The following is a 72,089-nucleotide window of genomic DNA, read 5'->3' as shown; positions in this document are numbered from 1 at the left end:
TTGTGCTTTTACTTTTTTGCACAATAGCTGTAATAAATGTATACGTGTGTGTTCATATTACTAATATCTAATAGTACACACTTGATGTAATATTATATGTATATTATTACATATATTTTAAGATATGTACACATACATATATTATATATATATATTATTATGTTATATATATAGCCACTGATTGTAGCTGTGGTAGGATGGGCAAGACTTTCTGAACAGTCGTTTGTGTGGAGTGTGCAACCATGAGTGTATGGAAGTTCACAGGTGACTTGCAAGGGTGTTAAAGCATCACCCTGGAGGAAGGGCTTCCCCCGGCAGGAAGAAGGATTGCAGAGAGAGCAGGTCACGTTTAGGGGTGGAAGAGAAGAGTTTTGGTGAGATGCCTCGTTCCTTGCAGAAGGACTGGCCTCTCGCCATCAGTACAGTGTGGTAGCCTTTTCCACACCGGAAGGTGTATGTTGTTTTCAAGGACTTTTGGTAGGATGTGACACTTCTTCCACAAATAGGACTAGTTCAGTTTTTTGAACTGTACCTCCTGGTTTGTTCTTCGTAACTGATGTGCATGGAATCACAAATGCTACTCAGTTTCTCAGACGATCACTGTTTTATTATGTTAAGACCTACTTTACTTCTAATTGTAATAACTGATGCAGCAGTTTACATTTACTGATAAAAAAGGAAAGCATTTGATGCATTTTAATAGTCAGGACAATGAAACTTCTTCAGCTATTGAAGATGAGTTGAAATCATCCCTGTTGTCATATTCTGAGAACGGAACTGAGCTTGCAATAACTGTCCTTTTTCCCTCTGGTTTTACATAGTTCTTCTTAGTCAGTTCCTTGAAGACATTAAATTCAGCCAATGGCAATATTTAAATTAAAAGAAGCCTCAAGGAATAGTAACTGGCATTATTTTTCTCAATGCACATGTCTTTATGGGCTGCAAAACCCTCTGAACTGTCTGTTTCAGGATCCTAGAAATAACTGAATGCATGTGAAGGGTTTGCTCTGTACAAGTGGGCTATTCCACCAGGAAAATATTGCCTGGGAGCTGGGGGTGGTGGCAAGCCAGCTGGAGGCAACCCTTTCAGCGCCAAGGACGTGGTCCTGCAGCAGTCAGACCAGAAAAGCAGAGCGGTTCAGGAACAGCCAACTCTTTAGCAATGAGGTAAATCCAAAGTCAAGCCAAGAAAGCTGGGACAGCTGGTCAGGGTTAGGGTCAGCAAGGTACCTGTCTGGGCTCAGTGATACCTGTAACAAGCTCAAAGGCCTGAGGTTAGAAGCAGCTCATGGGGAAAGGCGGGAAGGGCCCTGGCAAGGCACCTCATAGCTCTTCCCCTGCAGCCTGGTGCAAGCCCCATCAGCTGCAGCGTGCCAGGTCTGGCTGCCAACACAGGCAGCAAGACCCTCGAGGGGCAGCTTGCAGAGCCTGCTGGTGCACGCAGGTTTTGGCACGAGGTCTGTAATTGGGTAGCATGAAGTATGAAGCCTAGCTTTGGCAGACACATCATCAGGTGAACAAGTTAGCCTTTAACCTTTACAAATAGATTATGTAGAGCTAAATTCTGTAATGTTAATTTAAATATAACTGAATTCTTGCCCTCTCTGCTCCTTTCTCTGTGTGAATAGCTACCCGAACCAACAAGGTGCTTCTATCACATTTTGCCTTTGCATTTTCTTTTGATGTGCTTTCCTCTTTGGCATATTTCTGACCTACATTGGAAAGTGTAGCTCCACTCTTATGAGGTGTATCAGCAAACCGTAACACAGAGGAAACTATTAGAGATTTTTAAGGAGAAAAGAAATATCTTGTGTCTGGTTTTTCACTGTCAGCATTCATCTCCATTGTATCTATTTTTAAATCAATCACCCCAGTCCTCAGTTTCCCAGTTCTAAATATTTTATTTTGAGGATGTAATTTACTAACTCAAGAGCTCTTTCAAAAGCTTTCTAACTTGATTACTGTAATTTGGAACATCTGCCTGACAAACTTCTGCATTAGCAGCTACTGAATGAAATGTGGTTTTCGTTCCCCAGGAGATTCGTAGGTTTAATTCCAGGAATCCTTAATCCATGAGTGATTTTGCATTAACTGAAGAATTATCCCTTGCCTCCTGTATCCTTAAAATTACCTTGGGTTTTTTTGGTTTTTTGTTTGGGTTTTTTTTGTTTTTTTAATGGAGTAACAGAACATAGGAGAACGAAGAGGTCTAGAGCACAGATATTTTTAGCTAGAATCTATTGTCAGTATCTTTAAGAGACCAGAATGAATAGCCTCATCATCACTCCAGGTCTGGCGACACCTACACAATTAATATATTACATTCATAACAGCAAAGCTGAGCATCAATTGACCAATTTTGCAAACAAATACATAAATGTGTCTGAGACATTTAGTAGTTACAACACTGTTTCTTGAGTCAGGCTTTAGTGCCATAGCATCCAAAGAAAAGCAAAGGATGAAAAAAAGCTGAAGCAAAAAAAAATGTGGGTTTTCTTTTCCTTAAAGTTCTTTGTCTTGGATTTTTACTACTAGGAGCAGGGTTTGTGTGACTATTTGTTCAACGATGGGCTCTAAAATGAATAGTTGTTGAAAGCTAGGGCTAAAAAATCAGTAATTTGGACAGGGTTTTATTAATAAAGAATGATGCAATGGAATATGCAGGGACAAAATTATTCTCTGTGTGTTTTCTGTGGGTTCAAATGAATTGCATTGGCAGTGTTACTAAGAGTTTCAATAGCGGAAATCCTTTCCCTTTTTCCTAATAATCCTTGGGGGTTACTTCAAAGTGGAATGACCATATGCATTATTTGGGGTTTAGAAAAGGAAAGGGAAAGCTGAACTCCAGTGCCAACTGCAGGATCATGGCTTTGAGCCATCCGTGTTGCTAGGCACAATGCCCTATCCTCTGCAAGAATTTACAGTGGGAGAAGCTCACGATGACCAGCAGCTGCCAGATGTGTGAATTAGGAGTTCTAATACAAATTCTAATTGTTCAGAAAAACTTATAGTAAGATTAAAAAAACCCTGCAATTTTGGCAACTGGACATAAGTTTTTCGAATAACTGCTCCTGGGTGACTCCAGTCTTAATGTCACAGCAAATATATAATTCTCTTGCAGCTCAGGGAACACCTATGTAGAACTATTTTTTCAACAGAATGACATAAAAATGAGTCATTTGTGTTTTAATATTTAATTAAATGCAGGAGGCCCTATGCTATCCAGTGTGTTGCTTCAGTGGATTTCACTGTACGTTTTCAAGGTCCTGACAGCTCCTGTACTGAGAATACATAACAGCTTCATTTATTAAACAGAGATGGTGGTGACACAAGGCAAGAGACTGTGATTTATGGGATGCGGAAAGAATGATTTCCATTTAAATTCTGCAGATCACTGAATATACAACTTCTGAACGTAATTGTGGGAATTGCCAACACAGCAAGTACAGTGCAGCTAGCATGAGGGCAATTGTAATCCACTACCTGGCTCTGTAAATAAAGACTCATCTGAAAAAGCTACTGGTAATTCATTGATGGTCCTCATTCAGTCCTGGAAACTGTTTTTCTCTGGAAACAATTTTTAGAAACCCCTTTTCTGACACTGGTCTTTGTCTACCAAAGCAAGGCAGAGATTATCTTAACTAGGTCACATGTTGTCTAATAAGAACAATACTTGTACTGAGCATCATACGAGATGTTCGAGAAAAATACAGACTATAAGATCAACACTTTAGTTAGGGAGGGCTTCTTTTCATTTAATGTTATGAGCTAGCTGAACAAAGTGAGTGATCTCAAAAATATTTGACAATATTTTGCTTTCTTGCATGTCACATTTCTCTGAAGAATTTTGGAATCATAGAATCATAGAATCGTTAAGGTTGGAAAAGACCCTTAAGATCATCAAGTCCAACCATTAACCTGGCACTGCCAAGTCCACCATTAAACCATGTCCTTGAGCACCACATCTACCCGTCTTTTAAATACCTCCAGGGATGGAGACTCAAACACTTCCCTCAGCAGCCTGTTCCAATGCCTGACTACTCTTTTGGTGAAGAAGTTTTTCCCAATATCCAACCTAAACCTGCCCTGGCACAGCTTGAGGCTGTTTCCTCTCATCCTATCCCTTGTCACTTGGGAGAAGAGACAGACCTCCACCTCACTACAACCTCCTTTCAGGTAGTTGTAGAGAACAATAAGGTCTCCCCTCAGCCTCCTCTTCTCCAAACTAAACGACCCCAGTTCCCTCAGCCTCTCCTCATAAGACTTATGCTCCAGACCCTTCACCAGCCTCATTGCCCTTCTTTGGGCACGCTCCAGCACCTCAATGTCCTTCTTGGAGTGAGGGGCCCAAATCTGTACACAGTATTCGAGGTGCGGCCTCACCAGTGCCCAGTACAGGGACACTGTCACCTCCCTGGTCCTGCTGGCCACACCATTCCTGATACAAGCCAGGATGCTATTGGCCCTCTTGGCCACCTAAGGACACTGCTGGCTCATGTTCAGGCGGCTGTCAACCAACACCCCCAGGTCCTTTTCCACCAGGCAGCTCTCCAGGCACTTCTCCCCAGGCCTGTAGCGTTGCATGGGGTTGTTGTGACCCAAGTGCAGGACCCGGCACTTAGCCTTGTTGAATCTCATACAGTTGGCCTCGGCCCATTGATCCAGCCTGTCCAGGTCTCTCTGTAGAGCCTTCTTGCCCTCCAGAAGATCGACACTTCCACCCAACTTGGTGTCATCTGAAAACTCACTGAGGGTGCACTCAATCCCCTCATCCAGATCATCAATGAAGATATTGAACAGGACCGGCCCCAACACTGAGCCCTGGGGAACACCACTTGTGACTGGCCACCAACTGGATTTGACTCTCTTCACCACCACTCTCTGGGCTCAGCCATTTAGCCAGTTTTTAACCCAGTGCAGAGTGCACTTATCCAAGCCATGCGCAGCCAGCTTCTCCAGGAGAATGCTGTGGGAGACAGTGTCAAAGGCCTTACTAAAGTCCAAGTAGGCAACATCCACAGCCTTCCCCTCATCCACTAAGCAGGTCACCTTGTCATAGAAGGAGACCAAGTTAGTGAAGCAGGACCTCCCTTTCATAAACCCATGGAGGCTGAGCCTAATCCCCCGATTGTCCCACATGTGCCACATAATGGCACTCAAGATGATCTGCTCCATGGCCTTCCCTGGCACCAAGGTCAGGCTGGAAGGCCTGTAGTTCCCCAGATCCTCCTTCCGACCCTTCTTCTAGGTGGGTGTCACATTTGCTAACTTCCAGTCATTTGGGACCTCCCTGGTTGACCAGGACTGCTGATAAATGATGGAAAGTGGCTTGGCAAGCTCCTCTGCCAACTCCTTCAGTATCCTTGGGTGGATCCTGTCTGGCCCCACAGACTTGTGAGCATTCAGGTGGAGGAGCAGGTCGGTGACTGCCACCTCTTCGACAACTGGGGCTTCATTCTGCATCCTATCTCCATCTCCCAGCTCAGGGGCCTGAAAACCCCGAGAATGACCAGTCTGACTATTAAAGACTGAGGCAAAGAAGGCATTAAGTACCTCAGCCTTCTCCTCATCCTTGTGGCAATGTTTCCCTCCGCATCCAACAAAAGAGGGAGATTCTCCTTGGCCCTCTTTTTGTCGCTGAAATATTTGTAAAAACATTTTTTATTATCTTTAACAGCAGCGGCCAGTTTAAGTTCTAAAGTTAAGTTCTTTTAGTTTTAATATAGCACAAGATGAAGCCAAAAGGTCTTAAAAAATAATCTGTACATCTGGAGAAAACTCACTACCTCAAGCTAGTTCAGAACATACCTGAGAAATGGCATAGGGACTCCTGACTGTAGCAAAGATATGCCAGTATAAAAGGAGACTAAGACAATGGTGAGTCATCCTTATATGTTGTTTTGAACTATGAATTTCCCAACAAAACCAGGTTGTTAATGGCAGATTACGGGTATTTGGGTAGACATAAGCTTCTCTTCACAAAAATTGGATTTTTGTGGCCAGCAAAATGGAAATGGAGTCATATTGCTTATACTCCAAAAGAGGGTTTCCTCATTTTATGACAGAATAGGGCTTTGTTACTGCAGTGATACATGACTGATTACAGTGCTTTTACATGCCATCAAGAAATAATTTCCTCTCCTATCTTTAATTTATAATTCTAATGAAATGCTTGGATAGAAACTGAGCTGAATGTATATGGCTATCTTTTCCCTGATAATCTGTAGAATTACAAGCATTTGCAAAAAAACTGTTTTTGTGTAATTCCAGGAGAGAGCTCAAATATCTCTGTGCTCCCAGTAAATGAGAGTTAGATTCCTACGTGCTGGCAGGAGATGGATTTAAGACATAATTCTCTTCTCACTGTTCCCCACTAGTCGATTTAGGCAGATCTTGCTCTTTGAGCTGACTTTTATGGATCCTGTTCTCAGGCATATAACTCTTCCCTTACTTTTTTTAAGGCGCTGTCATCCAATGCGATGTCTGTGAATTTCACTAAGCATTTGAGCTCTTGCGCTAGGCACTGAAACAATGCCTGCTGCAAATCCGTTTCCTTCAGCTATTCAGCTTCAAAGATGAGCAACATTTGCTCCTAAACATGATGGGTTCAAATGAAGTAGGAACTTAGATCTCTCTTGTTATAGATAGATATAAATAAAGATATAAATATATATGTAAAGATACAGATATGCTTAAAACAATAGAAAAGATGGTAGAGGTGGAAGGTTATAAGTGGAAGAGCTCCAAGTAGTAGGACTTCAAAATGTGCCGCACCCTTGGAATTTAATACAGACTCTTCCAAATCGATAGTCTCTTAGTCACTTTCTATCCAAGATTTTGATTTGGATTATTACAGAAGTAAGGATCCACTTACAAATCTGGAGTACAGTCCAAATTTTTACAGCTAATGTTTTGATTCTTGGTTTTTTAAAGAATTTTCACAGGCTAAGGACTTCATCCCACTTTCTTATGAAACCTTACATGGCCTTGAGTAAGGCTAGTCTCTACGAGAAAATGGTAAGGGGTTTGAAACCGTCTCTTTCTTCCCTGTATCTCACTCTATCTGATTGGCTTAGTCACCTCCAGTTCCCTAAATTGCAGTGGCTAATTTGCGATATACTGTGTTTACTGCTAATCTGCAGTTTCTTTAGCAACTTTATTTTTAAAAATATAGGAAAGCTATCAAAAGGTTGCACCATGAAATGCAGCTAATGGAGATATTTAAGAGGTGTCTTTTTCAGCTACACACATGGTGTTCATTTAATTAGAACCACAACAGAATTATACTCTAAAAGTATTGAATTTCATTGTAATGTTAGTGAAGTGGAAAGCAATCTACAGTTCCTGCATGCTGTTTTTTGGAAGCTGACAGGCATAAATACCTTTTAATTTTAAAGCTCTATGTCGTGGTTTAACCCCAGCGAGCAACTAAGCACCACACAGCCACTCGATCACTCGTCCCCGGTGGGATGGGGGAGAGAATCGGAAGAGTAAAAGTGAGAAAACTCATGGGTTGAGATAAAGACAGTTTAATAGGCAAAGCAAAAGCCATGCGCACAAGCAAAGCAAAGCAAGGAATTCATTCACTACTTCCCATCGGCAGGCGGGTGTTGAGCCATCCTCAGGAAAGCAGGGCTCCATCATGCGTAACAGTTACTTGGGAAGACAAACGCCATCACTCTGAACGTCCCCCCTTCCTCCTTCTTCCCCCAGTATATATACTGAGCATGATGTCATATGGTATGGAATAGCCCTTTGGCCAGTCTGGGTCAGCTGTCCTAGCTATGCTCCCTCCCAGCTTCTTGTGCACCTGGCAGAGCACAAGAAGCTGAAGAGTCCTTGACTAGTGTAAACTCTGCTCAGCAAGAACCGAAACATCAGTGTGTTATCAACATTATTCTCAACCTAAATCCAAAACACAGCACTCCACCAGCTACTAAGAAGAAAATTAACTCTATCCCAGCTGAAACCAGGACACTGTACTTCGACATTTGAATGAATGACATAATTAGCTTTTTATGCATCCACTAAGGATGGTAGCTGGTTGTTTTTACTTGATAAAAAAGTTTAATGTCAGAAGACAATTTTGATGTTCATGTCAGTTTTGCTGTCTATGAATATTCTTAACTTACTGAGAAGTCTTATCATTCAAATGTATCTGAAATATAGCTCTGAGAGGGCTCTTATTTACTAATGCAAATGTGTATGATGTGTAGCATCCTGTTCCTGCATACCTTTAGGACAAGAAGCTGGTAGAACGAGCTAATGCTCAGGCATTCCTCTCCAGAGATGTATGTTCAAATTCATGCTTATACAATACCAGTAAAAATGAATCTTCATACATGGAGAGCACAGTTTGGCACAAATTAATCCCTCTTCACAGTTTGCTCATGAGCTAGGACTGGTATAGCACAGGTGTTTCTGCCTGAGCTGGAAAAGCTGTGTAGTAAAGTATGTCCAGTGAAAAAAACAAACCAAAACCAAAACCAAAACCAAAACCAAAACCAAAACCAAAACCAAAACCAAAACCAAAACAGTAGTATACATCAAGTCTCTTACTGTTAAAGTGCAGTCCACTCAGTGGAGAAAACTATTAGCATGTAATAGAAGACAGGTGTGTTAATACATTGCTAGAATAATACTGCAAGGTGCCTAGTAGCAATGACTTTGGGAAAAAAAAGTTTTGGGAATACCTGGGTAGCTAGGTAAGTGTTTAATGATCTTATAGCTACCTATATTTTATTTAATTATCTTGGCATTCAATATAATTTTTTTAAAATTGGAGTGGTTATGTATGTCCTGTGTTGGGAGAAAAATTTAAGTCATTCACTAAATTTTCAAAGGCAGCTACCTGGTAGAGTCTGCGTGTTTAATTTCTGTGCTTTCAGTGAGGCCATGAACCTAACTAGTCTAACTTTTTTTTTTTAAAACCCCTGAGTACATTTTCACATATCTAGTATAAAAATGTGTCCAGATTACTAAAGCCAGTACTCATTATTGAGTCCAACAGAATTCACATGTAACATGACCAGTTTCAGCATTAGTGTGTTCTGTTCCTAACTTACTACTACCAATTTTTAAAAAAAAATTAAGACTGCAGTATATTTTGTTATTAGCAAGTAGTAAAGAATGAATGAGAAAGGAAGAATAAAAAGAAAATTAAATTGAAATTGTGCTAATCACTACATGTTTTTCTTGAATCACAAGTAACACTCTAGTTGGCATCACTCACGAAGTCATTGGTTTTAGTTTCTCTGCCATCCATCATCCCGTACAGGCACCTTTTGCTCTTTACATTTGTATTTGCTTAGGTTGAGTAACTTTAATCAGAAAATATTGTCTTGATGCCCATGAACACTTTCATTTTTAAAACTGTAAAGATCTGCACCTGTACATAACCATCTGATTAATTATTGTTAACATAGTGTTGATTGCAGAGTTTGCCAATTACAGATACATAGAATCATAGAATCATAAAATGTCCTGAGTTGGAAGGGACCCACAAGGATCATCGAGTCCAACACCTGTCCCTGCATAGGACAGCCCCAAAATTCACGCCATATGTTTGAGGGCGTTGTCGATACCTTCCATGTAAACTAGATTAAATGAGCTTGTCTGATTTGGAAACCAGTGAGTGTATTTTGGCCACATATAGTTAATAAAGATGCACAAATACCTGGCAAAAACAGATGGGTAATGAATTTTACCAGACAAATAACTGTATAACAAAATAAGTTGTCTGGTTTTGGATCAAATCTGCTTTTTTAAACAGTGTTTTAAAACCAAAGATATGTCCTTCCATACAGTAAACACCATAAAAGACTGGCATCTCTGTTTATCTGTACTCAGCAGGTTGCACTGAATAAACAGGACTCTTCTCATGTTAGAATTCCCATCCTTTCTTGCAAAATATGCTTCAAATAATTGAGTACTCAGTACTCAACTTGTTATAATGGCTTTTGGGGTTTTTTGGGGGTTTTTTTTGGGTTTTTTTTAAGTGAACTGAGCCATTTAATGGAGTTCTAAACCCAGAAACACCACAAAGAGCAACTTACCAGACTTGGCCAGTCCTGGTAACACTTGTCTATACATACTTGCAAGAAGTATTAGTTTTGCCAGCATAGCAGTATCAGTTTTACTTGAAGAAAAGGAGAGAACAACAACAAGTCAGTTTTTTGCCAGTCTAAGTGCCCTTTTTACAAGTAAGAATTATTCCTGTATATGGCACAGCTGACATAATGCAAAACGCCCCAATTCTAATGCAGGACTATGTAATAACAGGAACTATGCAATAATAGGAACTATGGAAACCTCATAGTGCCAGGAACAGCTCCAGATGGAAATAGGTCAGTGTATCTCCTGCTGCAAGGCAGCAACGAAGACTGCTTTTTTATATTACAAAAGCAATTCCTCACTGTTTGATTTGAACTGTGTCTGCTACAGTCCTTGGAGAAACTGAATGAAGACTATTTTGGTAAAAGATTCTCAGACTGTGGAGAACTTGTGGATTTGCTAGTGATACAGGAATTTCATTTCACTCTGATAATGACCTAGTTTATTTAAAACTAGCATTGCCATCTACATCATATAATATATTTGTCCAATTAAGAGCATAATGTGTAAGGTATTATGTCCTTATCTTCTGATGTTACCCTTGTGGTGAAATTAATTATCAGACTATGCTGTCAGTTATTGACAGTACTGCTATTATACATCGCACTGAATTTATTCCTACAATTACTCCATGTGCAACTTTCTTTGGCTGTCTGCTGAATCTTTGCATCTAATTTTACTGCAAATAGCATTTTTTGAGTTAGCAAATTTTAAACAGGACATTATTTGCTTGAACTTAGTTTTGACTTAATGAATAAGTTTCACAAATACTGGTGTGTTTCTTATAATTTCTGCTATGTGTGAGAATGCACATCAGATTACTAGTTGCATTGTTAGCTGGGGACAGGGTACTGAAAATGAATCATCACCTTTTTTTTTTTTTTTAAGTAGAGTGTCTTTTCTGTCTTTGTCTTTTGTCTTTCCTGCCACAGCCATCCAGTATTTTTTAATTTTAAAAATGCAAACAAGACTGCTTCTCCCTTTACCTCTTTTTTCCTCCACAAAAGAAAAAAAAAAAAAACCAAAACCAACAGTGGAAGCTGTTTTCTGTATGTCATCTACAGGGCATTTGTAGGTCAACTGAAATAGATTCTTTATCATGGCTGTTACAGGTATGGGAATGCTGGTGGGAGTGTGAGGGACAGTTCAGATGCTTCATCTCTTGAAAAGCTGTGTCCATCTGACTTTGGCAAGGAGGATAAAATTCAGGCCATGATCTGCTTAGGATCTTTACATTTTTTTACCGTTTCCTGGGGATCCTGAGAAAGATTTATGAAAACTACACCAGACTATAACTGTATTAACTGTACCAGATTCACTAGAACAAGACAGTGCATGTGTTTACCCTCGCAGAATTTTACCTTTCCTAAATGATAATTCCAATCTCATTTTTTTTAAATAAACATTTAAAACATCATTGACCATCCCCAGTTGCAGAGGAAAACTTCAAGATTTATACACTAAATCTCAAAAATAATTACCTCTATTTATTTTAATCTGTCTCTCTCTTCTTTTTTTAAAATGTGAGGTTAGCAGTGCAGCTCTCCATTGACACTCCAGCTACCCTCAGCTGCTTCTTTACCCTTACTACATCAAATGAAACTTTCCAGGCAAGTACTGGGACATAATTTTGCAGTGACACTCAAGCCCTCAGCCCTCAGCCATGCCACATGTTGATCTGGGTATGAAGGTAGGAAATGAACAGGTTTGTCCACATATTTTCTCATTCTGAAAGGAAGGCCCTTCCTGGTGTTTGACATGAACTTCATTAGCATATAGCCTAACTGCAGTGCCAGTTCAACAATTTACATATCCATGGGAAATGTGACATTTTGCTGCAACATGCTTCAGTGTATCTGCTGGCACTTAACCTACTGGATAAAAAGCAAGAAAACTACTGGATAGAAAATAGTATACTGTTTTCCCCTTAGGAAATACAGAGCTTATGGTTCTGTAGATTTTCCCTTTATTGTTTTCTTTAATGTCATAAGCATCCTATCTCTTGAGATAGTGCATGGGACAGGACTGTTTTTACTAGCCTTTGAAAACAGGCAGATTTGCCCAGGCTGTCTTGGTTACACTACGGAATACAGGGGAGTAGCTGGAATTCTGTATTTCTCTAGTGGTCACAGCTGGGAAAAGAACACCTGTAGGCTGCTCAAGCTAGCTACATTAGAAGGATCCTGCTGCTGCGGAAATGTACCACAGAGCTCAGAAACACCAATTGGCTGCCCTAGGAGTGGACAGAGCATGAAAACTGGCACACGTGCGTTTTTCTTCCTCCAATGCTCTCTCTGCCCTAACCATTCCACACAGAAACAATCTTCTTCATCTTAGATACTTTACAGAATAAGCCATCAAATGGTTACACTCATGAACAGGCTTTTGTTTCTTTTTTTTTTTTTTTTTGGTATGGAAAGGTATTTACTTGTTTCCTTATCTTTTTTTTTTCCATGTTTTTTTTCGCCCTCCCATTTTTGTTGCATCTAAGTGGTAGAACCTTTTCACTAGTCATAAATAGTATCAAATATTGTAAAGCAAAATAAATCCAAAAAGTGGTAAATCTGAAACCAAATCTAAGCATTTGATTTCATTATACTAATTTATATTCTGTTACAAGATTAAACATGCTACTGTGGATCTCAGGGTACAATTTTTTGAAAATTATTTTTAAAATGTATTATCTGCCATAGGAACTGCATAATTTTTACTGTTGTAATAAAAGAAAAGGAATCCTGAAGATTATTCAGTACACACTTATGGTAAGATGGGCATAAGAGATAAAATAGTTTTGATTTCAACAACCAATCCTTTCCTCAAAATTATAACCTAACTTGCAAAGTTGGATTTAACTTTATGGTAAATACTTGATTCTTATATTTGCAGTTCTTGACTAGGAAAGTACAAGTATCTTCAGAACAGAGCAATGGTCCTTCCATCTGCCTGAATAAACAGCAAAAAACCCCCAGCTTTCCATCATAGACAGCCATTTTACAAACTGCATAAAGAAACAGCTACAAAAAGTGGGACTGCTCAGGAAGTGCTAGACCGCAGTGACCCCTTCCATCCTTACCCAGCAGTTCTCTCCTTTCCCTGTTACGTCCTTAACAATTACGTTAACATCTACCATAAAGCATGATGTTGGTGTAAGTACTGTTTGGTCTTGCTGCTTTGTAAACTGCAGAATTGCAAACTTGCTTATTTATACTGGCAGTCCCATAAAGAATATGGTATTCAGAAATATAAGCAAGCTATGAATCTTCATGTATTTTTTACTGCATCCTTGGTTTGGGTTTGTAAGGAAAACCAATGAAAAGTGACCATCAGAGAATCAAAAGTTGACACAAGTTCTACTGTCTTGTTAGACGAACACAGTAGAAAGAAACAAGAAAACATAGTTGATTTTTAAAGTATGTTACATCCTACTCTTTTATGAGTGCCTGGTTTCATACTACAGTTATGACAGAAGAGAGACTTATGATGCGCAGTGTTGAAGAGAGTTGCCCTTTCAGTATTCTACGGTACTGCTTCTGGCTGATCAAAGCTGGCATCACAATCCATTAGACAAGGACACTGTGCAAGTAATGTAACAAAACAGACTACAAAACAGACTTAATGCAATCAGACTTAAATCAAACTGAGAGAGTATGGAATTTGGTTTAAATAATCTTTATTTTAAAACTTTTAAAAAGCAATGCATTAGAACATTTGATTTAAAATTTTAAAATTTCTGCTATATTTTATACTCATAAAATAATAACCTCTGGCAGTCATTAATAAGAGTAAGGAAGCTACTTGTTAGTCAATATGCATGACATAAAGTGCTCTAATAATTCTTTTTATGCTATATAAGCTATTTTCCCCATTAAGTGTGCACATTTTCTCTGCCTATTGTTGACCTGCTGCTAAACATTTTACAAAAGTTTGCTCTGTCTTCAGAATTTGACACTGCAAACAGCCAGTTTAACAAATGAAAGAGCACGGATTATGACAAAAAAATCTCAGCAGTGATGTTAGTATAAACCTCTTCCTTTTGGGTTTGTTTGGAGGGCTTTCTTCACCTTCATTCTCTTTCATCTTACATTCCATCAGAAAAGTCCTCTGCAGAAGAGTTGTTTTTTCTTCCAACCACTGTCAAGTCTTTATTTCTTAAAATATATATTCGGAAGTATATATGAAAAGTAAACTACATTAAAAAAAAAGATGTTACTGGCATATTTTCTCTCTCTAGAAACAACAACATTTCACAATATCTGTACGTTGAATCTTTTTTTACTATGTTTCATAACACATATTATTCATGTTCATTTAGTACTAAGAAAAAATATCAGACTCAGCATTTATATTCCAAAATTAAGATAAAATAGATTTCAGTCACGTTTTACAGGTCATTTACTTAGAAATTGGTCTCAAGAGGTAAAAAATGATTAGTGAACAATAATGATCAAGTGAGGAAAGATACAAGACATATGTGAACGTAAATATCAATATATAAAATATTATTCTGAATAACTATGTATACATACTGGTAATTAATGTTACTGTTTTCCCATACAGTAGCTCATATAGACTGTCCCTTAGTAGCCTATTATTAGGTTAATCAAAGTTTTGTCTTCCCAGATAAGATCATCTCATGTACTTCTTTGGTTAACAAGACATATGCTTTCTTAGAATTATCTAAAAAGTAAAGAGGATCAGTAATTGTAGATGGATTAAAACCTTCATCCACCAGTCGAAATTTTTGTTGTTTGAATGTTCCAGTCATTTCCATTTTTTCCTATAAAAGAGAGAAACATTTATTATTCAATAGAAGAGCTTCGCTTCTTTTGCTCACATTCACATTTGCTTTTGAAAATCTTATATCAAGTAAGGTTAATATTGTTTATTCTCATTACACTGGAAAACTAGAAGTTTTGTGCTGCTATGGACAAACACCTAGAGACATGGTGGAAAAAAGTTACAGCCCATTGCTTTCTGCTTTGCTGTTCAGTCTCTCATCACAGTGTCTCATCTGGTGTGGCCCCAGCCTGCCCGAGACAATCTAGCTTCTTAATTTGTGTGCATTGTAAGACTACACATCATAAAGAATCTGAGAGTAAAAACTGGCATTATCAAGAACTTCTTACTGATAGAACTCAGGAAATTCTCTGTATCTATGATTATTGTTACCTTAAATAAAGGGCTGAAAGAATCACATACTATATCAGCCATACTCATACTCAGCCAGCTCCAAATAAAGGGGGATCTTTACCATACATTTTATGAAGTTTTTAAGCTTCTTTTCAGTGTCACTGTGTCCCTTGGAAAAAGTAATGGCAGGCATCTCTAGTGAGACTCTTTTCTCTGTCCTCCCTACCTCTTTTCAGCCCCACTTTATGACCTCTCTCCACTATCTTCTCTTCTGTCTTTACATTTTTATATATATGCAAACAATCTCCGAAAATGAAGAATTAGGTATTATCTCCAACAACTCAGAGAGCTATTGTATCTACTCCAGATCTACCTTCAGATTGTATCTACCCACTTGGTTGGTCTAAGAAACATTCTGACATCTTCTAAAGTATGATTACATGTCAGATCAAGCTCAATAGGTTTTTAATTTTTCCCTGAAGTTCCACCCACTATGTTCTTTCTTGGTTAATTACAGCAGCACCAACAGCAATTCATCTGTAACGCAGGCATTTAAATTCTAAATGAAGTTCCAGATAACGGATATCTAGTCCAGGATTCTGATTCCTTCTGCCGAGCATAAAGGCTTTTTTGCACATCTGTATAGCAACAAATCTAGACTAGGTTCTCATCATGTTGTAAACTGACTACTGCGACATTCTCAAGTGTAATCTTGCTTGCTTGTATCAGAATGCTGCTGCAAATGGTATCTTCCTGGATGCATGAGACACTTATACATACATATACACATATTTCATTTTCAGGTCCTTCATAGCCTTTTCCTTTTTCCCTTTCTAGTCTGAATCAGTATTCAATCTCTGATTGGCCCAGGGAACCAACTTCCATAACTTGTCTTATCTTTTCAAACAATGATTATTTTTTTCATCTTCTCCTCAGGCTTAGGAGACTTCCTTCATAAACATCTTAAAAAACATTTTTGTTTGCCTTTGTCACGATGCTTTCAAAAAACTTACCAGAAATGAGGATACTCATCAGACTTCACTTATCGTGATGACCAGTATTGTACATTTTCTATATTCTCCTGTATTTTTCTAGCCATTTGTAGTCCCTTGTATTACATTTACATTTTTAACTCCTTGGGGGAGGGATTATTTTTTTTCCCAAATTGGACAGTTACTACAGCAAGTACTAGTACACAGATAGGGATGACTTTGATGACTATGGTGGTGACAATAATAATGTAGATTTTTAATTCACCTTTTCAATTTACCTAGTACCTTTTCAAGTGCTTTAACTTTTGTCATTGTATTACAGAGCAAATAACATTTCATTTATTGTGCACAATCAGTGTCTCCTGCTTTAGCTTTACCTTTCTCTTCTCTCATTTCCACCAAATAAAATGGATTTTAGATTACTTTCTCCAGATGCAATTGTTCACATTTTACTAATCTGAATCTGTTTTCCCATGTTCATGCTTCTAATCTCCCTAAATCCTTCTGTATGATCTCTATCCTTAGTCATTTGTACAATTCCTCCCTTTTTAACATAATCTGCAAATTTTATGGACTTTTTGTGTAATTCCTTTCCCAGGACTCCATTAATGAAGACAGCAAATAGGACCAGTTCTAAATCTAATCAAGTGATATATGAAGAAGCACTTCCTGTTATTCATTTAGCCATCTCTGTATTCAAATGACGTAGATGTTTGTATGCACTGTGCAATAATGCAGCTTACCTGGACTCTTAAAAAAAGAGGACAAGCATAACTTGGTAGATAGGTCACTACTTGCTTATACATTTGCTCCAAGTCTAATGACATATTCTGCTTTAAAATAAGAGAGGCCATTCCTGCTTTTCCTTCATGATCTGGGGGAAAGGAAGTGAGATGAGAATTTTGAAATATGAATAAAGCTGACATTTTAGTGATGAGCCTTACAAAAAAGAACTGTAGTGCATTAATAAACTGACAGTCACATATCACCTTGCGCATTTCAATTAAGCTGGAAGATTACGTTCATATTTTATGTGGTATTGCATATATTTGGAGATCACTCAAGTGAGCAATTAAGCAATAATGCTGTAAACGAGCTTGGCAGGTAAGAGTAAATGGAGTCCCACGCTCAGTATTAATCAATAAATGTGGATAAACATCAACACCATTCCTCTCTCAAAAATAAGAGTGCTGAGCCTCTTTCCTGGATTAGCCAGTTAAGTCTTCTCTTCAGTTCTAGCCTTTCTCTCTTGCCAGTATCTTCTCTCAAAACTGTGGATCTGAATGTTGTTAACAGAGAGATTAGAAGTTCTTACTGGTTTGTCTGGAAAGAGAGAGCACTGTGGGTCTATGGGAAAGATCAAAATGGGTAAAATATAAAAGTGATGTACTTCAGCAATCAGAAATAACTGCACACTTTAACCATCAGCTAGTAATAACAGCAGAGACATTCTGCCAATCTTCTCTTTTGTCTCCTTTCTATATTTTTTTGCTAATGCTACAAAGTCCATGAGGAACTCGATTTGTTTATGTTTAAGTGCAATTACCAAGACAGTCGCATAAACTGGGTAGGAATCTGGAGGTAAATGTATAGGAAATGAGAAGCTCTCATATTTTTGAGTCTGATTTTCAGTCAGTCTTCTTTATTATGATCTTTCTTGTTGTATGGCTTTAAACTACACATAAGTGACACCTTTTTCACTTTAAACTCTTCTGTGATTTTGGTGGGTTCACCCTGGCCAACAACCAAACACCCAGCCAGATTCTCACTCACTCCCTTCTCCTCTGGGATGGGAAGGGAATAGAAGGAAAGCAAGAAGACTCATGTATCAAGATAATGGCAGTTTAATAGGGAAAGCAAAAGCTGCATGCACAAGCAAAGCAAACCAGGACTTCATTCACTATTTCCCATCATCAAGCAGATGTCCAGCTACTTCCTGCAGGGCAGGGCCTCACTCAGCATATGCGGCGGTTGCTTGGGAAGACAAATGCCATAACCACAAACATCTCACCCTCTTCCTTTCCCCAAGCTTTTATTACTGAGCATGGCATCATATGATATGGAATATCCCTTTGGTCAGTTTGGGCCTGCTGTCCCATCTACGTCTGCTCCCAGCTTCTTGCCTGTCCCCAGCATACTCGCTGCAGGGAGAAAGCCTTGATGCTCTGCAAGCTCTGTTCAGTGATAGCCAAGTGTTGTTATCAACACTGTTTCACCCACCAGTGCAAAGCACAGCACCATATGGACTCCTATAAAGAAACTTATCTCTATCCCAGCCATGCCTAGTGCACATTTTAAAAAAAGATTTAGCATGAATGGGAATCAAGCCCAGATGATCTCATGAAAATTAACAAAAAAAAAATTATTAAAAAGAAATTAATGTATTTTCTTTCTTAATAATTTTTTTATTTTTCACCTTGTTTTCTTTTTCACCTTGTTTTTGGTTTTATAATATATTTGTTTTGAAGAGGGTTTACAAGGCTAAGTGAAAAGTGAAGTAAGACAGAATGTCTTCATACAGTTTCCTTTAGAGTTACTTTAATTCTTACCTTGTTGACATTTTATTTTGACACATGGATGTGTGGATTTTCCACAGATATGAATTTAATAAATCTTTAAACTTTAATTTAGATTATGCAGCTATCACAAATTAATGAAAGATAACTTTTCAAAAATACACATCACTCCATACACATAAAAATACATGATTCACTGGCTCACTCACAATCTGGTGGTATATTCATTATCTACATCTACATTTTAGCTAGGTATTAAACAAATGACTCAATCAGAAGTGATTCATATCATTCATCAACATGCAATAAGAGAATTACTAACCTAGGGGAAGAAAAACATACAGCTAAAGCTTCTTTTACCTGGCACAGATACACCATACACATTTGCTTCTTGTATGAAGTCCAACATTACAATGACATCGGAAACTTCCGTAGTTGCAACATTCTCCCCTTTCCATCTAAAATGTGAAAAAAAAATTAATCCCATGAAAACATATGGACATTTCCTCTTCAAAAAACATTAACTTTAGTAGGAACTCCATTCATTTCAGACTAACAACACTTCAAATTTGTTCCCACTTGTCACATATTGATCTGATCACCAAAAGACAACACTTGCAATTCAAATGGTACTGGATATTAGCTGTCACTATAAAGCACAATGAAAGCTTATCATAATCTGATATAATGGTTTTGAAAATTTTCACATGTATCTAAAGGTATCAAATGTGACCAGTCTTTACTATTTGATACATTTTTCTCCAGTATCCAACTTCCTTGATCACAGCAAAACCATCACTAGTTACTATGCTTATTGGAAGGACTGCTCAAAGAGCTGTAATTCCTACAAAACATTCTGGAAATGAGCTATCCAGCACCACAGGAACACTTTTTACAAAATTAAGCCCCTATCATCCACTTCAAGATCATTATAAACTACATCACAATAGTAGTAAACTGAACACTTCTGGTTGAAAACAAATAGAACAATATTATTCTATTCTGCATGTCTATGTTTTTTAATGAAGAAATGTGAAAAGAAACAATGATTATACCTGAAAGTATCTCCAATCCTATCCCAAAAATAGAGAAAATTCTCATTGTCTTGAACCATTAGATCTCCAGTATTAAAATAAACATCTCCCTTCTTAAATACCTCACAGAGTAATTTCTTTTCTGTGTGTCTCTTATTGCCAGCGTAACCAAAGAAGGGGTTCTTCGCATTGACTTTGGAAATGAGAAGACCAGCCTCACCTATACAGAGAAGTTGAAAGAATGTAAACCTAAGGTATCATTGCACATTTCCTGTACTTTACATTAATATTAATTTGGCACATACGATTTTACAAGACCAGGAACCAGGTTTGGAAGGGTTCAGTATGTAAGAACCAATAATAAAAACTTATCTCTTTCTACTGCTTATACAACTCCTGTGGTCACTTCTACAGGCAAAGTGACCATAAAGACACAGTACTATATTGCCCACTCAAATTCCCAGCCTTTTGTATTTCTTCCTGATGACTTCTCAAACAGTTTTCTCCCAGAAATGTCATCTATCAATTGTGAGTTCACTAGTAGGTTTAATATCCTCTCAAAGTGCACACTTCAAGTGAATATTATGTCCCACTCCCCACACCTTACTGAACTTCACCACCTTCCTACTGAAAAACTAGTGTTAATAAAAAGCAGGTGTTCAACCCAGGCATTAAATCCCTATTTAGTCTCCTTTCAGAAGTTCTGAGAACACTTCTTAAGAATTTTCATTAATGTGATATAACCTCATTGCTTTCTTTCTGTAGTAAAATGAGAAAGTTTTAATATAATCTTTTTTCTTAAAAAATAGGGAGAGATGAGGATAGGATTATCTTGTTATGCATGTAGAGTATCAGGGTGTTAGTTTGCTGAAAGTGGAATAGTTGTATGAAATCCTAACCTTTTTGGAAGCACATTCTGAACAGTAAAGCTTAAAAGTGACATTACTTTGTATCGGAGACAAGAATTATAAATATGAAAATATATAAAAAAAGAAGTGTGTCCAAAAGTACGCACAATTTTTAATTTAAGACCTCCTCCTCATAAAAGAGCTGTGCCTTTTTGCCATAAATTGGTAGTGTTTAAGGTGATTGTATTTTCCTGAAAGTGCCCATCTTTGATTAAGACCTGTTAGAGAATGTCTTTACTCCTTTGAAAAATCTGCTTCAGCTCCCTGTTAAAGCTGTCTGCCTGACCTTTAATATGAGTTTTTCTTGCTTCAGCTTCCAGGCATTAATTACAGCTGTTACCTTCCTACAGTACAACAGAGATGCTTCAGTATCTGATAAACACTTAGAAAATAGGTATAATCAAGAGATACCAGATATTTGATAAGTATTTTGAAGACAGCTATAATCAAGCAACCTCTTTAAAAAAAAAAAAAAAAACAAAAAAAAACAAAAAAAAACAACCTGATAACCTTAATCAACTCACTTAGTCAGGAACACTTAATCTCTCACCAAAAAGCATCTGCTCTAATCCACCAGTCTTTCTTGTAGATCTCTTAGGCAACCATCTCACTATGTTAACCTCCTTTAAAAACCACAGATGTCACTATCTACATATTCAGAGACAACATCACATCATCACTTTTGAATATTGCTCTTCTGTGAATATATTCAAGGATGTCCTAAGTTCTTCTGGTGTCAGCACTGGTATGTTTAATAATGTTCTGTCTTAGATCAAAAATCATATTGCTTTTGTCAGAGCAAAGAGTAATAGCTGATGCTGGCATAGTACAGTAACACAAAAGCAAGACTCCTTATAAAAATTCTCCGGAGTATTTGTATTACAATCAAAACGCTATTATAACCTATTAAAATACATACTTACCTTTCTTAACTTTTTCACACCAACCATGCTTATTTCTAATTGGTTCATCTTTTTGGAAATCATACTTGATTAAATCAAATGGGAAAAAAAGCTAAAAAAGGGAAAAAGGGTCATCAGTTATTCATCTACACAGTGACATCTGGTGGCAGCAAATACAAGCAAGAAAACCTTTACTTCAGTCTTGCTCATCTAAGAGTAGAATGTAGTTTCATTTAAAACTGAAAATACTCTGTATGTAAACTTACACCATTTCCTGGAGGTAAGCAACATCAAACCATTTTTATAACCTTGTAACTTTCAAAAATACTTGGTGAAGACACAGAACCGTAATTTTGTTAATTTTCTTACAAATAAGTTATGGGATCCACATATCAGTGGAAGAGCCTACATGATTCAGGATAACAGAAGCATATCTGGAATTTAACTGGTGGTGGCTGATATGAAAAGTGTTCTTGGTGTCTTCTGGCACCTAAAACAACTGGCAAAGCAAAAGCCTAAATCTCCTTACAAAGGGAAACCTGCTTCCTGTTGGGCTTTACTCTTGCTTAACTAGACTCCATTCTTCCCTCAAGCTTTCTCAGGCTGGTGTATGGTGGAAGGTCTTATCACAAGCACCAGCAGAAGAATATGTGCTCCCATGTCATTTGACATGGCTATGTAGCTGTGCATGTTCCACAGTTATGTCAGGGTTAGTTCTGCATTTTACTGAAATACTGTGAACTCTTGAGTCCTGACACTGCTGACCTAACTGACGTCCTAGTTATGTTTTACAACTAACCTTCCTTTTGTACAAGGATCACAGAGAATGGGGCTCTGAGTAAGATGAAGGAGAGGGCAAGATATTCTTATCAACACTAGAAATTGCAATACTTTTTTTCTCTAATATATAGGGTCTGACTTGTATTTTGCTTCATTTTTCTACTGTGATATAAATTCAACTTAGACCTTTGAGAGACATTGACAGATATCACATGCCTGATACTATATGGATCAGTGTTTGCAGTTATTATCCTAAGGCTTCAGTTTGCCCCGCTTGGGATTCTGATTTCCCTTTTCATAGGGAAGTATATCAGCATTCTATTTAACAACTAGTCAAACCAAGGATATACAATTTTCTTCTCCTGGAGAAGTCCTGGCAAGCAGAGAAAACAATTTAAAAAACTTAGGAATATATACCTGCAGTCTTCACAGTACGGAACTGCAATATAATTTAAGGATAATGTTATGAAAGTGCCTGAAGTAAAGGGTAAGATGCTAAAACATAAACGCGTTGCTTTTCTGCAACTAATTTGGATGAAGAGTTGCATAATTATTTTATTCTAATTTGAAATGTTGCTGTAACTATATCACATGATTTTGTTTTCAGGAAAGTCTGAATAAATAGCAACTTGATTCAAATATCAAGCACACAATTTCAGCCTCATATGGACAAACTTATTTCACTCAGTCTTTTCAATGTTCACCACTCTGTTTTCCTTATACCCAAAGACTGAAACAAAAAGATATTTTTAACAGTTGATGAAAGCAACAAGGTCATGGCGTGCAAAATCAAGTCATGTTCCAAGAATTAGACACTTTTTGAATAAAGTGAAGGGTATTTTTTAGTAATAACTACAGACTATAGCATTTACCAAAGTCAAGAATTTGAGAGCCAAAAAGTTCACATTAATTAGAAAATAACTGCATTATTCTTGGTGAACAGAATGGGAGGTATTCATAATAAATACAAGTCATTTTTTCTTAGAGTCTTTTCTTTCGGCTGTCTACATTTAATTGCCATTCTTTTTCACTTTCTTTTTTTACCTTGATATTTACTACTTTAATACATTTCATATGACAGACCAAATGCAATGAATAATATAAAGAATGAAATGGTATAAAATGAAAAGTTATTCTGATATTTTTGTGTTTGATTAGAAACGCAGTGTGCCCTGTTCAGTTCCATCTTTACCTGTTCGTTCCTTCAGAGCTCAATAGCTGTATCTTGTCAACATAGTAGTCTATATGATGCATTATTTTAAGTTGTTATAAATACTAGGAAACTTTAATTTAGTATCTGAGATCATCTAAAAACTGTTGAGACTTTTATTATTTATGTTGCTGTATACATCTTTCAGTGCCTGCAGCTTCAGAGTATTAACTATGCCTATTCCAGTTAGCTCTTTGAAATAATAGTCATGCAAACACAGAATTAAAAGGAGAAAACACCACATATTGCATTAGACATGCATAATGAAACTATGCCAATATATATTCTGTGCAAACAGCTGTCTCTGTGCAAACAGCTTTCTTTTCATATTAAATACTAGAAAATGAAAGCTCCAGAGCAAAGCATTTAGTCTGGGTACAGGCCTACATGTGTTTTCTCTCATTATTTAAAATTTATTGGACAGGAGGGCCTGAGCTGTTGAAGCATTACCATATTACTTTCAGAGTACTGCATGCAGCATTCATAATTTTAATTTACATTTTACTCCCTAAAGCACCACATAAACATACCAAACAAAAAGCATAATTTATCTAGCTGAAGCTTAAAATGAGTTAAACTGCAACATTATTGTCTGTTACTATGCTGCCTGAATGTTATCTAATAACAGGGTCCTTCCCCCCTCCTTTTTTTTTTTTAATTGACTGGAAATAAGTAAGTTTAAATATTGTTTTGAAAATAGTTTTGAAATTCCTAAAGTTTCAACTTATAGTGAATGCTCACAGAACCTTCATCAGAGAACAAAGATCACAAGCTATTGCTTTTTAATTAGTTATTTGTTTTACAGTTGAGATATTATTGAATTCTCTAGAACATCTGTTTATAAAACAAAGCTTTACATTTACTAAATTTAGTTCCAAGCATATTAAAAAAGTGAAATGTAAGAAAAAAAAATAGTATCATCATATCTTATAAATGTTTTAAAAATACACTTGTAATGCCTTATTTATGCTGTAAAGAGTAGATGTACAGGTCCTCTGCATAGTTTTGTTAGCCAAAGGAAACAAAATCAAGAAAAAAACTTTTAAAGCTATGCTTGATATTAACTGAATCACCACATACTGTAATAAAATACCTTGGAATACACTTGAAGTACCTTAGGTTATTTTAGCTCAGAACTAGTCAAAAGAGCAGAAACAATACTAATTTTCATTGGCCCATGAACTTAAGAGCTTCCATTGCTTGGACTAACACATGACAATGTTCTTCCTGTGAATCCAGTTTTCCAGGGTATTAAGATTTACTGAAACCTAACTTTGTTTACTGTTAAACTAAAAAGTATCTCATCTGCCACTTGTTATATGACTGTATGAAAAAAGTGCATAATACTAAGTCTGCATTGCTGTGTGAAAGACAAAATATTCTGTATGTTGAAATGGATTATGATTTGTTATAAGATTTAAATGTTTCTCAGCTCAAAGCTGATTTTTATTCATACAGTTTTGAGTAAAAGAGATTTAGATTCCTGTAACAGTGAGAATACTTATGCTTAAAATAATGAAAAAATACATTTATAAATAAAGTTTGGAATATTTTTTTTACATGCTGTTTTTTTCAGGTGTACTTGCCATGGGTTATTTTTAGCCTTTCTTACAAGCTTCCTTGGATCTTGTTAGTCCCACTCTTCCATTGCATGTTCTCTGCCATCACTCAGAATTTATTTCAGTGTAAGAAAGAGATTTTTATATATATTTGATAGACATGACTTAGAGTCTTACAGATTTTTCCCATATCACATTTAAGTACACACATAATGTATGTCATATATAATAAAATTAATCATTAATATTAACTACATACATATGTATGCCAGATGTAAGTATTAAACAGTAATTTATTATATTACTATGTTAATCTAGACGCTATCTTCTTTGTAAAATATTTTAAGCTTTACCAGCTAAAAAGCTATTCAGAAGCTTCTACTTTTCTGTTCATTGACTCTATAAGAACATCCTTATTGAAGGATTTATTCATATACCACAGCGATGCTTTCAAGCACATGAATCCCTCTTATATACAGAGTATAGTGTAAAAATAAACAAGTGCAAACACAAGCATTGCTTCAAGTTAACATCTCACACACAGTGGCTTCTTGGATCTCTGGCAACTGCTATAACATTAATCTGTTTCTTTATATTAACATGTGTCTTCCAAATTATTTATGAAAACAAATGTGTTATGTGGAACCTTAATATTTATCACAAGTGTTTGTTCCCAACCATTGGCAGTTACTGACAGAAAAGTTACTTTGCTCATTCTGAGAGCTCAATTTGTCTTTTAAAGCTGTAACTTTTGTCTGCATTTCACCTTTAGAAACTGTGCCATTGCCATTACCTACAACAGAAATGCCTTCCTATTTCTCTTCCTTTTTCTCTGCTAAAAATATTATACTTTGAACCTACCTGCTATTATTTATTATTCTCACTATATTCCCTGGGTTTTTATACTGCATTTAATTCATTCTGACTGTGCAATTATGCCAGTAGAAAGAGAGTGAGTTTCTTCCTTCTCCTTTACTGTATCACATATATGAACACACAAGGCTCTTTCCCCCTTTCTTAGATCTCTTTCTTTCTGTTCCCAGTTTAGGAAATAGCTGTTTAGGAAACCCTAGAGAGTATGTCTAAGGGTATCTCCTCATATCATCCCATGTGTCAAGAGAATAATGTTTCAAAAGTTGTTGTAGCATTTCTTTGAAGAAACAAAAAAAATTAGGAATTGGTTGGCTGGGCCTTGCCTGTGCCATTCTCTGCTTTCCAACAGGAGACAGTCTCCCTTTCCAACTTCAGATCATTCATGGGTCAGCAAATCAGAAATAAAGCCCTCTCCTTCACATATTGCTAGATGTCCAGTGAATGTCATTCAGACTGAAGTAAAACAAACACAACAGCTACACTTCAGAATGCATTGTTTATTAATCTGTAACCTGTAAAATGTATTTAAAAAAAACACAACAAATGCCTGAAATAAGTCAAAATGAACTTGTCTATGGCATTAAAATACATAGTTAGTTTGCGTCAAAATACTCACAGATTGCGGAGTAATCAAAAACACATATAACAGGTCCCTGAATTGAAGCATTTGTTTTAATATGTACTTTAAAAAAAAAAAAAAAGAAAATCACTAAAAAGTATGTCTCATGATATTTTCAACATTCCGTCTCTCCCTTAACCTCTTTTAGACTTTTCTGAAACTACACTATATCTAAGCCCTTGTTCATGTCAACACTACTCTGCTTCAGCATATGAGGGAGCTAGCTGCTCCTGCAAACAAGTGTCATGAAGCAGACTGAAAGAACTGCCATCCAGAGGAACTGCATGGGTGACAGAAGCAGAGCCCCAGTAGTTAACAGATTGCAGAACTGTTAATTTGAGACATGTAACTATTGTAATATTAATATGCCATGTTGTTACGCTGACACACATTATTTCACAGAGAGAGACCGTGTATGTCGCACAACCATAAATGCTCTGGATCAAAACATATTACTTATGAAAAAGCTCCTCATGGAGCTTTGGAGTGGTCTCCAAAACCTCCTTGATTTGGAAGAGATTTGGGGCAGTTCTGTTTCCACATAAAAAGGGTCATATAATCCATCCACTGACCTGGCTAGACATACCATGCCCATGTAACCAAAGCAAGGCAGTTTGTCTCTGCACTGAATCTGGTTTTCAGTGACAACCTTCATTCTTCCCTCAAACTCTACAGTCACAGAATGCCAAATGTATATACCCTGGGGGAAGGGTTGGGAGCCAATACTACCTCAGGTCCCTTGGAGAATGGTAGTAGCTATTAGCTACTTTGCTTATGACAGAAACTATGGAAATAACTGAAGACTTACTGTAGATTTACTTCTAGGGAAAAGAGAGTATTGAAAAAGACAGAATAAAACTGATTTCAAGCCAAGCCAAATGGAATGAATGGCTTTTTCCGGTTCATAAAATATCTTATGGTCTTTCCGTATTCATACTGAGTAAGCAAGAGGACATAATTATCTTAGCAGACTATACTGATGTTTCCATAGACTATAAGTGTTCCAACTTGGAATAGTATATAAATTATAGAAAAGATGTCTAGGGAGATCAAGTATTCAGTTATAACCGCATTTATTTTTTAACTGCAGTTTGCATGAACTATTCTTTCTCTTAATCTGCAGTGACTAACTCAAATCATAAGTCTAATCATTAAAGAGGAGAAAGTAGCATGTTTCATGTGCAAAAAACCCTAAAATACTAATCTTCCTTTTGGAAACACAAACAGCATGTGTCATTGGCACATGAAGTGCCACTATTAATACATGCAAAACCCTCACACTACTTTATTAAAAATACAGATAATTAGAACAATAAATAGGTAATTTCAAGTCTAATCCTTTATCTGCTGTAACCTTTACATGGTATTTCCAAACAGTTAATGACTTATGACAAAACTCCGTCAAAAGTTCTGAAATACTGAAAACAAGTTTACTCAAGTCTGGAACAAATGTAAAATTTCATACGATTAAAAAAAAAAAAAAAAAGGTTTAAAATAATTAAAGCATGTGGCTTAGAAAAGTCTGAAACAAAAATCAACATCAGTGCTAAGGCTCCTGATTCAGCTACTACTCCCTAAATTCCAGATTCCTTATTTCCTGTAGTGGATCTGTACCCTTCCAGAGACATCCATCAGCACCAGATGTCCGCCGTGCATACTACAGGGCATCAGTTAGGTAGAACAGAGAATCAGCAGACTCGATCTGCTTAAATTCCTGAACTCTCAATAGTTTCTGAAAAACACACTAGCTCTTGTGGTGTTTTTCTGAGTGTTTCCATGTTCCTTCCTGCAGTCTGGGTTCCTATCCCAGAAGTGAAGAATTCCTCTGGCCCCGAGTTGTAAAGTAGTCTGTGGTGATTGTAATGTGGTTATGCTGTACTGAAGTTGTTGACCGTGGAACATATGCTGCCTAGAAACCCATTTGCACGTCATCAGAGGATACCTCTGATCTATTTCCAAACAATATTTTTACATCATCCTCTGAAAAAAAGTTCTGTCAGGACATTTTACTATCAGTTCTCCTCAGGAGCACAAATGCCACTTAAGTCAGCAGGATTTGTATATATAGATAGGTATCTTAGCATAGATAGGTATCTCAGTTAATTTGCAAATTCTAGGCAATGTGTGTAGTCCTATTTATTTCACGAAGAGTAAAAAGCGGCATAAATAACAACATAATGTTAAATATGTAGTCTCCTTGCTATAAAGCCTTGCTAAATAATCTTCCATGTTATTAGCTAAAGCTTGGGACACATGTTACTTACTGACTTCTCAAACCATTTAAGAGATGGTACTAATAGGACTCAAAGGGAAAAAATCTACCTGTGAATTTCAAACTGAAATAAATTCTTCTTCATTTACTCAGGAGGATGAAGGAAAAACCACCATGTGTGATATAAATAATATGTAATCCTCTTTCCCAAGACATATAACTTCCATTGTCAAAGCTGATTAAATACAAAACAGAGACTATCGAATAAGCAGTGAGGAAATGTATGGTTTTTTCTAGTTTTAGTAACCTAGAACAAACCAAATAAATATAGCAGACTTCATAGACAAAGAGGCATAGAATTTTTAACTTAATACCCTTGGCAAGTATTGTCTGTCACAGTTACCCAACAGTGTTTATATTTGCATTGTGTTATCTTTGAAATTTCTGAATAACGATACAGACTAGATGTAGAGTAGTTTAATTGAGTTACTTATGTTTAATTGCATCTAGGTATAAAATATCTCTTAAAGTTATACTGCCTATATGTTAATTTATTTTAATTACTACTAATTCCCATTTATGCCAAATATTTACATAGTAATATGCAATATAAATATACTCTTTGAAAACAGCTCTAAATATAAACTGTAGAACACTAAGTCAGAACAGGACACTTGTATGTTTATTTCACAGATGATTAAAACAAATCCAATTTCTTTTGTCCCTTAATATAGTAGAGATTTGAAATGATACTTCGAACCTACTCAAGACTGTCAGAAGAGAGGCAAGGCCTTTTTGACTCTTGTGAACTTTAAGAAAAATCTAAGTGTTACTGCTGAAAGTATAACTGGGTTGGATGCTAAGCACTATCTGCAATACTTTGGCAGCCAAGATTTTATAGAGGGTCAGTTAAACTTGCAATAACTAAGTTAGAAAATTTACCTTGGACTTCTGACTGCAGCCCCATGTCCTGTGGTCAAACTGAGAAACACGTTTACCTTCAGCACTCCCTGTTACAAAGTACAATGTAAATAAATAGTCACCTTATAAAAGAAATTGGTGCGTCCAACAGATCCGATTTTTCCTGTGTGGTTCATGAAACAAATGTTTCCTTCAGTAGCACCATAAAACTCACAGATCTTAACACCACCAAATCTGTCTAAAAATTCTCTCCATACATCATTCCTCACTCCATTTCCAACTGCTAGTCGGACTTTGTGATTTTTTTCTCCTTCTTTCTGTTAAAAAAAGAAAAAAAATAATTTAAAATATAATATAATGATAACTGCATTTGATTGTTACATATACTGTAGGGAAAATGTACCTTCTTTAAATACATCAAGTATAAATAATAACAAAAAAAAGAAAAACAGCAATTAAGTAGTTAAAGCTGGCATAGCTTGCGTACAGCTACAATGTAGCAAACTGCAATCAAAAACCTACTACCTTGTTGAACAAGCAAATGATTTCCTGACTGATGGCTACACTGATTTATAGAAATGCTTCCATATTTTAAAAGTTGTATCACCTCAGTCTGTTTGTACTCAGAGGAATTAAAAAACCGTGAAGAACAGAGAAAGGCAGGATTTTTTTCTGTCAAGGGATTAAAGTCAGCAAAGATTAATAGTTACTTTCTTGTGTCTTCAGACCGATTAAAAGAAACAATCAGATTTCACACACTTGTAATATCTGTTCCTTCCCACACATTGCGTATGAGTCATCTTCAGTATTTCTTTCAATATTAAGACTTGCAAGGTTTTGTTCAATGTTACTTGGAACACATTATTTCTTGCTGATCTTGAGTCTTTATTGTTGTCAACTCCCTTGTTTTATTACATGAAACACAACAGTATGTGTTCATCCAGTTCAGCGAGATCTCTAATTTTATGGATACATTCCCAAACCTTGCGATTGCACAGAACACCTTTAAAATACAATTAGATTTAAGTTCAGGTATCAGAAGGCAAAAGTTCTAAAATGTTGTTTTGTTTTGTTTTTTTTAATTTCCCCTATTTTAAAATAAGACTCCCTTTTTAATCACTGCAAGTGGCAATACAGAATGCCCTAGAAGCGAGACAGCACAAAATAAATATAGGTACAGTTTGTTACCACATACCTTTAGAACTGCATAGCACTCTGGTACTGCGACACTGTCTGTATATGTCTCTCTATATATACACTTCTACAGATGTATACAAACACCTCTCTATACACATATGCACATATATGCAGATATTCACACTCTTTATATATGTGTGTGTGTGTGTATATATATACACACACATGTCCACATACATATACTAAAGAAAGCAGACAGTCCCTATTTTCTGTTCCTCTATTCTGGTTTGCTTTTCCCCTCCCAACTCTAATCCAGTAAGAATTAGGTATGTCTTTATAGTGAAAATCCATTTCAGCACCTTTCATCTGGCCTAAAAGCATAGCAAATTATTTCTGCGAAGAGATCTGGTCAGCTGACTGGAACGGGAGTCTTTAAATATTTTCGATGTTAAAAACAGTGAAGCTTTTACTGAGTACATAGACAGCAGTGTTCCTCAGAGGCTTATGTCTTGGCCAAATTCAATGTTTCATGAGGAACGTGAATTCTCACTTCTGTAACAAAAACTGTATGCACAGTGAAATTTAAGTTTCTCCTGTAAATGACAAAGACCAACCAAGTTTTTTTCTTCCCTCTTCAAAACCAGTAACTTATAGAAAGATAAAAACTTCCTTTATTGAGCTTCAGAGTCTTTCCTCTGGAAATGAAGTCCTCTTGCTGGAATGATTCAGTAAGGAACTCACCTATTTTGCTAGATGCAGATAAGTCTTGGCAGATTACAATCTGATGTATTATCCTGCTATTTTACCTCAAAACTACATCAATCACCAGCCTCCCTCAGTCCCTAACCATTCAGTTTTTACAACAACGCAATTCTTCCCTTTTCCCTTCTCCTCTCCTACCTTACTTTAGATGCAAAAGTCATTTCTAAACACGCAAGCACATACTTCACTGACTTCATGCTAAATCCTTATTAACAAGTGCTGCATTACGTAGGTACAATGAAACTGACCATGGACATAGCCTGGAACAGTGTCTAAAAATTGCCCATAGACGTAATTTTTTGAGTGGTTTGTTTTTTCAACTTCCGATGCAATACCTTGTTATTCATGTAGCTATTCATATAAGCAACAGTGTAGATTTTCATATATCTGAAATAATAAGGTCTGTTATATTACACATTCCAAATCATTATGCATGTCAATGAACAACAGAAGTATTCCTTTTTCTAAGAGCAAGTGCTTCAGTGCTACTTTGAACTTTGTCAGGAAAGCTTTTAACTCTTCCCCCCCCAAGAAAATTGTCCACCATCTTTAGAATATTCCAGTCAGCTCAACTTAAAACTTCTGGGTTATTTTCCTTACAGTTTCATTGCTAAACTGAAATTAACCTGTCAGTAACTGAACTGCAGTTACCTCTTGCTGACCCCACTGAATTATTCACATGTACTGCCTCTGCTAAGATATGAAAAATAGCACAAGAGATTCTTTCACAGAAATCCTTTGTTCCATAATGAACAGAAGAGACAAATATGTGCATATATATACACACACTAATTAAGTGGGTCATTCATCAGGCTAGGAACATTCAAAATCTCTAGAGACTAAGTTAATAAACAGGTGAGTTTGCTTCTATTATTTATACTTTAAGAAAAATAAAAGCATTGATGGCTGTTTGCAGAAAAGACACAAACTAGGATGAAATAGAAAACAATGGCCTACATAGATAATGGTTTTTTTTTTTTTCCAAAAGGACAAGTACAGCATCATTTATAATTGCAGTTACTTCAATACCTTCAATTCCTCATGTTAATTTGGCTGGTTTACATTACTACAGCATAAAGTTGTTTCTCTAGTGGAAAAGACACAGAGTAAACCTAACAGGTCAGCATTCTACTGTGCTTGCAATGTTAACACCTACCAAAAATACAATGTATAACTATGTCATTTTAGGAAATATTCTCTCAAGGCATTCAGCCCTTTTGCAAAAATACAAAGAACTTGTGTGATGTCATCAAGAACTGATTGCAGAAAGCAAATTTTCTTAAAACAGAGGGCAGTAATTCACTTCTGCACAACTACAGTAAATTTACTATTAGACTGCATTGTTGCAACTGCTGTATTTGTGATTTAGTCAGCTCCATCGCAGTTATATCTATGTGTTGATACAAGACTCCCTGAAGAGTACTGCAGGGCTTTCTGGGGAAAAGGCATTGAGACTGTCATGCATTCAGCAGTCTTTCAACTGTAAGAATGGAAACTACATGTAATTTAATCTCCCAGCAGGTTTAATAAGTATGAAGAGAACGACTATAATGAGGGAAACTTTAAACAGTGATAATTCATATTATGAATTTACATGAGTTTTACATGTGAGTAAATTCATATAGCTATTTTTTGCCTATTTTTATCTGAACGTTTGTATAACTAATATATGACATTAATTCATGTTAGCTTTACATGTAACTAACTTTCAATGGAAAGTGAACCACAGTAATTTAAACAGAGTTAGCCATTTCAACATCGTTTTCATGACTCGTTCTATATATTCATCATCTGTATTATTGTCCAGATCATTGCCAGAGTCCAAATCCAGGGCAGGCATGTTGGTATCCATGGGCACTGTGGCCAAAAACTTATGCAATAAATAAGAGAAGGGAAGGAAAAGGGATGATAATTCCAACAAATTCCATAAACATGGCTGAGTGATGCACACTTACGTCCTAATGTATGAAAATCAAAATAAATTAAATATGTGGGAACTTATGCTTTAAACAGACTATGGCAACAAACAGTCATGCTTTGAATTTCTGCCATATTCAGATGGCATTTCATCAACTAACTTCCCTTCGGTACCGTAAACAGAATTATAGGAGTAGGAGGAATTCCAGGTCACCCAGTACATGTCTCTTCTGGGAAATAAGCTCTGCTATCCCTGTGCCATTCTTGACACCTGAACAAGCTGTGGCAAGTCAGCCAGTTACTGTGCAACAGTTGGTATGCAGCAATTGTATAAATGCATATTCTTATCCTGCCGCAACAGCATACCTAGTTAACACTTCCTTCACTAAAAGCTGTATTTCCCCACGATATCTCATTTACAAAGGACTCAGTGCCTTGCCCTGGTCAACTATCACAAATAAGTTCAAATAATGTGTGTCCTGTGATAATTACCTCATGCTTTGTGTTTCTGAATGTGATTAATAGTTCTCTACAGATTATTAGGAAGACAGATTCTAGAGTAACAGAATGTTAGAACATCTTTCCAAGGTATTAAAAAATGTCTGTTTATTTCTTTTCCTGCACTGTGATTTTCTTTTCTTACAGAGTAATTCTGAAGTAAAATGGGAATTCAGTCTTCCCAGTTATTTCTAACAGTAAAAGTGAAACATATTTTTCTATGCCTTTTCGAAGCATTAATAAGCAAGAACTGTTCATACCTTACACCTGGACTTTTCTTCAGTTCATTCTGCTAAAATCTTTGAACCGTATACCAAATATCTGCATACATCATAAATCAATTTCTGACACACTATTTCTCACTTTTGAGTGCTTGTTTCATTTGTATAGTAATTAATTGACAAGTCAAGATCTTCCTTATTACACTAAATACCACATACCTGGGATTTTTCATCTGCCAGTCTTTCCTCCTTAAGTGTTCTTTGTAAACTATGTAGACTATCTACATGATTAAGTTGTTGATAAAACAAATACCTTTTAAAGTGCCATCAACAGTTATATTAAATGGTGTGGGAAGGATTCATGACTGCAGTTATATAAAAATGTACTTAGCAGTTGCTTTAAAAGAATACAAGAAAACAGGTTCATTGTCCTACTTTTACCATTTCTGCAGCAGGAAAAGCCAAATGGAGAGAAGCAAAGGCAACTTCAAGCAAAGAAGGCATGTTTCCTGTATTATGCCCTTAATGAAACTAAAAGCAATCTCAGGGCCTGAGAATGCAATCAACTGTTAAATATAAAATATGATGGACATAGCATACAGGATTTACATTCATGTATTTACAAGGAATATGTGTAACAACACATTCACCAGTTCTGTATTGACACATTAGCCCTGAAAAAAGGGGCATCAGGTAGTTAGTAGAGAGACTGTAAGATGAGAGATATCCTACTGCCATTATGATGACAGATGTAATAAATTCTTCAAGATGCATGCTTACCTTCACTTTTCAGTAATGCCTAATTATAAACGGCAACTAGATTTTTTGAGCAAAATACATACCCAAATGTAAAAATACAAGTAAAGAAAACAGGAAGGATACTGAAGAGATGCACCGTAAGAAAGGAACAGGAATTCTAAGAACAGGACACATCCCATCCTTCCAGTTCAGGAACTGGTTGGTTGCTATTTAGTATAGCTCACTCTCACCATGCTTTCATTAATCAATCTCCTGTTAATCTAATAGGATTAGATTCTAACAGGACTTTTCTTCCCTTAGGTCTTCTAATAGGAAACGTTTTCTTTGGCTGTACTTCTGTTTCCTCAGAAAATATCTACCAGTAGAAAAAAGCCACTTTTAGCTGTGTTCCACCCAGTAATATGAAGCAGATCATTGTATTTTTGGTGATTGCCCCAGGAGCCCACAAGTAAAAAAAAATTACACAAAACTTTCCAAAGGTCAATTCAGAAAATTAAAGCATGTACAGATTACTTCTTGCACTCCATATTGCACACAGCATTCTGTGAGCAATACGAAGCTTCCCTTTGTAAGAGTATGACTGTGATTGCTGGGCTTCACTATCAGGACTTTTTCTGCGTGACTCCATTAGCTTAACCCAAAAGATGAGTGCCTAGGAAAAGAAGCTGGAAGGAAGGAAATTGGTCACGTTATAAGAACTCTTAAAGACTCGGAGAAGTCTTGAGCCACGACGCTAGAACCAGTAGCTGACATCACAACTAGGCGTCAGCGCTGTTTTGGGTATGGAAAACCAATGCTTCCTAAGGCCAAAGAAACTCTACAAACATTATAGAAGACTTTCTCAGGAAGAAAACCAGAAAACCTTTACCATTATTAGCGGGAAGAATGAGAAAACAGACACAGAATCATTGTGTGGATGGAGTCTAACAGAGGTATGCCAGTACATTTAAATATCAGAAGGCAGTAGCCAAAATGGATGGGACTATAATCTGCTTTTAAGCCCACTTTTTAAAAATAATACTGTTGTTGTAGTCATGGCAGTTTAAAGCACAGACAAGGTTTGTTGTAATGTATATTTTTTATTAGATCAACTGATATAGTCTGGAGGGGAAAAAAACAAGGTTCCAAATCCCAGGTCCATTTCTAAGCTTCATTTCAGATGTGCTGAGTACATTCTTAGTCTAAAAATTCCGTTTTCTCTAACTGCATGTACAAACAGTGTTCAATTCTCCTTTTAGGCACTCTTAATACCGTAGTAAATCAGTAACAACTTGGATGAAGAATGATGTCTGCTTACAACATATGCAGGTGGTTGCAGATTTTTTTAAAAAAACACAGGTTAATACAAGAATAAATAAATTGCAAAATTCCTCCCAGTAAAAAAAATTGTAATGACATACAGAGATTATTCAAATAGAAGGTACAGATGTGGTTGTCTGTCACTGTGACACATTACTGGTTTGGGGTATTTAATAAAATGTTTATGCTGAAAACCTGAAAGGGACTTGACAAATTTCCACTCCACATTTTAAGGATAAGAGAAAGAACAATTTCCAGTACTGAACATAAATTGACCTAGACTTTAATGGGGAGTAAAATGTGATGCCAAGTAAAACCTGCATTGTAGAGAAGTGCCTGCTGACTCATTTTTCCTTCCTTACCTGACTACCAAATTCCCTTCTTTCAAAGAAACCTGTTTCTAGGTAGGAGACAGTGCTATCCAGCATTTGTAAACCCCATTCTTACACCCCTTCCCACAACACTTGAGTCAACAGCAGGGAAATAAGTGTTCACTCTGTTTGCTTATTCCAGTAGCTCTGAATTCCTTGTTTTCTCCTTCTAAATTACTATTGTTCTAAGAGAGAAGAGTTTTAATAAAATAAATCCTTAAGCATCTTTTCTAAAGTCACTTCAGAGAGCTTAATCCCATCCAAAGAAACCTTGGCCAAACTAGATCTAGTAGAGAGATTGGCTTGCTTCAGCTTAACAAAATGAAGTCTGAAAGCTGATATACATGGTCTTATACACTTGAGGTAACCCCAAGGAAATAGGAAGCATTACTGATGCCAAAGGATAACATTGGCTCAATACCAAATGGACATAAAACAGGACAGATATTGAAAGAAAATTTCTAAGCAATGATATAATTAATTGTGAAACACACTTTGAGTATAAGTAGAAGTGAACTCTGGTTTTAATAGAGAGCTTACCAAGTTCATGCAAGGTATCATAAATCACACAATTAATGTCATAACATATGACAGCTTATGAGAGTAGAAGACAGGACATGATGATCAAGAAAACTGATTTCTAGTCTCTGTTTGTAAACCACTTCAGGATTCAGGTCTCCTTTACAGAAAAGTAGGAAAGAGATGCTGCATTACTATTCATATCTTTCCAAAAGCTTCAGGATTCAATGTATTATTTAAATAGCTCATTACCTCAAATTTGAAATAAATCGGCAAGTGCATTAGGAAGATTTTGTATACACTTTAAATGTTAAATTATAAATGTATTGCAACCCTCTAATGAAAATATATCCACAGATCAGTAGAGAAGTATTTCCGAGGCCTTTGCTTAGAGAGGAAATAGGGAGCCTATTTCAAAACTATGCCATAGTTTTGAAATTTCGTAGATCACTGTTAACAGAGACTTTGAGCAATGTCAGCCAGCAAGACCAAGTTATTAATTTGCTGAATATTCTCTTTCAGTGGAGTAGTCATGCTAATATCTTAGAGTAGGATCCATTTTGTAGCTACTTATGGCTACTAGCCATCAATGCTGGCTCTTGTAATTTCACTATGATCAAAGGACTGCAGAACAAGATCTTGGAAGAGGGCAGGCATGAGGATTACTCGCTTATTTAGGAGCCCAGCAAAATCTATCAACGCGACAACTTCCTTTTGTAACAAATGTTCTTTCCAAACAACAGGTTACTAAAACAAACTGGATGCAGAACAGGTTTCAGAAAAATTCTGCTGCAAGAGTCTTCAAGAGCTGTTGCAGATGTGAGTGGGAGGCAGAAAGATCAAACAAGACAAAACTAATAAGGAATGCTAAGCCAAGAGTCTATATGCTACCACAGAGACTTGCCAAAAGTTCTGTGTAAAATCTATGAAATAAGGGGCCACGCTGTGGCCTCCAACTATGAGAAATATACCACTTATTTCAAGTTTAGTGTTAAAGAAACAAATGAAGCACTTAAGATAATTGCTATGGTTTTAATCTATGTTCATTAGAAGGGTTTTATAGTACTCTGAGGATGCAAACACAGCAAAAGTTGGGAAGTGTTGGAGAGAAGGGAGATGACTTTGGGGAAATCACGTTAGCCTATAATGAAGAAAAATCACAATTTATAAAAGCTAGGCCCTTCAGATGTTTTTATTTTCCTTATGTTCTTTAACTTGATTTTTTGTTATCCTGTAACTTCTTGTTTATTTTATTATAAAGTTAAAAAACCAAACAAATAAAAATTAAAGAAAACACCAATAAAAAAAGAAACAGAGAGAGAAAGGTATCACTATTCTGGTTTCACATCACAGCCAATGGTGGTCACTGGGACATCAGCCATGCCCTCTTTAATTCAAGAACATGCTCTTGACGGAGGCGTGCATGGATAGTAGGATCTACGACCCACTGCTACATTACTTAAACATACTTCTGAAAATTTTCAGTAGAAAAAAAAGTCCAATGTCTTATGAACACTGACCTTTTGCATTCTTTGGTCAGCAACTTGAGATATTAATGAAATATGTTATTCTGCTGGAAAACAAGACTGATTTGCATTCTCTTGGAATTATCAGAACACTGCTTAAGGTAGAGGTTATTCTGGAAAATCATAAAATGAGGACTTGGATTAGAAAAGAATTTTCAAATTAATTTTAATTATTGGCACCATTTCCTAAGAGATGAGTCATTTCAATAAAATTCACTGAAAAGGAAATAAACCACTGATTATTTTTTTGAAATCACAAAATGAAATTATGATAGAAGCAAAGGGAGAATGTTCAAAGAGATGACAGTTGCATTGCATCCAACTTTGTACGTTTTCACAAATCTCTTTGTGTTCTCCTAAACACTTTGTTAAATTAAAAGAGGATACAATTCTTTTTGCTTAACGTTATACATGTACTTGGAAGCTGTTATTTATTTTTATTTAGTATTCAAAATAAAAGCTGTTTATGATCACAAGTAACTGTGCAAAGTCATTTATTAAAATGCTTAACCGGGTAAGATTATGTATGGTTTAACATTTAGAATTTATTACTGAAACACAATAGGACAGCCTGCAGCTCATAAATGGATGGAAGTTGCCAGCATTAGCAAGATGAATTTTAGTTTATACTGGACTATGAATGTTTGTTTCATATTCATTTTGACACATTTAGCACAAGCATCTGAGGATAGAAACTCAGTTGGGTTTGCTATGCAACAGGTTATATCCGTTCTGTCTATGTAATTGTACGCATCTTGAATTAATTCCAACAAATGCTAGGCATTTTCCTTAGTCTAAACATCTTGGGCTCACTATTGTCAATGGGTAGATACAGAAAAATACCAGAAAGTAGCCAGATCAAGGGTTAATTCAGTTAACCTGAGTCAGCTACACTTGGTAATTACAACAAGTTCAGCATACTTTGTACTTGATACCATGTAGATAGACCGTTACATGCTGACTGCCAAGGGAAAAGAAGTACTTTCAAGTTAGAGCTAACACAGTTTCAGAGAGGAATGTCACTTCAACAAAACTAGCTTTGTTGTCTGGAATAGCTTTCTAATTGGAACTAAAGGCAACAGCAATCCTGGTTTTCTGAACTTACATTGTGAAACTCTGTGAAATAATATTTTTTCACCATATGATACTGAATCAGTTTTTAGTCTCAAAATCTTTAAATACTTTAACATCTTCCTGATTCAAGCCATTTGTTTTTTTTTTTTTTTACAGTCTACAGATCACCAAATATTTGAAGAGCCTCACATAGAAAGAAGAGCAGAGGGACAGGTTCAGTACAGTTTTATTTCCCTTTTAACATAACCACATTAAGAACAATAAAGGTACATATCACTTACAGACAAACAGCCATCATTTTGGTTCCACTTACCACTGGCTGGCTGCAAAGGTAACGGCAAAGTTCTCCAATGTACTGGATGACAGTCACATTGTACTTTTTGCAGTCACTCCAAAACTGACTAGCTGAGAACTTCTTTTTCAACACACAGGTTGCACCTTTATGGAAACAGTAGAAAAGAAAATGAAGCATTTTCTCTATATGGCAGCTTAGCTAGCTATGTTCACTATTTCTACAAAATAGAACATAAGAGGAACTAACAACTGCCTCATTCATAGAACTGTATTGTATTTAAGCTGTTAGAAGACATGTTCAAACCTGGTAGACAAAGAAAAAGTTTAACTGAAAATATCCAGCAAAGTCAGTCTGAATTAAACAAATCATTTCGGTATCACTGAAACCTCATTTTTGAACAAATAAAGTTTTCACTGATGCAGATTCAGACAGAATTAATCCATAACCCAGTGATCTTTCCCTTGCTCTGACTTTTCCTTGATGCTTTAGGAAACAGGAAATATTTGCCATCAAGTTCCAAAGAAATCTTTTGTAAGAGTCATTGAGAACACCTACAATGTCTCAGCAAAATATGTATCTTATTGTCCATGCCAAAACAGTACAAAAATTAAATGAAAAAAAAGTTATATACCATCTAATGATATATGACAAAGCTGAATGTTCACTGTAAATGTATGTCAGTCTTTTTAAGTTCACCAAAATACATTTTAGTTCTATTCCACTGTGCAATGCTTAGTCTGTACATATACTAATGCGCTACACACACTGCCAAAATATCACGTGCCCTTAAATTCCTTTTTACCTAAATATAAAAGAAAGTAAAAACATTTGTGACACAAATGACTATAATTAATTCTTCTTCAGTACCGCAAAGATAGCTTGTAAGAGATCCTTTGCTATTACAACACTCCCCCAACCCCAAAATACAGAAATATAAAGCTATTCTGAAAAGACTATTCATTTTCAGCAAAGCATTAGTTTCCTCAATGGCAGTGAACCTAAGTGTGTTTTATACATTTTTATAATAATTAATTCTCTATTAAGAACATAATTAAATTAAACAAGCCCTACCCAATTCAATGCATCCACCAATGCCAAGAAGAGATGCTGCACTGTGATAAAGAGGCAGAGTAATATAAATGATGTCTTCTGCAGTACCACCAAAAGCCCACAGTCCAGCAGCTCCTTTAAGGACCTGCAGGTGACTGATGACTGCGGCCTTTGGAAGACCTGTAATGAAAACACAAAACCATGCATAAAGCTTCTCCTAAAGAGAACTCAATTTCTTTTTCCTGTGTAAGGTCTCCAAAATCATAAAAGAATCAATTCTTTCTTCTATCATCAAATTTTCAGCCATCTGTTTAGATGGCCGTTAATAGACAACTGGCTATTTAATACAGTACTGCGTGTTTGTTCTGTACACATAAAGATACATAAGCCAGTCTGTAACCTTGTCTGTTAGTTATTTAATCTGATGTCAAGTTAATTCAAATAGGTGGAAACATGAAGAAACTCCATGGTTAGCATGCTATCGAATTATACAGAGCTGACAAAGTGCCAAAAGCATTTACTGTACATACAGACTTCCTTTAACATAAGGAGGCATTGCACTAGATCTTTTTCAGACAGGAGTCATTGTGACTGTAACGTATTTAAGAAAGGTATGGGATTTACATGAAGTAGATCATGTAGTGGGTGCTTACCTAAAATGTGTACATCTAAGTATGCCTATTTGTTTTAGAACGTTATGAAGACTATGCAGAATTAAAAAAAAAAATCCAGAAAAAAAATTCACTCCAGTTAAGTTCTTCTTTATGAGTTTCTTCAGGTCCAGCACTGAGTTTCTGTTCAGCAACACACAGACTCACATACATATATGTTCTCACATACACACACAAATTTCGGGCTGAGTCCTGATGATGAACAGTGAGAACTGTTAAAATTTTCAAAAAGTTTAATGGTTCAGAAACTTTTCTCACCTGTTCTAGCAAAGCTACTGTTCATTTGAAGAATTAACTAGAGCTGTTAACTGGAAGCGTAATCTATGGAGATACTAGCTACCCTTCAAAGCTATTCCAAAACCCATCACACTAAAGAGAAAAGGCAATAAGCCTATGTTGCCAATGAACAACTTACAAGAGCAAGAAGTGCTCTACAGAGTCTTGATTTTTTTCCTTCTGCCTTTACAGACAGCTGACTACAGACCATGCAAGATACTTCTTTCTTTTAACTAAGTTCACCAGTCATTGATTTTAGGAGCAACACTATGCTATTGCGTTACCAAAAAGTGTGAAAATGCTCAGTTACTTTAGATAAGAATTAGTTATTCCATACTCTTCAGGCTACACAAACCTCATTCTTTTAGTTACATGGTACATAAAAAAAATCCAATCTAGATTAATGTAATACATACAAGAGTTCAAAAATATTTTAAATTCTACATAACTAAAATTTGAGACTTCATACAGATATTCTGAATGCAGTTCTAAGAACAAAATCCTCCTACCTGGAGAATTCTATAATATTTTTAGCTAAAACTCCTTACTTTTAACCAGCAAGCTCAACCATATTTATATTAGTAGTATCACAAACATCCTGACTTCTTGACAATATTTATACCTTCTTAATTTTTTTACTCTAGACTGGCATTTTTATTTCCTGATTTTTCCCAGAACCTGAAGCAAATAAATTAAATAATTATTTGTATGAGGGAATGAAGCCATAAAACACATCTTCATTTTAAATCTTCTTGTGACTAAAACTGTTGTGTTCAGCTGAATGAGAATGCCAATCTACTTATCTTAACAACATCATGCTGCTTTTCATGTCAGTGATCAGTTTTTTTAAAGTCTTAGCTTCTTAGCTGCTGGAGCACTGGTAATAAATTCAGCCATCTGTTTCTAAACTAAAAGGCTAGTAACTTAATCCTATTTTCTGTCTCTACAGTGACCTGTATAGAACATGACTTAATGAAGAAAACCCAAATGTCTATTTGCTTGTTTGAAGATTGTTTTTTAAAGTCCTAGATACAATGTTAGCTATATTAGCTAGGCAGTGGTATGTGATCACAAAATAATGTTTATTATCATTGTAAACCCACCAAAAAAGCAAAACATTCTATAAACACCTTATCTGTGAAGTAATCAGAAGTAAAGCTTCTCATAGTATTTCCACAGTGTGGCAGGAAAAAAAAGAAGAAAAGCCCATAAACCACTGAATATAAACAGTCACTGACAAGAAACATACTTATTTTCTACCATAATGCTTCTAGATAAGAAATATGATACTCTACTCTGAAAAGATGAACCAAAAGATTAGAGTTTCAGAAAATTAAGTTTCTAGGTGAAAGCTGAAGGAAAATACAGACTCTTTAGCAGACCTGTACCTGTTGTTCCTGAAGTAAATATATATAAAACAGATGACCTGAGGTTCTTGGCAGAGCGTCGATTAACTGGAACAGGGTCTTCAGATGCAGTCTCTATTTTGTCTAAAAGGGTATGCACACTTGGAAAAGTGGAGTCTTTGGTCATTATCCAAACACCAACGTCTTTTTGGAGGTTAGGAAGAATTTCTTCCAGTGTCCCAAGCAAATCTTAAAAATTAATATAAAATAATGTTACTTACATTATGTCTTCACAAAACTAGTGAATAAACTATTTTTACTCTGAAAGTTTTACTTTTTATCATAGAAAGAAGAATGAATGTCACCTCCACGGACATAAATGAATTCAATAAAATAATGATGAACTAGAATGAAAATTCACTGAAAACCAGATATAATGTAGTAAAAATGCTGCTGACCTCACAAGGTGTAATTGTCAACTAGCCCTTAAGGCAAAACGGTAAGCCTGGATTACTAGCTCCTGCTTCCCGCCTCATTTTGCATAACCCTTGGTCATTGCTAAGACCAGAATGAAACATAGTTAAGCTTCAACTTCAAATAAATCATGAAGAAATCTTGCGAAGGTGCAAGGCAAATATATACATAGCTGGTAATTACCGCGCAGGTTTCCCTGGATGCCCTCGACAGCAATCTGTCATCAAGCAGTTATTTTTTTCAAAAGCACAGAAGTGACTAATTTAAAAACAAACACAAAACTATATCATGTGTATACGTACCTGAATTTCACAGAATAGAAATATGATACAGGCCCGTGGCTTATTCAGACACTGCCAAAGAACGATGTGGCTAATTATGTAGTGCTTTGAGTGTTTCAGACACCTTAATGAATCTGAGTTCAGGTACAGCAGACCATTTTACTTTCTTATAATCACAAGTTCATTCACTGAAAGTCATTCCTTCTATTGGCTTTTACCTGAATATAAATACAAACTCACCTTTATAAAATAAAAACAGCAGCATAACTAAAATCTATTTTGTTGGCTTATCAGGAAAGAAACCATGAGAAAGAGTCCCAGATTAAACAAAAAGAAAAAATATAAATAGATGCCAATCCTTAAGTAATAAGTTTAGTATTTATGTTTATATTTCTAAGCATTTTTACAATCTGTCACTTTCTCAGAACACTGCACAGGCATTAAAGTACTAATCCAGGAAAATTTTCAAGAATAGGAACAATATTGCTTTCAATAGAACTATTCATATACTTAAAGACTCATTTACACTTAAGTGCTTTGCTGGATCTCAGCCTACGTAATTAATCTTGCAAATATTCCCGTGGGTATAAATGTATGTTATTATCTCAGTTTTTATAGATGAATAAACAAACAAAGTTGACATGATTCACCCAGAACCTCATAATGAGGCACTGCCACAGCCAGCATTTAAAATCCTGATGTCAACTCCAAGCTCATTTCGCGAATATCAAATATGGATACCGTTAACAGAATCCCCTTGCATAAATTTTGCACCAAAATAACTGAAGATTTTTAATCTTTCAGAAAACTACGTTCCTAATGACAGACCATTGTGTATATTTTAATGAATGACATACTAATCTCTATTACTATAACAGAGATATACCCTACTGTCTCCAACTGAACATATGTCTTGCAAAGCTAAAGCCTACAGAGTACAAATTCTATGTATTTTATGAATGTTTAGCAAATAAATCTGATTGATAGGGTGTGACATTAAAATTTTTGTATTCTAACTTCTTTGCACTGCAAAATGATTTCAGGAAGGAATCACCCAAATTATTATGAAAATCGGAAAGATAGATAGCCTCCTGTTTGAATCATTGGAGTACAGTCCCCTTCCACTATACATAGCAATAGAATGAAAAAAACTGAATAAAAAATAATGTTAAGAACAATAGTGTTAACTGCAGGAAACTTGATACACTGAAAGTCATGGATCATATTAATTCTGTTTTGCTGTTGTATTATAGAATTAGGGTATATTTTTCAAGTAATAAATATGAAAATACAACCGTACTATTTCTGATGAAAAACAGCTATTAATAAACCAAGTGTGACAGAATAACTATATACTTATTACCTTCTGATTTTTGTCTTCTTATTATGCATATACGTACATGTATACATATATGTCTCGTAAATATACGAAAGATAGTTTGTGTAGGTATAAGTTAGGCTAAGAACCTAGCAAAAGAAACACAGGTGTTAAAAGTGGCTGGAGCTCCATTACTGTTCTCAAAAATAGTAAAAGAATATAACATTCTCCGTCATTCTTTATTGGTGCACTGGATACAACCACAGTGCCAGCAAAGACGCTAAGGACTGTTAATTTTTAAGGGTTGTTAACAATTTCTTGGCTCCTCCAGCTTCCAGTAATCATTTGAACCAGACTCAGCTGTCCATCCTGTGTAGTGTCCTTACCAGATAACAAAGATGACATACAAATATTGAGAAAAACTGCCCAATAAAAGTCATCATGCAAAATTATCCTGTATAACTAAAGTGTAATTGTAAATGAAATTTCACCTATTGTTTAATTGAAAACTAACCTCTTGCAGAAGGCTTGGCAAAAAAACTCTCAGTGAGTATCACCCTTTTTAAGTACTGCAGATACTGAAGGGACTATTGCAGCATTTCCTTATTTTCCATAGATAAATTCATTCCTTCTTGCATTTCTTTAAATTGTTTTGCTTTTTACATTTTTGAGTGATGAAGATGAAGCTGTATTACCTACCAACTCTAAACTTCTCCACAGAAGAAATTTTTGTTTAGGACTGCAGGACATGAAGAAATTCAGAAATATTTCTAATTTTTTAGTATTCAGAAGTTCTAGATAAGATGCGCACCAAGTTCTTTGTGTATTTGAATAACATGCAGTCCAAGTCTGTCAAAAAGAAGAGGACTTAACTCTTTTCTTTTTCCCTCTTTTCTTTCCTCCCTTCAAAGGAATAAAGATGGCAACTACTAATTTCAACTCTACAGACACAATCATTTAAGATTCAAGAATAACAGGAAGTCATAGCTCCCTTTTAGTAGACTGAAACATATTTACTCTAAATAATTAAGATCAATCTTCAAACTAAACATACACACGGTTTATTGTTTCTCTAAACACTCACTCATAAAACCTATGGTTTTTGTTGTTGCACAGAGGCTTGCTTTGTTTTTTAACTACTATTGAACTATGAATCTATTATACAGTAGAATTTTTCATTTGTGCTCAGGAATCTAGTACTTGGAACAATATGTGAACAGCTTGTAATTATATGTTATCTTGAAAGAAATTTCTAGTTAGATAGCAGAGAACAGCAGAAACAGTAAACGATTTCCTGAATAAGAAAGGGTAATTTAAAACAGCTGTATTCAAAGAGCCAGAAACTGAAAATTACTTCTGGACCACGCAGGAGCGTGGGGTGTTTGAAGATAGCTCTCAGTCGTACTAACATATTTCCAAAGAATAATTCTGATGATAGTCAACTAATCTTTTGTTCCATGAACAAAGAACATGCCAGACGTTGTGTAGGGCTCATTGGTCTTTATGTATCATCTTGTCCATGTGCCAGGAAAAAATAGACCCCTGGGAGGAACTATATTTTGATTATTTCTAGAGGTACCTGGTATGTGTACTTTACCATAATGGAAAGCAATTATAGTAAGGCAATTTAGCTATTGAAGCTTGTGGCTTTTATCAAGTATTTGTTTCCTTTTTACACTGTGAAAGTATATTCAGGTTTTGGTTTACTTGTTTTGGAAGAATGACTGCTTATCTAAAGTTTGGCAACATAGTCAGCAGTTCTGTATGTGTTGTTTACATAGTTTGGATATGAATATTCACCATTTGCTAACTATTTGGCTTCTACTGGGGAAAAAAATATCTGTAATTGGTCAAGATGAATATGCTTCTCCACTTTTTTTGCTTTTTTTTTCTCCTTTTGCTTTTAAAGCATTTCATTATTCAACAAAAATTTTGTGAAACTGTTACATTAAATTCACATGAATATGTAACTCAGTTACATCTTTTGTGAAAGCAAGGAAAATATGTTTTGAACTACTGTCCTAAGCTTCAAGTTGCACAAAGGTTTTTAATGTTATTTTCTAGCAAAGAAACAATGCAGCCTGTTGGCAAGGACACAGTCCTACACTGATGAAAGGAATACATCAGATTATGAGATCAACTTGTACTGAACAGAAAGTTACTCAGAAGGAAAACCGCATGAAATGGTTCTTACATAACTTTGATGTGTACCCTGGTTGATACGCCCAGTAAGCTATGGCAAGTCCAAACTCTTCCCCACACTGTCTGGCCCCAGAAAATAATTTTTACTTGTACTTTATCCCCCAAGTGACTCCTTACACTCGGCACTTATTCTCACTAAGTAATAATAACAGAAATTACAAGTCAGTTGTGGCTCAGGATCAGTGTTGGTATCTTGAAACACCACTGAAGGCAGTAAAGGTAGTAAAAAAAAATAAACCGGCTTGGGAATCACAGTTGGCACTGTTTTCCACCCAAAGGCCATCTGGGACAGCGACACAGGCTAAGTAAAAGCATGTGATCAAAGAGATATGGTGTCTAACAGAGCAGGTAAGAGTGTCTTCTGCAGGTCTTCTAAGGTTTCCTTGTCCTAAATGTTTAGGTCTAAATAGCTTTTTATTCCAAATAGTTAAGAGAAGATGGTTTTGATAAAATCCATCATTTTTTCACTCAGTGACTAACATATGAGAGATGATACTGCTACTTCTATATAATACCATATGACCTTAAATCACAAATACCAAACAAGATTTTGTTTACTCTCTCCAGGATGAAGACATACTTCTGTCTGAACTTTACTCCTGCCAGCATAAACCCTGGTTCTGAGCTCAGATGGTGAGAAGTTCAGAATACACTCTGCAGCAGCAGAAAGCACTGCTGATGCCTCAAGAGTAAAGAACTCTGGCCAGGAAAATGCTATACTTGCACAGCTGGGAGATGTAATTCTGTACAGAATTGCAGAATCACAGAATGGCTGTGGTGGGAAGGGACCTCTGGAGGTCATCTTGGTCCAACACCCCTGCTCAAGCAGGCCCATGTAGAGCAGGCAGCCCACACGTGTTCATGCGCCATGTACACTCCCTGAACAGCCTTTGCTATCAGGACTGATGTAAACCAATCTCATGGAGTTTAGTAATGCAATCCTTTCACAGTTGAATCCTTGCATCAGAAGTCATGATGGCAATCTGGGATGTCCTACTAAGAGCTGAACTCTTCCGAGTAGGAACACACTATAAATGCACTGGCAAATTCCATTTGTGCCTTTCTGGTGGGTCACTAGATTGTAAGTGTTTTTTGATTGTATTGCTGTTACACAGGTACTGTCCAAAAGATAAAATGTAATCCCTTGTTCAAGCAAGACTCCAATAAATAGAAATATTCCCTAGAAAGGACACAGTGCCTTAAAAGGTGCCTTCATTTTAAGCAGTACCTTACTCCTCTGTTTAACCAGTAGTTTTTAAATGAATAAGGGTGGCATAATCTGGAAACAAATGAAGTAAAGACGAATACCTTTTAAACACATCAGATTGCTGTTAGAGTAAGCTAATGCTGGCAGTCTGACAGACAGAAAGGCATACAGCTTCTTTTTTTCTCCTTTACAAGTTCCTCGTTTACTTACATGTTCATTAACTGCTGTTTTATTAAAAATGCATTTTTAAACTCCAACTTTTGAACTTCTTTCAACAAACATTCCCCAGAATGGGAGTGGTGGTAGACAGTGTTTCTGGGAATGGAAGTGTGAGAATGTTACCTAACAAATTGAAGCAAGAGCTAAACCCTTTGGGAACACAGCAGACAAATGAAAGTAGCTAAAGCAAAAACTCTCTCTCTGCCACAAAGGCAAGTGAAAATACTGGAAAGGAACACAAAGTCTAAATATTGGCAAATCAGAGAATCTATATTTGCTTTACAGCCTGTGGTTGGATGAGAAGGAAAAAAACAAGTTACTAGATTGTGCTAAATGAATTAAAAGAACATTGCTGTCATAGAAAAAATTCAACTTTTTAGAGATACCCATTTCATATAAGAAACCAACAAGAGGGAGAAATTTTGATGTTTTTATAACATATCTGAGGCTTAAGAATAAAACATTCAATTGCACAGAGTTCATAGAATGTATAAGTCAAAACCAAACCCCAAAACCTTAAGTTGGAAGACTCCCATCTCAAGTTAGAAAAAGCAATGAAAATACCACAGAATTGTAAGACCAGAAGAAAGCCTGATTGCAAGTGCTGAAGGAAAGACAAGATGATACTAATTGGACCAGGTTACCAAACCACGACATCTGAAAAATACGCAGGCACAAAACAAAACTGAAGAGTACAAATTCCACAAATGAGAGTTACCTTGCAAGAGGCAGCATGAAAGCCTGAACAAGGCGTGGAAAAAAATGCAACCACAAATCATACTCTGTTTGGATAGCAGTATCACATTTGTAAAAAATAAAAGCATTTTGGAAAAATGACAAGATGTACCAAAAGATGTACCAAGATGATTGCTGCAAGATGCAATCATCTCATGCAGAGGAAGGCTACATCACCATTCTGAGTAGGGAAGATTTAGCAATAAACAATTATTTGTGGGAACTTTTCCAGTTTCAGCAGAAGGTGGAAGGTTCCCTTCAGCACAAAGGAAACTTTAATATTAAATGGATTTGAATACAGGTTCCTGATTTAATGTGCCATTAGAGACAAGACTTTCAAGAGCAAATTTGGCCTTGCTGAGCACAGGCAGTTAATGGTCAAATTCTTAAGGGGATGATTTCTACAGTGCTGCAGTCTATGAACAAGATCGAAGGTCATCCAAAATATTGAAAAGATAGTTTTGTAACTATTACAAGAAATGGAATTGGTAAGTCAAGCCTGTATCTGTTTGTGGAGGGTGAAAAACCTACATGTTTTTGAAAATTAGAATTTCCACGATCCAGAAATACTACTATTACATACTAATCTCTGACTAAAGAATCTTAGTTGCCAAACATGATGCCTGACTATGACAATGATAGATATTCGACCACAGGCTGATTGTTTTCAGTGTAAATATTTTGCAAAAAAAAAAAAAAAAAATACTATGATCAAACTATGCACAGTCCTGTGGAAAATGGTGCCACAAGAGCAAAACACACAAGAAAGTTCAAGTCATGCCTACTGATAAAGAAGAATCCCTTGAAACACACACTAACACTGTACAAAAAGATGTTTAAGAGACCTCTAAGAATTATCTAACTGACTGTGTAACCTCAGTGTTAAATACTACCCTGTAATTTTTATAAACATTAGGGGGAAATTATTATGTACAATAATTATGTATGATATGCTTTTGTTTCAAGAGTGGTATGAGTTAGTCCTCACAGTCACTGAACGGTACCTGAACCTCCAGTTGCAAAACCTGGACTCCTTTGGAGAGGCTCCTTTTCTATATGACGTGGCCAATAAACAAGGACATAACAGAACTTCAACTTCTTTTCACAGATATAGATAAAAAAGAGCCTCCAAGTCCCAAAGAAGAATACTGTAGCCTTGCCGGCTCCAGGGACTGACAAACTTAATGCAGAGATTAAAGCTCACGAACAAAGTAAGAAGACGAACACATAAAAGACCAGCTCAGAGACTAATTTGTTGGTATCTCTGTTGTATTATCTGCCTGCATATAGCTCTTCTTTTGTGAGCAAAGACAGACTCCTACAACAAGTTAGTTCAACACAGTCGCTCTTACTATCAGCTGCTGGTAACAAATTGAGTGGAGAAACACGGACCCCGTTCCTGCTTTGCAAATGCTTTTTTCATTTATTAGTTATCCTCTCATTTTAATAAAGACTACTGTTAGACACAAGTTTTGATCCAAAGTTCTCCTTCACCACAGCCAATGAGCAAGAATTTCCTGAACATTAATTCCATTCCTCAAACCATACACTCAAACGCACATATTCATGAGAGGGTGTTAAATGAGATTTTTTTCTTTATTAAGTAAGAAGGCAAAATTAAAAACTGTCAGTTCAGAAGCACTGTTATCATGTGGTTTGGGATTATATTTAAACTGGCTGTTGTTTCATTAGCCTGTTTTAATTACCAAGCATTCTTAAACCAGCATACCACATACAATCAGAATGACATAATTTATAATTAAAAAATATGCAAGGGAAAAATCTTGAAATACATTTTTGAAAGCACAAATTTGCATCAGCAGAGAACAGATGGAAGGAAATTCCACCATTTAGGTGTCATGGATGTAAAACCACACAACCTGTATAACAGGAATAAGTTGTGAAATAGAAATAAGGCAGAGTAGACTTGAATTAGTAACTTTAGAGAGGCAGGGCAACATTAATATTTAATATTTTGAAATATCCTCCTCCAACCAAATGTCAAAGTTCTGTGTGATCTTTTAGCATTGCAGGTTCACTTGCACTTGACCGTGAATGCTGAGGCAAATCTAGGTTTCGGATCTGTCTTCAGTTTACAGATCTCTATAATTGAAGCCCAATTTGAATATACAATGCACAGGATGCCTACCTCAAGATTTTAAATTCTTTTGAAGCACTTAATAAAAATGTAATACTTTGGAAACTTACACAACACACAGTATTATCTCCTATTGAAACACAGCAATTTCTTCTACAACTGAACGCCAACAGTAAGTTGGTTATTACCAATCAACCATTTTATGTACTACAGCTGTTAAAATCCTCTCAATTTTAGTCCCTGGAAGAGTATCATATCCCTATGAACAGTTGTACAGCAGCGCTTGTACAGTCTGAGCTTAGACCTTCTAGTTTGCAGTGTTTTAGATCACTAGAAAGATGGGGAGATAGTGCAGGAGAAGAAAGTACATGACTTAAATAAGATTAAAATTGAGTATTTCAAAAGGAATGGGAAATTATTCTTAATAGATCATTTTTATCTTTTCTGAGACACATTAAGCAACTACTGAAGCAATTAAACGCTTGGAACAGGCTGTACTTAGATGTTAGAAACTTTCTTGCAATGCACCTTTTTTAAGAAAAGGTTAAATGGATGTTCCCAAAGCATGGATACATTTGATTATGCCTGAGAGACTTAAGTTTTGTGATCTCTTGAAGCCACGTCTAGCCCTAGGTTTCTTTCATTCTGTGAACATCTGAAAATCAGGTTTTCAATAAAGGAGCTGGAGAAACATATACCGGGGACAGGTGACATTAAAAGCTTTGGATGTATGAATTAGGTGTATACTCTACCTGCTCCCACAACCAGTATCTTGGGCTCACAGCTACTGACACAGTGTAGGAGAGATCTAGAGCGGACATTGAAGTTGAGGAAAGCCACCACGCAGCCCAACTTGGCCAGCCCGAACCACACATGGATGAAGTCTGGCTCGTTGCCCATCAGCAAGGCCACTGTGTCGCCCTTCTTCAGAGCCCCATGGTGTAGGAAGACCTGCGCTATCCTGTTACTCCTCCTGTCCACATCCCGGTAGGTGTGCACCTTCCCTTCATAGATGAGGAATGGCTTGTGGGGCTGCTTCTCAGCCAGCTTCACAAACTTGTCCAGGACGGTGACAATCCTCCCTTGCAGCCGGTACATCTCCATTCTCAGCCCATACATCGATACTTTCAGCAGGTATCTCAGGTCAGCCCAGAAGTAGGGGAAGAGTAGTTTCTGGATGAGGTGCAAGGAGACAATCCCGGCGGCTGACCCCAGTACCCAGGAGGGCAGCATTGGGAGCGGATAAAGGTCGTCCCACCCACTCATGTCCCTACAGCCAGGCGGCTTAACACACGGAGCCGGGACGCAGGGAGCTGGCGGGCAGGGTGCAGAGTCTGAGGAGAAAGCCGCTAAGGACCGAGGCGTCTCCCGCTCTCTCCTCCTCCAGAGAGGTGCGCCGCCGCCCTGGGAAGCCCGCACCAACTCCCGGTCAGGCAGCAGAAGGGCAGGGGGAGCCGAGCAGCCGACGGCGACCGGGAGCCCCTCGGGCCCGCCGCCCCGAGCCGCCCGCCCGCCTCAGCCTCCCCGCGCTTCGGCGGGCCCGCACCTGCGAGACAGCACGCCCCGGCGGGAGAGCCGAAGGCGGGCAGGGCGGGAGTTCCTGCTCTCACCGCTCGCGGCTGAGGCGAGAGCCCCCCCCCCGACCCCCCCGGGACTCACGGACAGCGCCGAGCTGCTGGCGGGGCGGCGGCGGCTGCTCCCTGAGCCGGTTGCATAAGGCGCGATCCGCTGCCTCACCCCACCCCGGCGGCGGGAGCCGTGGAGGTTGGATCCTGGGTAAGGCGGCGGCCGAGCGCAGCGAGCCTCGCCCCGGGATGGCGGCGCAGCGAGGGCCGAAGCCCCGGTCCTTGGGAGGGCGGTGGGGCGCGCCAGGGCGGGCAGGTGCTTCCCATCGGGCTGTTCCCTCGTTACTTGTGGCGGTTCGGCCCCGGGAAGTCGGTTGCCGCCCCTGGTGACTGGGGCTCGGCTCCGCGCTCAGGCGTCGAGGGGGGGCTCGGCGTCCCGGCCCTGTCACCACAGGGGCCCAGGCCAGCCTGCTGCCTGCGCTCACACACCACCTGGGCCTCAGGAGCAGTTTTAGGCCAAGGAGACCACTGTTGCAGCTACCCCGGGTCTGGGAAATACCTTCAGGACCGGTTCAGCCCACCTGAAACTGAGGGCTGGATCAAGGCCATGGGTCGGTGTGCCATGCGAATGTCTTCTTTGTGCTGAAGGGATGCTGCTGGCAAGAAGCAGTCACACCTGGGCACAGTGGTGATCCCTCTGCTGCTGAGGTTTTTCGCCCCAAGCACTTCAACACGCTGATGGCTCCCTGCCATCCAAAGGCATCCACTGCTGTTGCCCTTGGTGAGACGCGTAACGTGGTGTTCATGTGTTCAGTGCAGCTGAGTCTGGAGTTATGTGGACCATGAGAAGCTGAGGTCATTTCATGAGTGACACATTTTCTGCCCTTCTGTTGACCACAAACAATTTGAATTCATGATCTAATGCATTGTGACAAAAAATCAGAAGGTACATACTTATTTTAAAACTGTAGCCTATAGGAAATGCATTTTTTATAGGATCCATCCAAATGGCATTTGATATTCAAATCTTTTTCCTTCCCCAAATGGTATGTCTTAATTGTGAGATCTGAAAGCTGACAGTGTAGCCCTTATTTCCATTGTCTTCTTCAGATATCAAGCCAGCCTGCTGTGTCATTTGTGCACTTCGGAGTCAGCAAGGGATGCCTTCCTTCTCTGGACAAAGAAGAAATGTATATACCAGAGGATACTTCTTCCAGACTCATCTTGAATGTTATGAATAGCGTGGAGGGAACCCTATATCTGATAGGATATGCTAACCTTCTTGAAACTATCTAACACAAGTGTTAGTAGAAACCCTGAACAGAGTAGTAAAGCGTGAACAGTAAAAGCAACTTGTAACTCAGTTCTTTCTGGAATCCTCCCTTACTACATCCAGAGAATGTCTCGCAATTTCTACTCTGCAGGTCTTCTGGCCACTTCTCGTGCTTCCACACTCAGAGTGTAACAGCCATGAGAGACCTTTGCTTCTCCAAAACACTTACTTGATATCCCATTCATCCAGCCTGCATCTAGCCCATTGGCCTGTCTCCTGTTCTGCTAAATCCCCAGCCATTCCTTTGCTACCAGTCTACAGCTTCTTCTCTTTTTTTCTTCCTTTTTTCCCCCCCTTCTTTTCCTTTCTCTCCTGCTCTGAATGTCAGTCACTCTTTCAGCCTGTAAACCATCCTATACTATACAGCTTTTCTATCTAGGGCAGAGGCAGTTTGTGTCTAGCAATTTAAAATGTTTAAATATTGGAAATACATGTGACAGTTATGGTTGAAACATTTCATACATTAAGCAAATGACCTACATTTGTCCAGAGTCCTCCTTACAAAACATGACGTACTATGAACCATGGCATTTTTCCTGCAAAGCTTGCTTTACCTGAATTTGGTGGGTTTCTTAGCTAACCCAGGTCATCTCAGCAAGAAACTCATGTCAGCTTCTTCCCCTCTTGTGCCCAAGTCTTCCTCTTTATGCCTAAGGATCTCCTTGGCCTCTTTTAGAGCCTTGTGACAAAAGCAAGAAAATTGGTATCAATGAAGTGTGAATGGAAATGTTCATGGGTGAGGAAGCAACAGCTGCAGAAGAGCTGAAAGGATGACCTGGACTGATAATGAAGGAAGTTTACAGGCAGTAAAATTGAAAAATTCATTGTTTCTGGCAAGCCCAGGAGGCCTGCATTCTGATTAAACCACATCACAAATGACTCATTAAGGGACAAACCTGCCCTCTCACCAGAGGAGGATGACAACAAGGTTGCAGCATATCACATATATCTCTGCACTCCTGTTACCCAATAGGTGGTAGGAAAACAAGGAACTAATAAAGAACTCAAGAGATGTAATTCAAATGCTGCAAATAGATTCCTCAAATTATCGTGTTATTGCAAGAAAACTTTTCCCTCAACAGTAAATGTGATACATATTTCTGTTCTACAAACTCAAAAGCTTGTAAATCACTCTCAATCACAGTGCACACAGTGCCCTCCTCAATGTTTGAAAGAATAACTGCAGAAGGATAATAACTGAAACAATAGATCGATTTCTCAGGCATAAGTTCCAGATCATGCAGTCAGAGAATTGGTACTTTATTGCCAAGAGAAAAGACTTCATTCAACCAGAACTTTTGAAGGTAGATTTTGTACCCATCTCCCACTAATCTTAGCAGGAAAAGTTCAGTTTATTGTGTTTTTTTCTGCCCTTGAAACTGAGGAAAACAAGGAATAATGAAAATTTAATTCTGGACATTTGACTCAAGCTGAAGCTCAGCTTCATGCTCATTTCTTCCTGTCATTTGAAAAAACTTGTTAGCTCTTGCCTTAAAACCCTGGGAATCATATGAACTGTCTTTCCTGTGGTCCCACATGCACTGAGAATTGAATGAGAGGATCAAGGAAAAAGGTGGGCTGAGGCAGCAACAAGCATGTTGAGAAGTGGCAGGCAAACTGCTTTTTAGTACTAAGAATGTTCCTTACTACTGGGACATCTCTCCTATAGGTCGTTGCGTAGTCAAACTGTGTTAAATCATGAGTGGTCTTTGTCAGCTCCAACTGCAGAGACAGTCGGTTTAGCTCAAAACTCTATGGTTTTGACTAATTTTTATCATAAAGTTTTTAATCTAGGCTAACTCATTTGGCTTTGCCCCAGGTGAATGGAGGAGAAAGACACTTGTAGAGTTGAATTCTGTTCTCAGCTGGCTCTAGTGCTGTTATTTCCTGTTTTACCACCAAGATTGAAGCTTGATTAGATTAAGAATATAGAGACACAGCTTTGTTATATGATTGCTGTCTGGACATCCACTGGAAACAAATTCAAGCAAATTAAATGGTGCAAAGCTAGATTACAAATAGATTTCATGAGTCTTTAAAAGATATAGTGGCAGTAGGCCACTAGTTCCTTATTGATACAGTAGTGTTCCTTACTTGTAAGGTACAATGGAGGTATCTGTGTATGTTGTATCCTATATAGGTGTACATTTACAGGAAGACAGAAGTATTTAGTTTTTCAGCTGGTGAGCATCACTTCTTCCAGAAACACGTTTTGTGAGGAGATAGAATTTTAGCTTGCTTTTCTTAGGCGAAGTTAACTTAATGGGCCAGTGTTTTAATTTTTTTTTTAAATAAATAATAAGTAAATTAAATGTTACAGTAACCTGTGCTTAAAGTAATGTAAAAAAACCACTGTACATTTATTTGATTGACTAGAGTTTGGCATTGTTAACTGCTACATAAATGTGCATAAATAATGAATAAAAGGAAAGACTGTGAGCTTTAAGGAAGGTGTATACTTACATGTTGATTTGAAAGAAGATAGAGGGAGGTTGAAAGATACTCTTGTTTGCAAGGATTACTTTGAAGAAGGCAGAAAGAAAGCAGAAGGGGAGGCATTCTGCCATGTAGTGCAGACGTGACAAGAAACGAGAACAAAAATACTTGAAGAGTCAGATCTATGAAAAGCGCTGGGTGTACTGATGAGAGTGAAAGGAAAAGCCATACATGATAGGTAATTGATAGAGCACAAAAGGAAGATAAATACAGAATGACCTGTGGATGAGAGAGATGTATTTTAAATATACTGTGCTGTGAGCTGAAAATCAGACAGGCAAGTGAGCAGGAGATTGCATTTACTAAGGTGACTAATGACTAGCTCATCACCAAAGACAGTTGTGAGAACAGAGAGGAAGAATTTTGTGCTCTAGATGTTATCAGTACTGCTAATCAAAAAGAACAGAAATGATGAGCAAGACCGTAACATACAGACTCTGGTACTCTGAAATACTTAGTTTCAAAGGAATTGGATTTGATCCCTGCCTGTGCCAGAATTCCTGTGTGATACTGGATTAATCACTTATGCCCTCCCCAGACTGGGCGATTTAGCCAAGCTGCCTAACCTTCAAGACCCTCTTAGACTCTTGATTTGGTGGTTACTCAAACAACTATAGATTAAGACATGGGGAGCCATGCTTTGTATGCTATGATAAGTGGAATGGTGAAAAATTGAACCCTTAAAAATTATCAGACATATATGACTAATTTTTCTAAGTCAGATTCAGCTCATAGGTATCTGTGAGGTAGATGAGTGTCTATTTGTGGGCATTGGCTGTAATGGGAGCTTGCACCAAAGAAGACTGAGTATGACTAAGGGAATTTAGAGTCGCTCATCTGACTAAATGCTGACTAATTTGGGATCAGTTGAATTGCTTGCTTGACTATCCTGACAAGGTCTCAACTTAATTGTAACAGCAGTTACAGAATGTGGCTTATATGCAGGCATTGTCTATACCTTGGGCTTGAATCAGTTGCCCATGATTAGGGATTTAGTGCCATTCTAGATTCCTTGACGATAAATGCCTGACCTTTAGGTGCCTATGCAGAAGGTGCTAAGCTTTTGAGTCATAGTTGCCAGTCTCATGCATCCCAAGTGGCATTTACATGCCTCAGTTCAGGTAGCTGGTCTAGCCCCTAAAGTTAGGAGAGCTAAATTCACCTTCTGTATTTTTGCTCTCTACGGTTTCAGTTTTTCATCCAATGGGGATGTATGCACATTTATTAATATTTTAAAAAATAAATAGCATAAGATTTCAAAGGCTCACAGTTTAATAATTTTATTTCATCTTAAATAGTTAATATCAGCAGTGAAGACAAAATTTTCTGCATATGTGGGTCAATGAGTGTAACACAAACTACTGAACTGTTGTTAAGTAAATACGAGCTGCCATGTATGTTGAATAAAGCAACAGTTGTCTGGGAAAAATTGTGTGTTATTATGAGATTAAAATTAGTAACATAACACTTACTCGCAAGTGGTAAATTCATGTTGTGAAGAAACCTTAATTAAGGCTATTCCAAAGGTTAACTCTAAAAAAGCTCTAAAAACTCTTATATTTTAAATGTAGTGATATTTATTTTTCAGTAAATAAAACCCCAAAAGTATAGCAAGAAATTTACCCATTTTTAGGCTTCTTGTTACATGTTGTGAGCTGGAATCTATTTTGCTCTTGACGTTATGTAGAACTCATAAACTCATACCACAGAAAAACCACTGAGCCCTGAATTATTTACTATGCTGTAATTATTCTGCTCAATTTCCCTTCAACAGAAAACATTTTGATGCCCAAGAGTATGGTATGACCCAATAATGAAATATAAAGGAGTTTTATCTTCTTCTGGTGGAACTCAGATGAAAGAAAAATTTCTGTTTGAAAAATGTGATTAGATAAAACTAAAACATTTCCCTGTAACATCTCACTGTAGCAAGAAAATACACACAAATTACTGAAATGCTTCTGCAGTGTAAAAAACATGTAGTTTTGATATTGTAATTTTGACACATTATGCCTTTTAATATCCAGATAACACAATATAGTGCTGCATATATATTTGCATTAGCTCTGAACCTGGCTAATACGCCTAAGGGAAGTAGCTTGTGCTATTTTAGTAGCATAGGCATCAACAAAGTGAGATACTTCCATTCTGGAAAAAAAAAAAAAAGGTTGTTTTAAATAAGGTATTTTATATGTATGAAGTTTGTTTCCCAGGGAAAATAATAGCATAGAATTTGAAGTGTCAGCTATTTATTTCAATTTTTATTGAAGTAATTTTGAAGTAGTGACTTTTCTTCTGGAATAGAATTTTTGAATTTTACAACAGAAAGGTGAAATAGAAATTCCTAGAAGAAAAGAGTGTCTATGACTTAAAAATAGACAGCTAGCTTTTCAGATTGTCAGAGAATGCTGTAGCATGGAAAAGGAAGAAAACAGCTTCAGAGCCTGAAGATTATCTTACAGACTGTCCCCCACTATTGAATTCTTCCTTAGTATCTGTTGAATCCTTTTCTCTATTTTAAAAAAATAGAAACATATAATCTAGAAAATCTATATAAAAATAAACATACATTGAAAATGCGATTGCCAGCTCTTCACATCTCACTATTAGACTACATCCCCATTAAAGTAAAACAATTATATCTAAATAATTGTGTCTATTAATTTCCACAGTTTATCTGTGAAACTTATGTCTAGCAAAGTCTAAAATCTTAAATCTAAAACTGGACAAGTTGTAAGCAAACCAGGAATGGATGGCTGAGTGGCCAGTCAGCAAGTCACAGTGCTGAAATAGCCACACAAAACTAACTCTTGACTAATAATGTCTCATGGGGATTTGGGGAACGAGTGGTGTAGTCATACCAGAGTTATTGCAGGGACCTGAGGAGGTAAAGACTAAAGTTGTGGTGGTGACAGGGACAGGACATTATGGAAGTTTTTGGTCACTGGAAAGCATTTAGGACTCAAATCCGTAGGAAATGAAAAAACATTTTTATAATATTTTGGAATGCTTCTTTATCCTGTAGTTCTTTGAGGACATTAATTTAAAATACTTACATTTTATGAAGTGTCTTGTCTCAAGTCATTCTTTACAGCATGTCAACACTACAGACTTGTGTCAACCTTTCGAGGTTGTAGAGAAATATCATCTCTGGTAGATGTAATTTTATTAACAGAAAGTTTTACTATTAATGTAGTAGACCATTAAAAAAAGCCCACTTTATTGTTGACTGTTAATTTGCTTTGAATAAGCTCTATGGGTAAATCTGTAGTTTTGCCTGAATTCATGAAACTGTGTTCATACTAGGAACCATTTGTCTGTATATCATGCCAATGTATTAATCCTCCAGTAAAATTTAGCCATAGCCTCCCAGAGAAGCAAATTGAGATATGCAGATTTTCTCTCTCCTTGAACAACTTTGTTGACTGCTGATGGAATAAGCTCACAACGGTGAGTTTTTTGGATCCTGCAAAGGTATAGTTGGGGTTCAGTCTCACTGTCATCTAGAAGTGATCTGAATTAGGAACCAATAGCAACCTGCAAATATAAACCCCACTTTTTTCTTTTCTTTTTTTTTTTTTTTTAATTTATTTAGCTGCCAGTTAATACATTTGAGGTGAAATATAATGATATGGAAGAGTTTCACATCTTACTCTGATAGACTCAAGCCAATGTTTTTGATTTTACTCATTACACAGCTCCTGCCTTGCTAATCAAGTATAGGAAATGGAACTGACCTGTCAAAGGGATGCTTGCCTTACTTAACTCTTGAGGATAGCTAATCATTTGTAGAGAAAGATGAAAAACACCTCTTAAATAAGAGTCAGATGAAGATTTGAATCTGAATATAAATCCTTTAGAAAGGATACTCTGGTGCAGTCTCAGGTGTAAGGTATGCAAGAAGACTTAAGTCTTTAAAGCATGGGAAAACCCAGACAGGACATGAACTGAATGGAGAAGGAAACAGACTTCTTAGTATGAAGTGCCATCGTTTTCACAACCTTTAAATAGGTGTTTTGTTGACCGCTAGTTTAATTTGATTTAAGTTATGGGTGATTTCAAAGTGCCTAACATATAGGCATTCCATGCTTTAATTTTTGGTTGTTCTTATAATTGTTGTTCTAGACTTCTAATGCAGAGCATAGTATCCCAATTAGTTTTTTAAAAGATGCCAAATAATAAAAACATACTTCTATGTAATCTTATCTTGGCTTGGAATAGGATAACATAGGAGTCTAGTAGAAAGTCTTCCAGTGATTGCCAGGGAAATTTTCTGGCATGTTGGCCTGTGTCAAAACAGCGTGCAGCACATCTGAGGCATGAAGATCTTGAGCAAAACTGCAACAATGAGTAAATACGACCAACTGGCTCTAAGAAATCGTCTCTGACCTAGGTGCCTAGCATTTCCATTCTGTTTGCTTCTGCTTTGTGGGTATGTGCTCAGGAGACCAAAGCTAATTTAAAATAAAATTAAAAAAAAAATCTTTCTAATCAGGGTGTTTTGAATAGCTACCAGTTGGAAGTATTCAGTCTTTTTATTATGCAGTTCAATTTATAGGGGAAAGGGCTGCTGGAATCATCCTTCAAAGGATTAGAACAGGGTGTTTGCCTTCTGTGCCTTCAGGCATGCCTAAGATAGTTTTCAACATGCCTCTGTTTTCTGAGCTTTCATGTTACCATCACAGAGTTAAACAGTATGCCAGAGAACATCTGTCCCTCATTTGTGCTTTCATTATTTTGTACTTCAATTGCATTAGAAATTTTACCTGAGGACTCTGCAGATAGTATTATCAATGTTAGCTGATACAACAGTTCGTTACTGTGGCCTCTTCTTGCTAGCAGTGCTTCCCTATATTTGTACTCCTATTTATGAATCTGTCCCTATGTTTTAAAAAATTGTGTCTTCTATATGGAACACCACTTTCAGAAATACTTTGTCATCTGGTGTAACTAGGCAATATGCTAAAATACTGATTTCTTTAAATTCAGTAGCAAAAACTTTTGCTTATTTTCTTAGTTTTGTTCTCACATGCTCCTTTTCTGTTGTATGGAAATGAAGAGGGGAAACAACTCTCTTGAAAGGCCAAGAACCGACTTAAAATTTTAGGTGCTTAAGAGTCACAGGTACTTGTACTTCTCTGCACATGTTTGGGCTATTGCTTCTGAATCCTGAAACCACAGTCATTTTGTGGTGCAAGAGACTCATTCCTCAAGCATCTTCTACCTAGATCCTGGTAAATGTGTTTGTAAAGCAAATTGCCCTTGTATTAAGTCTCCTGTATTGAGTTGGTGTGGTTTTTCACAGCTAATAACAGTTTCTGGCACACATGAATTTCAGGCTTGCTTGAAGCAATGTTTGACATGCTTTTTGTGCTCCCCTTATTTCCTGGTATTCTCCTTTCCCCCTTCACAAGGCAGCTTACTCTGAGAGGTGACTGAAGAGAAAACTGAAACTCCTATTACTGTGGCTCCATTTCACCTAGTCAGTGTCACCACACAGCAACAGCAGGGCTACTTAACAAGCTGGGGGCCAAAACAGGTGCTGAGGATACCCACAACAGAGGCAGTAGTACCCTCCCTGTCCAGAGGGCAGTCCTGCTGCACCTGAGCAAACCAGGGTCTGGGCTACTTCAACATAGGGGCTGTCAAAAGTTCCAGACAAAGCATGGGGATGAATCAGGTCCAGGGTCTATCCAGTGAGTCCAGACAGGAGATGAGGCGAGAGGTAGCTCTAGAGACAAGGATACAGCAAGGTCCATCCACAGGACAGGACAACATAGTTCAGACAGGAGTGGCTTCCCAGGCCTGAACTTAAATAGAGCTCTTGGGGCCTTTGGGTGGAGGGGAGGAGATCCCAGGTGACTGATGGTCAGGGCCATTAAGGCCAATAAGAGACACTTGCCCACTGTGGCACTGTCTGGGACTTGATTCTCACAGGTTCTAAGAAGTTGCAATGCCCTCTGACTCCAGCTAGAGCCTCATGTCTTTAGCAGCTTTCTGAAAAGTGTTTCTGAAAAAAAAGATGTTCATTTTTGTAACCCTTTATGTTCATTCAGGTAACTTGTCATATGAAATGTAGATGAGATCTGTCATATTCAATCACCTTGACTGATAAACCTCATGAAGTTAATGAGGAACAAATAAGGTGACCCAATCAGATATTTTAATGTCATTAACTTTGCATTTATTTGATATAGTCAGTACTACATCCACAGAAAATATTTTTTGCGTGTGTCATTTAATGGTGTTTCTAAGCTGTAAGCCATGAACATTTCAGACACATTGGCCTTTCTCTTAGTTTCTAACTGCCTGGAGTGTGTCTATGTTATTAAGTGTTCATCTTAAAAATGAGGAGGTAAATATGTAGGTATCTTCAAATGCTAGCCTGATAATAAAAGAAAAAAGAAAGTGGTAACAACAAGGCAAGTATAGACACTTACAAAAAATCAGCATTATGTGAGCAAATAACCATGCTTTTGTTTCTGAAAGTGATTTTCTTGCCAAAAACTTCAGCTGGATGCAGTTTAATAATTTTTTATATCTATATGAACGATCTTGTTACAAAATGTAACTGGCATGCCAGGGTGTTGAAAAAGTAATTTTCAAGGATATGTCTGTGTGCAGTGGCCAATTTTTTTTTTTTTAAAGGACTTACTGTAATGAACATTAGTAACCTGTATTGTACACTAGTCCATTAACCATTTAATATGTGGCCTATTGGCTAGTCACAGCTACATAGTCCTGTCTCAACAGTGTTAACAATTGCCTTATAAGCATGAGTGTTAGTGGTCAGTACTAACACATGCTGAAGTAATTCTGTTTTGTATTTTCTTGGCTAGCACACTGTCCACTCAGGTGCTGCTGTGTCGACAGCACTGAAAATTGCTTTAACATGAGGTAGTCAGCTCCACTTACGACTGAAAGCAAAAGGAATTCTGGAAGCTTTCAGAAGGTCAGCTGACCATGCAAAGATGTACAAAGATGACCAGGCGACATGGTCTGACTGGAGTAATATGTGGTTAGTATGTCTTCCTACGTTTCCATCTGTCTGTAAACCATGATAGCTGAAAAATAACAGTTTGGGGAAATTACCTTAAGAGTTGCTTTTGCAATTGCTACAGAATGCCAAGGCAGGAAAGTTTGTGTCTGATTAGCTTGTGGAATAAGCAAAGCAGAGAATTGCCTAGCTGGAGGAAGAAAAAACACAGACTGCAGGAGTTTCACATTTGTGATAGCAGTGACTGCAGCAGTCTGCCTGGACAGCACAGGCTCAGGCATGGCAATAAGTCACTTCTCTCATGCACTCTTTTTAAGTACCTTAGTGAAGATCTCTCACCCCAGTAAAACATCAAGGGTTGAGATTTTCTTGCCTTAGATGACTTCTGACAATGAGGGCAAGAAAGGATGAGGATGGACATGGGGGAAGGGGCAGTAGGAAGGATAGAGAGGCCAATGACATGCTGCACTCCTTGTCTTGTCCCCTTCCTGTTCTCTGCCCCTCAGCACTACATTGCCTTCCAAAGGCTGGGTATATGCTCTTTGCATTGTCAGAGGTCGAGGAAGTGCAGTGGTGGTAAGGGAGAAGCAACCTGCCATAGTTCTGTGTCATGAAAAGTTGAAGTTCAGAAGTCTTTGCTATGCCTATATATTTCAGAAATACAATCTTTGTTCCTATCAGTTTTTCTGAAGGATTTTAGAGCCTTAGTACTCATTTGGGGCTCTTACCTTGGAAAGTGATAAAGGTTCCATCTGGAAGTTGCTACAATTCCTTTTATGAAAGAGTGTTGAGTGCACTCATGATTTGGTTACTCCATATTTATTTGTGCTTATTTAATAATAAAATTACTTAATTTGCATGCTTTGCAAATGCCATATTCAGAAATTACTGGTTAGTGAAGTATTTTGAGAAAGGCTGCCATAGTTGGTTTTTAGTAAAAATTCAAGAATCATCTCTTTGAAGTTTCAAAAACAGATCAGAAAAATTACATGAGGTATCGCTAAATGTAGTTTAGGTAAAAGAACAACCATTTAATAAAGTTCTCTATTAAGGGTTCCACAATCAAGAGTTCTGTTACTTTTACACTGTTTTTCAACACAGAACATAGCAATTTTTTAAAAGTATTGTCAGTTGAAATTGCTAAATACTGCTGTATGTGTAGAAAAGCTGTTTGACAAGGTTGGCAGAAAATTATTAATATAAAGACCTATTGCTACACAATATCTTTTTCCATTCCTCCTCTCAACAGGCAGACTCCAAATGTTCGTTCACTGTCTCTAACATTCAGAAGCAGAATATCCCACATACCGCCATCCCTTTCAGCTCTCTCATAAACCCCACTGTAAGGCTGCATAGGTATCTCTGTCTCTGGAAGTCCTTAATACCGTTGCCATATTGTTGCTCTTCTTTCTGAAAAAAAAGCCCAGGCCTCAAGGCATATTGTAGAATGTTTAGGATTTTTTACAATGGAAGTGGTACTTGTGTTAAGATTATCTATCTCTGTTCATTTTTACTGTGTCCTTGTCAATACCATGTATTTCTAATTTTTGGGGGAAGGTGGCTGAGACTCGTAATTTATTGATATTGACATTTTCCCTCAGTATTATTTTCTTATTTTCTTGATTTTCTTATTGAGGTAAGTAGATCAATCTTATGGCTTTAGCTTTCTTTATGTCCTGAAGTAAAAGGACAGAGAATTTTGGATAAGAATTCTCTGTTTTGTAATTCACATAAAATGCATATGTATTATTAGTATTATGTGGCAGTGTAGATGTCCACTTAACAGAAAGAAAAAAGTATGTAAAAAAATAAGCACACATACAGAGTAAGAATAGGTGAAAATTTTATATCATCTACTTTGTACAAGTAAATAACAATATTTTTTTTAGATGTAGGGAGTTTTGGACTGCTAATTCATTCAATTCCATTTATTATTTAAAGTTAGTTGTGGACTGTAGTATATTATGTGTCTTAGAGCAAGAAGCAGCTTACACTGGAGATTATTTTAGAATATAATCTAGATTTCTTCAGTGCTTTTACTTCAAGAGCTACAGCTGTCACCATATGCAGGAATGAATGAGCTCTAAGATGCAGGCAAAATAAAAGACAGTACCAGTATCTGTTATTAAATGAGCCTATAGCTTCATATGGCCATTGTTATTATGATAATGGTCAAGACAAAAATTGAAACTAATGTAGTTATTTTGGAAGAATTTCGTAACTTGGCAACACTGTTGCTTTCAGGAAGTCACTGTTTTGGGGAAATTTTATAATTCCTATGTGAAGGATAAATGCGTATGTCAATATACCTGTGTAGTAAAAAGTAATAGGAGCTATATTGTTACCAGATTTCTATTATTAAAAAGGAATTACTTTATAAGCATATATTACTTTATACTTTGCTTCACTCATTGCTCCAAATTCCAGTGTGATCTAGTTTAAAGATTACTGTATATGTAGTTATTTACAGTACAGCGTGCCAACATTGTTTAATTCGGATACATTCCTTGAAGGCTTTCGAAAGAAATATTTGGTGAGTTGTATTGCATTTGATAAAATTCAAGCAGATACTTGCATGTTAAAACAAACACTAAAGCAAGTAATAGTAAACACAGTAACAGTAAATAAAAAGTAATAGTAAACACTAAAACATCCAATAGTAAACACACTGTGATATTTGAAATATTGTAATGTTTTTTAATTTCTGACAGATATGTTATTTAAGTCCAGATCCCAAGAAACATGGAACAGTTTAAAACTCACTTAGTCTTTTGTAAACACCTTCCCTTCTCCTTGACTTGAGGCCTCTCAGAAGGCCTCTATCGGTAAGACCTCTGAATTTAGTACAAATATGATTCTTGAATAGAAGTCATAGTAAAGTAAAGCAATATCAAGCACTTCACTTTGAAAGACTTTTCTTTATGTTCATTTGGGATTAGCCCATCTTTCCTGCGATTAAGGAAAGATGATCCCTCGTCTTAGAACTTTTATTTCTGTCTTTTGTCCAATTTCAGTATGTTTAGGTACCAAACTCTGGTCTTCATGTTGCTTTATTGCATGGGGACTCATCAACAGCTCAGAATACTTGGACTGAAATTTGCTCACCCCTATTCCTCTTTGTTGTGTGTGAAGGATATTAGCATATTTTCAGCAGCTGTGACTTTCCTTTGGTGTTGACTGTCAAAGTTTAATCATGGTGCTTGTGGTAAAATGTGCCTCATTTGTATATTTCAAAATAGCAGTTATACATTTTTTTTTAACAAGATGCAAAGGAACCTTTCAGTTTTTTCTTCTCAATATAAATACATTTTTCTGCTAATGAGATTTATGTTTTCTTTTAAGCTTGTAAAATGATCTGTATTTGTGTTGCTGTTGACTTAAAGCAGGGTGTTTTGTGTAATAGACCAACAGTTACAGAGTTCTCTCATTTTATTTCTGTAAGTATTCTTGTAATTAAAACCCCTATTTGTAGAAAATGTTGGAAGATGTCAAACTTGTTTGACACGTGTAAAAATTCTATACTTAATCTAGTCCTATTAAAAAAAACCAGACAAACAACTGCTTTTAAGCCTAAGAGAACACTAGCAATGCCAGATAAAATTAGCAATGCTATGTAAAACCATTGGGATATTTTGAAATCAGAATGTAGAATGTGAATTAGAATGCCATGCAACACTTAAGGTGCCCTGAACTTTTAGTAACGTTAGCCTGCTTTCTGGCAGTTTGTTCACCTGCCTACCTGAGGCTTGGAGCTCCTGTGTTGCCTAATATCTGCACAGGGTAAAAACTTCCCACATTTATGGATGTATGAGGTTTCCAGGTTCCTGTGCTTCTTAGCTCTCAAGACTCCAAAGATTTGTGCCTGGATATTAAGAAACTTTTACTTTTATTTCTTCCAAAGAGGCAGTGAGAGGTTTGGTTTTTCTTTTTAATGCCTTCCCTTCCTTATGTGTTCTCTCCTTGGGTTGGTCTCCCAGGGAATATTTTGAATATTTAACTTGATTTTCAACTCAAAAAAACAGATTTATTCATAGGGAGGGATGGTTCTTGCGCAAGTTAAATCATGTACAGGAACAGCATAATGATGATTTTGTGGTGCTGCACGTCAGCCCAGATAGAAGCATTCTCTGGAGGCTGCAGGACTGTTATATGCATGACCCCAACACGGGCAGGAGCCTTGATGGTAGGAGCCTTGATGGTAGGAAATGTATTCAGCTGCTGTGTGGAACAGACTGCAGAATCTGGTCAGCACTCAAGTGTTATATTGGCAAAAATGATCAGTGACAATGACAAGCTCTAAATCTCAAAAATATAAATCTCAAAAGTTTCTTCACAAAAGTGACAAGAGGAACATCTTTGCTTACTTACAAATCATAGATATCTCTTTCTATCCTTTTTACTGATACATAAGCTTAACACAAGGCAGCATCAAGCCTATACAAACTTAATCACTTGTAGTATAATATATATACTTCTGTGTAAATACAGCTGTAGCACATATATTCATATATAAACACATTTTCTTCTGAAATTTTTCCAGAAGTGATTTCTTTCTGCTTCTAGCATGGCAAAAGCATGTATCACCTACTTTCTTCAGATCTTAAAAAAAAGGCAGCACTATCAGCAAATAAAAGTCGTGGTATCCTTGCAGCTAAAGGGATTCCAGGTTTTGAATGACAAAATTAGTGCCTTCTCTGTTTATTGTTGAAATCGTTAATGTGTTCAGGATTTTTTGTCTTTTACAGGACTTTTTTCTTATTGCCAGAAGCATTTTAGTTTGCATATGAAATATTCAGTTCCTCAATTTCTTTAAGGGTCTTCTTATTCTGTAGGTCACTGTTGTTTCACACCTGTCTGTGACATAGGTTAATAAATTATACACTTAAAAGCTTTTCTGTACTAAAAATTCTTATTATAATATTTTAAATTAATTTTTATAATGGCAGTTTGACTCTGGTTTAAACACTGAGTTTCAACTGTTGTCATTTGTTTAAGGTTGTTGTACAGTCCCTGGTGGAATTCTTCTATGAAAGTAAGTTTCTTAGGTAATATCGTTTTCAAAATTGAATGCATGTCTTCCTCCAAAACAAAAGCAAAGTCATCCATACAGGAATTTGAAATAACAAATGAAGAGATGTTACTGATACTGTTTTGAACTGATTGTTTGCTGATACAAGGAAGAAACAATGCAGCAAAACAGACAAGATGTTGAAGGCTGATATGATCATGGAAAGTACCTAAGGAGAAACAAAAAACATGAAAGAAAGGTTAACACTGGAAGAGATGCCTAAAGGCTTTGAACTACGAAGCAGATGAAAGCGTATGGAAAAATATCTGACTCAGCCATCTGTTTCTATTCTTACCACAATAACCTTACAGATCTTGAATTTTGGCAGGTCACCTAGACCTTACTGATGCATACAGAGAAGATTACTTTTAGTCCTGAGATAAAACTCCTCCTGTTTTTGAATAAAAATTACAAAGCATAGGGTGGGGAGGGGCCCCAAGAAGTCATCTAGTACACCTTCACTTTAAAAGAAATTCAACTGTAAATAACATATTCCTGATATTTATCTTACCAACAGATATGGCTTAAGAGAACAACATATGCAACCAATCCGTGTGCCCATATGAAGATACGTGATCTCCTGTGAATGCCCATCATGACTGGCTGGCTGCTTTTTTGAGTCACAGTGTGATGTTCTCAAGTAAGTCCATAACAAGCTATTGGAAATACCCTGGCCAGAAGCTTAGGGCACATCTGAGCTAATTTTTTTTTTAAAGCCTCCAACAACATGTATTTCACAGCCTCCTCAGCAGTCTACCTGTTTCTATTAGTGTGTGAAAATGTTCTGTAATACCCAGCTGCCTTGTTCTCTTCTCTCACTTCCAAAATAGTGTTTGGTTCAGTGTTCAGGCATTGAGAGCTCTTCACCTAGAGATACCTTCTATACTGCTACTCATGAAAGTGTGCGCTCATACTCTGGCTTTGCAGGGCCAGGGGAGAATGAAAGGAGACCCATGTGAAAATTAAGTCCTTTTAAAGAGGACATTTACTTCACTATTCTGTGGACGTCTAGTTTAGGTGCAACTCAAAGCACCCAGGTTTAAAAGCTTTATCGTTATTAGGAAGAGATAGGCACTTTCAGAGGCAGCTTGCATGCTTAATTACATGGGTGATATGTGCTAGAGGTCATTAAAATTACCTTTTAGCATTTTTGGTTGTATCTTCATGGATGAATGCAAACATAGCTGAATTCCTCTCTCTGTGCTCTCAGCTGTTCTGGAAGCAATGTAACCATGTTAGTCTTGCAGAAAGAACAAGCCTTGGTGCAGGTCAAATTATCTTGGCCACTGTGCTTTGTATCCAGAGTAACCTCAACGGTTTTGTGGTTGGAACTTGCTTTACATGGCTTTCTGGAGAATGAACAGCCTTGGTCTGCTTGTACCTACTTTGGAAGACATGTCCTTTGATTTGATCGCTCTAATCAGTAAACCCTCCTCTTCAAAAAGTTGCTGATTAGTTATTTTCCTTTTTGTGTAAGTACAATTCATTTCTTCTTGCATTTAGTTCTTTCCATGTTTTCCATCCTATTGCTTCCCCAGTTTATCAAGACTATATTGCAGTCCACTTGTACTGGTAGCTAAAAAAAGTACTGGTAGTTAAAAGAAGTACTGGTAGCTCCACCATTGATGGACAGAAATTTATTAGTATATCTTTTGTTCCTTAAACCAGAGATTAAATTACAACTTTGAAATTAACTGGAAACAAAAGAGATGCCATTTCTTTTCTAGGGCTTTTAGAAAACATTAAGGATAAACACTTTTAGATGGAGTAAGGTGGGACATAATTTGCTACATGTAAATATGTGCAAGTGAATAAGGTATTGACTTCTAATTGTGCAGCCAGGGGTAGAATTGCTGTCTTGTGCTCTTCTTTATTTTAACTTTTTCTGAAGAATGAAAGTTGGGAAGGAGTTGAATGTAGAGAGGAAAAGCGTGAGGAAGAAAGGAGAAAGTAACAGGCAGACAACGTTCTGTAATACATCTCCGTAGTAAGAATAAAGCCAGATAGGTGACCAGACTTTTCTCTGAGCTTCTGGGAGCTCTATAATATTATGCTTATTATTAGAAAATAATTATGTTAAAGCAGTTTTAAAAATGAACAGTGTCCTGGGCTGCATTAGGAGGAGTGTTGCCAGCAGGTCAAGGGAGGTGATCCTTCCACTCTCCTCAGCACTGGTGAGGTCACACCTAGAGTACTGTGTCCAGTTCTGGGCTCCCCAGTACAAGGAGACATGGAAATACTGGAGAGAGTTCAGTACAACATGAAGATTGTTATGGGTCTGGAGCATCTCTCCTGTGAGGAAAGGCTGAGTGAGCTGGGACTGTTTAGCCTGGAGAAGTAAAGGCTCAAGGGGGATGTCATCACTGTGTACAAATACCTGAAGGCACAGTGCAAAGAAGGTGGAGCCAGGCTATTTCCAGTGGTGCCCAGTGACACGACAAGAGGCAATGGGCACAAACTGAAACACAGGAGGTTCCTCCTGAACACCAGGAGGAAGTTTTAATGTCAGGAAAAAGTTTTTAATGGGAGGGTGACTGAGCACTGGTGCAGGTTGCCCAGAGAGGTGTGGAGTCTCCCTCCTGGGAGATACTCAAAAGCCGTCTGGG

At 37.1% G+C, this 72,089-nt stretch overlaps 1 protein-coding gene across 1 annotated transcript; it reads right to left on the bottom strand.

Annotated features, from left to right (window-relative positions):
* Positions 1 to 13,766: 13,766 nt before the first annotated feature.
* On the bottom strand, positions 13,767 to 53,762 carry LOC104022593 (long-chain fatty acid transport protein 6-like). Its single transcript, XM_087742479.1, has 11 exons — positions 53,684 to 53,762; positions 52,777 to 53,428; positions 43,533 to 43,739; positions 41,219 to 41,377; positions 40,166 to 40,290; positions 29,892 to 30,086; positions 21,617 to 21,707; positions 19,807 to 20,005; positions 19,112 to 19,209; positions 16,979 to 17,109; positions 13,767 to 14,890 (listed from the first exon to the last, which is right to left on the bottom strand). The coding sequence occupies exons 2-11, from the start codon at positions 53,288 to 53,290 to the stop codon at positions 14,714 to 14,716; spliced, it is 1,896 nt and encodes a 631-aa protein (XP_087598605.1). The 5' UTR covers positions 53,291 to 53,428; positions 53,684 to 53,762; the 3' UTR covers positions 13,767 to 14,713.
* Between the last annotated feature and the right edge of the window lie 18,327 nt (positions 53,763 to 72,089).

The sequence above is a fragment of the Nipponia nippon genome, unplaced genomic scaffold (genome assembly GCF_047370975.1).
Source record: "Nipponia nippon isolate SJK-2023a ecotype South Korea unplaced genomic scaffold, ASM4737097v1 scaffold_8, whole genome shotgun sequence".
Taxonomy (NCBI): Eukaryota; Metazoa; Chordata; class Aves; order Pelecaniformes; family Threskiornithidae; genus Nipponia; species Nipponia nippon.
The sequence above is the reverse complement of the archived record's forward strand: the minus strand, read 5'-3'. Positions and strand labels throughout refer to the sequence as shown.

Bases quoted from the DNA above. Each gene is read 5' to 3' on its own strand.
- LOC104022593 (XM_087742479.1), bottom strand. From the start codon at position 53,290: ATGAGTGGGTGGGACGACCTTTATCCGCTCCCAATGCTGCCCTCCTGG. The intron at 40,291-41,218 runs GTAGGGCTTGTT...GTTTCCATAAAG, and splicing joins TGGTGGATGCATTGAATTGG to GTGCAACCTGTGTGTTGAAA. The intron at 17,110-19,111 runs GTAAAAGAAGCT...CCTTTCCCCCAG, and splicing joins GTATGGTGTATCTGTGCCAG to ATCATGAAGGAAAAGCAGGA.